General features: G+C 36.7%; 2 protein-coding genes across 3 annotated transcripts; one reads left to right on the forward strand and one right to left on the reverse strand.

The window, feature by feature from the left end:
• Positions 1 to 13,621: 13,621 nt before the first annotated feature.
• On the forward strand, positions 13,622 to 20,998 carry LOC109796591 (5'-AMP-activated protein kinase-like protein). 2 transcript variants are annotated; one of them, XM_020356272.3, is made up of 13 exons: positions 13,635 to 13,943; positions 14,043 to 14,162; positions 14,307 to 14,455; positions 14,547 to 15,275; positions 16,030 to 16,123; positions 16,238 to 16,298; positions 16,392 to 16,442; positions 16,581 to 16,634; positions 18,500 to 18,619; positions 19,438 to 19,562; positions 19,899 to 19,950; positions 20,182 to 20,323; positions 20,597 to 20,998. In XM_020356272.3, exons 1-12 carry the CDS (start codon positions 13,792 to 13,794, stop codon positions 20,278 to 20,280), a joined length of 1,806 nt encoding a protein of 601 aa, XP_020211861.1. In that variant the 5' UTR covers positions 13,635 to 13,791; the 3' UTR covers positions 20,281 to 20,323; positions 20,597 to 20,998. The 2 variants fall into 2 exon arrangements, with proteins under 2 accessions (XP_082915663.1, XP_020211861.1); XM_083059537.1 differs by lacking the exons at positions 20,182 to 20,323; positions 20,597 to 20,998 and having other exon boundaries at positions 13,622 to 13,943; positions 19,438 to 19,616.
• Positions 20,999 to 34,890: 13,892 nt separating this feature from the next.
• Positions 34,891 to 35,382, reverse strand: LOC145949970 (uncharacterized). Its single transcript, XM_083060876.1, has one exon. The coding sequence runs from the start codon at positions 35,380 to 35,382 to the stop codon at positions 34,891 to 34,893; it is 492 nt and encodes a 163-aa protein (XP_082917002.1).
• Between the last annotated feature and the right edge of the window lie 36,707 nt (positions 35,383 to 72,089).

Raw genomic sequence — 72,089 nt, forward strand, 5'->3', positions numbered from 1 at the left:
ATTTTGTTAGGAAGACCATGGCAATTTGAAAAGAAAACAGTACATGATGGTCTTACTAATGAAATTACCTTCACTCATAAGGAAAAGAAATTTGTGTTTTATCCTCTCTCACCTCAACAAGTGGCTAAGGATCAAACACAAATGAAAATAAAAAGAAAAAGTGAGAAAGTAGGGAAGAGTAAAGAGGAAGAAATATCCTCTAAGGGAGTTATGTCTAAAGAGAATTACTTTGTCAATAAAGAACCTATGAAAACTATTCTCTTTATTCATAAAGACCTTAACTCTTACCCTCACGCTGCCACTAGTCTTGAAGAAGAGATTCACAAATCCATTATTTTTAAAGAAAAAGAATCTCAACTTCAAGATTTTGTGAAGGAGAAGTGGACTTCTTTTAGTTCTACTTCTCATGCTACTTCCTTGGTGGTGCCCAAGGTAGATAGTCTTCCTACCTTAGTTGTGTCAATAATGCACCCAATTTATGGAATATATTATTTGTTGGATATAACATCTGAACCTTCAAGGTTCCTTGTGACAAATTCTTTTCATAACTATCCAACAAATAATATAATCCAAAATTGTTTAGGGAATTTCTTAGTAGTATTTTCCTTATTTTTTAGGAAAAGCCTAGCTTACCACATAGGGTACTTTAGGCAAGATATTTTAGTTTTTAGGATTAAGTCTTTAGTGTGCTATAGTTTTAGCTTTAGCACATTTTTAGGATTTAGAAATATACCTAGTCTATGTTTAGGAGAAGATCCTATTCATTATATTAGTAGGTCTAGTATCATAGAATTCTTTAGGGTTCATGAAAGGATTCCTTCTAGGATATTCCTTTCACATTTATTTGTTGAAAATATCACTTCTGATGAATTTCATTATATATTTGTAGGTATGGCCAATAATCATGAGGACCCTCGAGATTTGAGGTCAAATCCTTTTCAAGAGGGAGGGGATGATAGACTATGGCCAAGGCCAAGGAATCCAAGAGGTGATATCATAAAAGAACCAAGAGGAATGGGATGATCTTCAAGACCTTTTCATATGTTTTGTACATAGTTTCTTTTGTATAGGTTATTTTTGCCTTTGTATTGTCGCCACCGGCCCGAAACGGGCTTTCGGCATTCGCGAAGGATGGTTGGACTTTTTTATTTGTTTAAAAATATGGATTGCTAGAATGACTTATTCTCAAACTGAGACCTTGTCAAACGAGCAATTTTATTAAAAGGCTCACCAATCCATGTTAATCCCAAGCGGGACCCTCAATGGATTAGCGGTTTTCATAAAAAGGAAGGGTTCGTGGAGTCGCCACCAATGTTTTACTCAAAACATTGGAAAAAGAAGTTTAAGGCAATCGATTCAAAAATCGACTTCGGCCATGACAACCAGAGTCGGGTAAGGGAGTCGGTTACGCGTGGGGAAGGTGTTAGCACCCCACAACGCCCCTTTCGGGTTCCCTATGGCAGATTATTTAAAAATAATAGTGCAAAATTACTAAATTACCCCTATTTATTCTAAGCAATTATAAATTAACTATCTACATGATGACAGTTTAAATATGTACACACAGAAAGCGGTAAAAGAAGGGACTTTAAAGATATAAACCTTTGAAGCGTGCTTTCTTATATATCTTGACAGAAATTGGGAAGCGTTTTGGCGTTCCCTCCCTCTACAAGACCGCTCGCTCCCTCCTATAAAATTTTAACTATGGAAATCCGGAGGATTTCCCTTCGACTAGGTTCGAGACTCAAGCAAATGGCTCGTGACTCAAGAACTTCGTCGGATCAACTCTCCGAGTGATTTCTAGGCAGAGCACTGCTCAAAAAAACCCAGAATACTCAAGAAGAGGGTTAAAACTCAGTGTAAAAGTGTCGAATGACGTCCAATTGACGTCATATTTATAGGGATGAGGCGCAATACGGCCTCTGGGGGTCAATACGGTCCGTATTGAAGTTTTGAACTACAATACGGCCGTATTGAATTCAATACGGCCGTATTGAAGTTCAAAAAACCTCAATACGGCCGTATTGAAGTTCAGTGCAGCCGTATTGAAGTTCAGTGCAGCCGTATTGAATTCAATGCAGCCGTATTGAAGTTCAGAAACTTCAATACGGCCGTATTGAGTTCAGTGCGGCCGTATTGTAGTTTAAAATGTTCAATACGGCCGTACTGAACTTTTGGGAGGCCGTATTGGGCTTCATTCCCTCCACTTTCTTATTTTTTGCTACTCTAAAACCTCTAAACCTACAGATTGTCATCCTAGGGTCTTCCAGGAGTCCTTCCGGCTGACTTTCCTTTGATCTTCGAGTGTCTTCGAGTCTTATTTCCGACCCGGACAATTTTAGGGGTCTACAGCTGCCCCCCCTTTACTTAGTCAAACGGCCTTTTAGTGTACCGGTTGATAAGTAAAGGAGTTGACCCAATTGTCCGGGGAATAAGGCCATCCTTCCGACTTGTAGTGTCTTCTGGTGGAAAATTGCTGAGTAGCCTCTCCAGGTTGAGTTTGCCCTCTCCAGGGTGAGTATTAGTCGTCGCCTCTCCAGGCTCATGCATACCTCCGTGTTCTTGACAACCTCGGGGTAGCGTGAGTTTTCCCTCTCCAGGGTATACCAACGTGTTCTTGACAACCTCGTGGTAGTTGCATACCTCCGTGTTCTTGACAACCTCGGGGTAGCGTGAGTTTTCCCTCTCCAGGCTATACCAACGTGTTCTTGACAACCTCGTGGTAGTTGCATACCTCCGTGTTCTTGACAACCTCGGGGGTAGCGTGAGTTTTCCCTCTCCAGGGTATACCAACATGTTCTTGACAACCTCGTGGTATTTGCATACCTCCGTGTTCTTGACAACCTCGGGGTAGTGTGAGTTTTCCCTCTCCAGGGTATACCAACGTGTTCTTGACAACCTCGTGGTATTTGCATACCTCCGTGTTCTTGACAACCTCGGGGTAGCGTGAGTTTTCCTTCTTCAGGGATTTGTGATGATTTTGTCTCCACAGTCCACGATGCTGTTTCGACGATTGTTTTTTTGATTTTTGTGCCACTGAGGGCTGGATAACGCAGGGATCCGTCTAGGGGATGTGCAGTTACTCATAGGTTCTTGTGTCCCAACTTTCCATTGCGTAGTTGGTACCCATTGAGGAATTTCTGTTTCCTTGGGGTGTAGACACGAAGATGCTCTTTCCAATGTGAGCGATGCCTTATGATTGGCTGACGTCCTTTTGACGGTGGTGGAGTATCCCGGTTATCCTTATTCGGGTGACTCTTTTTGATTTTCTGATTTTTGCTGCCTCTGTGTAGGCTGTTATCCGCTGGGGATTCTGGATGTTGATTTTTTTGATTGACCTCTTCTGTTAGGCAAATCATCTTGATGTTTAATGGTCTGGCTAGATGCCGAATTCCGCTTGGGGAATATTTATTTATTTTTGGATTTTTGCTTTTTGTAGGAATGCCTCTGTGTAGGCGACTGGGGATTTGAAGTTCTTATGTATCCCAGAGTATTATTTAGAAAGCCTCTTCAGGCTTAGCTTCACTCTTCGTTTGAGTTGGAAAGCTATCTTCCACTGAGGAAGTCTAAGTCCTTTGACTTGGATATTTTGTTTGGATCATGCTTCCCTTGGGGAATTTTGCTGATCTTGGTTTGATAGCTTTCACTGGGGAATTTGGTCCAAGGGTGAAAGCTGAGATATCTCTGGGGAGTATTATTTCGGCGAGCCTCTCCAGGCTCAATTATTCTGAGAGAGTATTATTTCGGCAAGCCTCTCCAGGCTCAGTTATTCTGTACGAGGCGATTGATTTTCTAAATCTTTTGTCTTTTTTGTCGTTTTTGGCTTTTTCTGTATTTTTTGCCTTTTTTGTCATTTTTTTGGCTTTTTCTGTATTTTTGCCTTTTCTGTTGATTTGCGGCCCTTTCTGTTGACCGCTGCCATACACAAGCAATTTTTCCTATTTTCTATTTTATGCAATTGCCTCATGATAAGGTCTTTGAATGTGCAATTAATGTGTGTGATGCACAAATGCAAGTTTTATTATTTAATGTTTTTAGAAAAATGAATGGCTCTCCCTATCCTCCTTTTCTTGGAGGAATTTCTGTCATCGACGTGAGGGAATATTTTTGTGAGCCTTTTATGCAGGAGATTATGGATTTTATAGGAACCCCTCCAATTTTCTTTATTGACCGATTATTAAGGAATTTCATACAATTTTTTAGAAATACCAATTTTAGAGGCATAATCACATGGTCAAGAGAGAAGAGAAAATGAATAGATATTTTATTGATATTCACAAGTGTTTTTACAGAAAGATATACAGAAGGATTTTCTGAAGAATGGCTGGCCAGGGTAGGCTATATACATTGGGCTTAACAATTATATCTGTAATTGTTGCTCTTTACGCTCCCCTAATTGTTTCGGGTGAGATGCCTGTGCCAGGAGTGTAGATGCTGCAAGACGCTTGCTTCTAGAAGATAATCACTTGAACCGCCTTTCGGTTTTCGATTCAAGTGACCGTTACTTGCTTTGCTTTTACATCTTATTCTTTTGCCCCTAATTTTTGTCTAGGACGTATCCTAGCGGGGATAAATTCGCCTTTGTTTTGCCTAGTACCCTTGTACTGGCGGGCTTTTTATTTTGCCCTAACTTTTGCCTAGGACGCCCTTTTTGGGTTTTCATCCTAGCGGGCCTATGCAAGCAACGTCTTCAAGCATAGTACTTCTTTACCACGTCAGTGTTGACTGGGTATCGAAGTTCTTTTCCATCCATGTCTGTGAGGATCAATGCTCCTCCTGAGAAGGCTCATTTTACCACGTATGGTCCTCCGTGATTTGGGGCCCACTTTCCGGTTTTGTCCTTTCGAGTTGGTAGCAATTTCTTCATTACCAACTCTCCCTCATGGTAGACTCGAGGGTGGACTTTCTTGTCAAAAGCCTTTTTTGGTCTTCCTCTGATAGGCTTGACCATGGCATATGGCGTTCAGCCATTTTTCTTCAATGAGGTTCAACTGGTCATACCGGCTTTGAACCCATTCTTCCTCGGAAAGTTTTGCTTCCATAATTACCCTTAGAGAAGGTATCTTGACTTCGACGGGTAGAACTGCCTCCATCCCATAGACGAGGGAGAATGGAGTAGCTCCTGTAGATGTGCGTACTGAAGTCCTATAACCATGAAGAGCGAAGGGTAACATCTCGTGCCAGTCTTTAAATGAGGCAACCATCATTTGCCCTATTTTCTTGATGTTCTTATTGGTTGCCTCGACTGCCCCATTCATCTTTGGCCGATATGGGGAAGAGTTGCGGTGTTGGATCTTGAATTCTTGGCACAGTTCTTCCACCATTTTATTATTCAGATTAGATCCATTTTCAGTGATGATTTATTTCTCCATGCTTCCACTAGATTATTCTAAAATCGTTTGGGACAAGAGAGAAAAGAAAGGAAAGATATTTTTGTTCTGAAGTTTGTGTTTTAGAGGGGATTTATTTTTTCAAAAATGATTTTTGTAAGAATGGCTTGGCCAATGGTAGGCTTAAGTGTTTAGGCTTGTTTGATTAAACACTTATGAAGTTAAGAAAATCTTTGTTTATTGACGTTGTGATTTGACAACTTAGATAACTTCCCTTGAACCTTTCTTTTTGAATTCGGCTCGTGGTACCATCATGGATTTATTTTTGTTTTTTTGATTTGTCCTTATTTTTGCCTAAAACACCCTTTTGTGGCATTTTAGCGGACCTTTGTTTTTGTTTATTTTTGTAACCCTAACTTTTGCCTAGGTCACCCTTTCGTGGGATTCCTAGCGGGTCTTTTGCTCTTATTTTTGCGCAGTCCCCTTTTTGAGTTTCCTGCCGAGCTTCTTTTATTTTGAAAGATTTCTTTTTACCCATGATGGCACTTGTCAAGGCCAAGGGAAGGTGCTCCAAATTGTCACACACACCTCCACATAAAAATGATGTGGGTTTATTATTATTAAGATGATTTTAACCTCATTCATGTTTATTCAAACAGGGTTAAAAATAATGTGGTTTAGAATTTTATTATAAGCAAGAAAAGAAGCAATGAAGAATGATTTTATGATAATCATAGCGGAAACATGTGTCCTTATTTCATCACTGATATGGGTCCCAATATTGACCTCTTTTATCTCTCGGCCCTGCCCCAAATTCACAGTCTCCAATTTCTCTTGACACGGTCGGAGTAGACGAGCTTCTTGATCTAGCAGTCTTTGCAGATCCGGAGAGATGGTCTCCTCATCACTGTCCAACTCAACCCATTCACCTTCGGATCCCGGTCAGAGCGAACAATTACAGACATAATTATTTTATTGGTTCTGTTTAGGTTTAAATTATTAATGGGGAAAGAGAGAAAAGAACAAAAGAGAGAGTAATGTGTGAAAAATGCCTCTTTATTGATATGTATTAAAACTGTACAAAAACCCTTATTTATATGAAAGGTCCTCATGATCTCGGGTACTGATCATGAGTCCCAAAAAGAAAAAGAAAATTAAGGAGGGGCCCTATCGTGGCTTGTTCTTCTCTCTAATCCTGCTTTGGCCGAGGATTCTTGCTCACGTCGGGCGCTGTTGAATCAAAAGTGATCCACCCAGCATCGATAAGGTTTTGGACCTTATATTTGAGAGCTCTACAGTTCTCCGTTGAATGCCCCGATGCCCCCGAATGGTATAGACATTTGTCTTGCGGTTTGTACCAATAGGGATGAGGTGGATCAATCTTCTTTAGTGGAACGTAAGCTAGGAGACGTGCTTCCACTAGCTTTGGCAGGAGGTCGCTATATGTGGTCGGAAGTTTATCAAACTTCTTCACAGAGTTGTATTGCAACTTTCCTGACTTCGAAGTGGAGGAAGACGAGGAAATGGTTATGACGCTGACTCCTCTCTTCTTCTTCTTCTCAAAGGTCTTCTTAGCTTTAAATGATTGGGAAGGTTTAGCTAGCTTCCCACTTTTCAGCTCTTGTTCCACTTTTCCTCCAACATGGTGGGACTCATGGTCACTGTGCTCAGCCCCGTGTATGTTGTGGTGACGCATGAGTTCCATCATTTGCGCCATTTGCTCCTTGAGCTGTGAGAGTTCGGCTGTAAGCTTCTTATTTTGGTCCTCCAGTGCTTCCATCTTCTTGATTTTCTGCGCGCGTGTGAGGACAGAGAGATGACCAGCCACTTTCTAAAATGAATATTTTAATTAGTTTATTTATGGGATGAATACGCTCTTGACATGAGCTTGATAACCCTCCATTTTTAAGGCGCTGCCTTTTTAAAACGGAGTGTTACCACCCTCCTTGACTTATGATCCCTCCCCAACGGAGAATCTCGATAATTATGGGTCTCTTTTACTCATGTCAAGAGGTATTGGTGAACCTAGAATGCATGGTTTATGAGGATGCATGATATCTTATTGGTAATGATGCACATGCTCCTCTCTTTTATTATATTTTCACACATTGGTTTTTCCTCTCATGTCATGACATTTTCATGCATGGGGATTATTCTTTAGACCTTATCGCGAGGTTATTTATTAATGCACAAACAATTGCACATAAGCATTTACACAAACAATTCACTCATCCACGAACAGTCACGAGCGAATCACGAGGTAGGGGTTTCCTGCAGAAAGGTGCATATTCAAGGTGGTTCTAACTGTTCTCACCGGTCTGAGGCCCCCAAGGTGCCCCCATTATAGGGACCCAATTCCTCTCGTCGTAAGCCGATGGAAAGCTCCAACGCACTGTCGGACTCGAGTTCATGGTTATCACCTTGAGTGATGCTTTCCGACAACGGTCTACGGGCACCTATAGACCCATTCGACAACCGGCCGTACTAACATCCACTCCCTATGGCTTACCACTCATGCCCCCGGGTATAGAGGGAACTGTTGTGTGCAAAGGTTTGTGTGCAATTTATATTTCAAACAATTGCGAGAATTTAAACATACAACAGTTATTAAAAGCCAAATAGATAAACATTTTATCATACAAGCAAGGGGTAATAAAGTAATTTTAAACTATTATTTAAAAAATAATCTGTCACTAAATGGGACTGACTCTCGAGGCTTCCCCAGTGGAGTCGCCATCTGTCGCCACCCGGCCCGAAACGGGCTTTCGGCATTCGCGAAGGATGGTTGGACTCTTTTATTTGTTTAAAAATATGGATTGCTAGAATGACTTATTCTCAAACTGAGACCTTGTCAAACGAGCAATTTTATTAAAAGGCTCACCAATCCATGTTAATCCCAAGCGGGACCCTCCATGGATTAGCGGTTTTCATAAAAAGGAAGGGTTCGTGGAGTCGCCACCAATGTTTTACTCAAAACATTGGAAAAAGAAGTTTAAGGCAATCGATTCAAAAATCGACTTCGGCCATGACAACCAGAGTCGGGTAAGGGAGTCGGTTACGCGTGGGGAAGGTGTTAGCACCGCACAGCGCCCCTTTCGGGTTCCCTATGGCAGATTATTTAAAAATAATAGTGCAAAATTACTAAATTACCCCTATTTATTCTAAGCAATTATAAATTAACTATCTACATGATGACAGTTTAAATATGTACACACAGAAAGCGGTAAAAGAAGGGACTTTAAAGATATAAACCTTTGAAGCGTGCTTTCTTATATATCTTGACAGAAATTGGGAAGCGTTTTGGCGTTCCCTCCCTCTACAAGACCGCTCGCTCCCTCCTATAAAATTTTAACTATGGAAATCCGGAGGATTTCCCTTCGACTAGGTTCGAGACTCAAGCAAATGGCTCGTGACTCAAGAACTTCGTCGGATCAACTCTCCGAGTGATTTCTAGGCAGAGCACTGCTCAAAAAAACCCAGAATACTCAAGAAGAGGGTTAAAACTCAGTGTAAAAGTGTCGAATGACGTCCAATTGACGTCATATATATAGGGATGAGGCGCAATACGGCCTCTGGGGGTCAATACGGTCCGTATTGAAGTTTTGAACTACAATACGGCCGTATTGAATTCAATACGGCCGTATTGAAGTTCAAAAAACCTCAATACGGCCGTATTGAAGTTCAGTGCAGCCGTATTGAAGTTCAGTGCAGCCGTATTGAATTCAATGCAGCCGTATTGAAGTTCAGAAACTTCAATACGGCCGTATTGAGTTCAGTGCGGCCGTATTGTAGTTTAAAATGTTCAATACGGCCTTACTGAACTTTTGGGAGGCCGTATTGGGCTTCATTCCCTCCACTTTCTTATTTTTTGCTACTCTAAAACCTCTAAACCTACAGATTGTCATCCTAGGGTCTTCCAGGGTCTTCCAGGAGTCCTTCCGGCTGACTTTCCTTTGATCTTCGAGAGTCTTCGAGTCTTATTTCCGACCCGGACAATTTTAGGGGTCTACATGTATTTGTAAGGCACTTTATTTCCCTTTTTAGTAGCTATTGTATATTGATTCTAGGGTAGGTTACTTGGACACTTTGACTCCATTTAACCTAACCTAGAAATACATTCTTTTCTTAGTTTTCTAGTAGGAGTGGCATTAGCAAATTAGAGAGTGTCCTTAGTAAGCTAGAGAGTGCTCCTAGCAATTTAGCCAAAGGTGGTCCTAGGCTAAATTTTTCATATTGGACTCATTTTACTCCTAATTTTTCATAGATTTGATTTAGCTAGGTTCCATTCCCATTGAATGAACCTAACTAAACCAAATTAACCATTTTCAAATCAAAAGGAGTAAATTAATTCCAAGAAGCCGCCCACCTTAGAAGTGTGTTCACACTTGTGTGAACACTTGGACGAAATTCATGGAGTTTCTTAAGCTTGGAAGCTTGAAGCACAAGCTTCTCCTTGGCTAGCTTACCAAGCAAGCCAAGTGAGAAGCTTGCTCTCCAAGCCTCTTGACCTTGGACGGTTTATCTAGACTCAACCATGGTTCCTAGTGAACCATGGTCAAGACTAGCTTGCTCTCCAAGTTTCCTACTCCTATAAACTTGTAATTCTTTGATTGTAAAACACTTTTGACAAATTTGAGAAATATAATCTGAATTTCTCTACCACTCAAGAGTCACAAAAACCGAAGAGAACCCTCACTCTAAGGATTCTCTCAAAGTGCTTCTACTTTTGGCTTGGTTCCTAAAGCTTCCTTCACAAGCTTAAGGAGTGGCCGAACCTCCTTCATAGACTTCACCTCCATTGAAGCTTCTTCAAAGGAGATTTCAGAGATCTTAAGGAGTAAACCTCAAGGCATTTCGGTCCTTAGCATGGAACTCTTGAAGAAACATCAATCTACTTCAACTAGTTCCATCATTTTTGGTATCTAGAGCCTAGTGCTCTTGAGGTTTTTGTTTCTAACTTTTCTTACTTGAATCCGTGTTGTCTATTCTTCATTTTCTATGTCTTAAAATTGTGTTTGCTGCATGGATCTAGTTCTAATACAATTTTTGATGGATCCTATATGTCAAGTATGAAGTAAATGATTCATGTTTGCTTGTTCCTATTCTTATGAATCATTTTCGGTTTTGTGCTTTTAGGTACTCTTGAACTTGTGCATTTTTGTATTTGCTTGAGTCTTCTCCATTCATTCACATGTGTCCGTGATTGGACAACATACTTTGAGTTAGATTTTGTTTTTGAATCATATGTTTTGTCTAGAGTCATGTGTAGTCCTTTGAATGTCATTGATTCCTAGACTAGCTTGTTTTGACGTAGTTTTTGTGTTGTGTTGATTGAGTCCGAAATTTTTGTGTATTTTTTCTTATTGAATCTGTACCTCACCATATGTGCTTTTGTTTTACATGACTGAGTTCTTAATTTGCTATTAGTCCTAGCAAATTTCTTAGAGTTAGGTTTCTATTATGTCTTGTTAAAAGTTTTGTCAAAAAAATTCATAAACACTAATTCCTCTTAGGTTTTCCTTGAGTATGTTGTGTGGCTGAGACTTATTGAAATTTTTTGAACATTAAAACAGAACCAAAACAGAGGTGTGAGTGTCTTAAATGCATTAGAAAAACAAGAGAAAGAGTGCTTAAAAATTTGACAAAAAAATAGTACAAAATTGTGTAGCACTAATTGAAAATTGCATGTGAACACCTCTTGTTTTGTGTCAAATTTTTTGCTGCAGTTTTTCTACCTTAAAACCGAGACTCCTAAGTGATCAAAAGGCATTCAAAACTCCTGAACATTGAATGAAAAATAAGAGAAAAATATTTTGCTAAAAAGAAAAGAAAGAAAAAGCAAAAGAAAAAGCCAAAAGGAGTGAAAATTTTGCTTAAATTGCTCTCGGTTTTGATGAATTTTTGCTTACATTTTTAGTTGGTTCAGCCACCTATTTGTGTCTTGTTTTTGTTCATAATCTTAGCTTTTAATTTTGTAATCCATTCTAGTGCCTTTCCTAGGTTACTCTTGTGTGTACTAGCTTCCAAATTTGCCTTAATTTTTGCTTGTCAATTTGTGGAACTCTTTCTAGTCTTGTCTCATTTTCTTCTACCACTTGGTGTAGCCATTCTAAATTGTTCATTTTCAGTTTTAGCACTAATATTCAGTCTTGAAGGTGGTTGAGTGCTTCTTGAAAGGTGTAGGAGGCCAAGGCAAAGGACATCCACTTGAAGGCTTTGGTGGTTGCTTAGGGAGTTTGTTCTCTCTTGGTGGCTAGGCTCTTGGAAACACCTAGAAGTGACTAACATCAAAGTTGCTTCTAAAGAGAGGAGTGAAACACCTTGTGAGGCTGCAATTGGTGGCTGATTGATGGAACTAGGTGAGGAGATTGTTGTTCCTCCACTTTGCTCCATGCTTAGGACCGAATCTCTTGAGGTAGACCTTGGATTGAAGCCAGAAATCTCCTTGAAGAAATCTTCAATGGAGGTGATGCCTTAGAAGGAGGTTCGGTTACTTCTCTTGGAGGTAGAAGCTTGAGGAACCTAGACTAAGGTTTTGAAGAACTTTAGAGAATCCTTAGAGTAGGAAATTCTCCACGGTTTCTATGAGAGACTCTTGAGAGAGAAATCAGAATTTTATTTCTCTAAATGTCAAAAGTGTTTTACAATCAAAGAATTACAAGTTTATAGGAGTAGGAAACTTGGAGAGCAAGCTAGTCTTGACCATGGTTCACTAGGAACCATGGTTGAGTCTAGATAAACCGTCCAAGGTCAAGAGGCTTGGAGAGCAAGCTTCTCACTTGGCTTGCTTGGTAAGCTAGCCAAGGAGAAGCTTGTGCTTCAAGCTTCCAAGCTTAAGAAACTCCATGAATTTCGTCCAAGTGTGAACACAAGTGTTCACACAAGTGTGAACACAAGTGTGAACACACTTCTAAGGTGGGCGGCTTCTTGGAATTAATTTACTCCTTTTGATTTGAAAATGGTTAATTTGGTTTAGTTAGGTTCATTCAATGGGAATGGAACCTAGCTAAATCAAATCTATGAAAAATTAGGAGTAAAATGAGTCCAATATGAAAAATTTAGCCTAGGACCACCTTTGGCTAAATTGCTAGGAGCACTCTCTAGCTTACTAAGGACACTCTCTAATTTGCTAATGCCACTCCTACTAGAAAACTAAGAAAAGAATGTATTTCTAGGTTAGGTTAAATGGAGTCAAAGTGTCCAAGTAACCTACCCTAGAATCAATATACAATAGCTACTAAAAAGGGAAATAAAGTGTCTTACAAATACAAAGGCAAAAATAACATATACAAAAGAAACTATGTACAAAACATATGAAAAAGTCTTGAAGATCATCCCATTCCTCTTGGTTCTTTTATGATATCACCTCTTGGATTCCTTGGCCTTGGCCATAGTCTATCACGGTAAGAACAATATATATATATATATATATATATCACGGTAAGAACAATATATATATATATATATATATATAGGCTTTAACTTCCAAATACTTAGCCCATCACTTTTGATGTAGTATGGGGGAATTGATATTTACACCTTCCTTTTATTTATTTTTTTAAAAACACTTTTTTTTTTTGAACAAATACCCTCAAATCCTCAATGTGCCCACTACCCTGTAAGAATTTAACATTCCAAAATTTGGCAGAAGACATTCTCCTCCTTCACGGTGAAACAATTAATTTAAAACCTTACAAATTTCTCCTTCTCGGTTCCACACATACCCTCACTAAATTCAACCGCATCCATTACTCGGTCAATGCTAAAAAAAAATGTTAATCCTATCTCTTAGTCCCTCACGATAGAACAACAAAGGACAAATTTCCCTCAGTTTCATAAGGCATTCACAATTATTTCAAAGAAGCAAGAAGAAAGTGGGTTGAAAGGGTCTGAAGAAATTTTGAAGAACATTGAGACAACGGGAAGGATTTTGAAGACTTAAGGGGTTTGAACTTTGAAGAAATTTTGAGAAGACCCACATACAAATACGTGCCTTCTTTTTCCTTTTCTGCCAGACGATTTGGAATAATAAGTACAAGCCCGATTTTCATTATTTTTCATATTTGTACGGAAACAAACAAAGCATACACACAAACTTTGCACAATAATTTGTAAAAATATCTTAAATTGGAAATTTAAAATCACGTGGCCAACAATTTTAACAACACATCTGGTCCAGTTCGAAATTCAAATAAATATATTAAAAAAAATAAAATTGGGTTAGGCAATTACCCTGGGAGCAGTCGCCACGTAACATTGAGCAATGAGCAATGATCGGCACCAGCAACAACGCTCCAGATTGAACCACGCAATCAATCACCGTTCAAGTTTCCACCATGAAATGATGAAGATGGTAAATAAATAACTGGAGGAGTTAAAAGAATTAAAAAAAGAAAGGAGTATGAATGTATGATGTATCATCCTGGTTGATGTGAGCTTGAGGCAGAGAGTGGAAGTGTAAATGGGCAGCGTGTGGGTTTGTTACTTCCCGAGCTGCACCACTCTTCCGTGTCGCCACTGCATGCTCTCTCCAACGCACCTTATTCAACCCTCAACCTCCATCTCTCTCCGCGCACGTGCTTCTCAATCCATCACCGCAAGAACCACAACAAGGTTTTCCCTCTCTCTCTCTCTCTCTCTCCCACACACACACACACACTCTATCGTTGATTGAATTTCTCCTTTTCCTAATTCGTTCACTTCGCGATTCAGGAGAACTCGAAGACTCAAAAGCGACGCCGAGATCTGCAACGACATCCGCGAATTTCTCGCTTCCGTTGGCCTCCCGGAGGACCACATTCCCTCCACCAAGGAGCTTCTTCTCCATGGATGGTTCTTCCGCTTCCTCTTGCATTTAATTCATTCCTCAGTTTTGTTTCCTTCAATTAAATTCCCCCGTGTTAAAACAAATTTGATGTTAGGATGTTTAATTTAGCTGAAATGCTGTGAAATTTGACTCGTCTTCTCTGGTTATAGGAATGACCTTGCTAACATTGTCCGAAGGAGAGGGCACAAACAGATTCAGGAGCTTCTCACGAGAAACACGTTGCATGTTGACTTTGATGATGGTTTAAGCGCTGAAACGAGTTTAGATGGTGCAAATGGTTTTGAAGATCCGTTAACAGGTCGATAAGATTTCCTTTTTGTGAATGGACTCTTATTTTGTGTTACTTACTCGTGGTAATGACTGATGATCTATTATAATGCAATTTAAAGGTCAGAATGAGAAGGTGGACTTTTTGGTCAATGACTTTGAAGCTTCAACTGAATTTAGTTCTGGTAGTTTCTATGATGACTCTGGTTCAAGTTTTGATGAAGGTGCTTTCGTCGGTGAAGAAGCCTTGGTTAATTCGTCTGTTCAAGATGGTCTGAGTGAAGTCAAAGATCATTCTGAGGTGGTCAACGATGTGACGGAGGGGAATTTCTACCCAGATGAAGTTACTATTGAGGATGATGATTATGATGGTTCAGGGGAAGGTCTTTATCCCAACTTCGGTAGCCAAAGTTCCATCATGCCTACAGAAATTTCTGGTGAATCACCTTTTGAGACGGTGGCTTCTGGAAATTCTGAGTGTGAGGATAGCGTAGTGGGCAAAACAGTTGGAGAGTTAACCTTGTCATTGACGGACAACCATTCCAGCACTTCGTTTAATGATTCTGATATTGATGCTGAAGACGAAGAGTTTAGTCATTTGGAACCATTAATTGAGCAAAAGGACTTGGACGCATTAGAAGGTCTAGATAATGGCAACGATGATATTGCTGAAGATGTTGCCGCAACCTCTGAAGTTACCGCTAGGGAAAACTCATCTGGTGACAACGGACTTGATTCAGTTGTTCATTCTGCTGACATCAGTTCTACGAGTTTTGACACTTTGGCCAACTTGTCTTTGAAGGAAAAGGTTGCAAATTTTATTCAGAATGGAGATTTGGATCCAGTGGAAGGTAATTGTTATGTATAGTGATGTATTGGTGTTGAAGTTACGGGGTTTAAAATATAGGGTAAGAAGAGAGATGAAAAAAAATGAAACACTGCATTGATATTAACTAAGACTTATTACAATGTATTGATTCATTTAATATACTCACAAAACATAGAACACTAACTTGTATTTTTGCTAATCATAATCCTAATTAATCTGGGAAACAAAATCATCTTAAGATAAGGAAATATGGTTATCCATCCTTAGAGATAATGAAGAAATAGGAAAACCTTGCCAATAAAATAACTGAAGACATTCTAAGATATGAGAAGATATACTCATATTTCATATACTCTAACTAACATCATGAATGGCTACAACTATGCCTTTGACAACAGTAGCTTCTGATTTGAGTCAGCATATTCAGTAAAGAGAAGAGAATGACCGAGAAAATAGATGATCTGTCTTGCCTCAACTCGAGCTTTCACACTAAAATGTTGGGCTACGTTGCTTTGGCTTCAAACATTTTATAAAAAAAAAAACTTTGGCGACAAGTGCCTATACTTTAGTCAAAGCCCTTGTACTGAACAAATGAAGTCAGAATAGTTTCTCTGTTCAGTACAAACTATATGGATACTTTCTTTTTGTTCCTTTTCAACAATGCATAACCCTAATTGTTTGATTCTTAGATCATGTCTCTGGCCTTTTGAATGGGGATGATTCTCTGGAAAGCAAAGAATATATTGAATCATAACCTGCTTTATATATGCCACTAGGTACCTATTCTCCTGAAGATAATAATGTTATGGCTCATGGGACATCCACGCAAGTTGTTCCATCTGGAGCATTGGATTTGAATCAGCGTCTTTGGTCAGTATTTTGTATTATATGGATGATAGTAATCAACTGGGACTGTGGGATGTTCATTGATGTTTTCGTTTGAACTGAACCCCCCTTCTTTTTCTGCATTCAAATCATATGTAGGGATGATCACTTGCCACATGAAGATGTAACTACTCATCTCGACAAGGATGTGGATACTGAGGTCATGCTGTGCATAAATATCTAGAAATTATATCTCCATTGACAACTTCTTGTGACCCTAATTATTTGCATTTTACTTGCTCTCATTATGCAGGCTCCAAAAGTGCAAAATGAAAATGAGATAAATCGTCTCAAGTTCATGCTGGTAGTAATTATTTAAAGTTACTTTTGTGGTTTAGAAGTTGCTAAAGCTAGCTAATTAATTTTTGTTTATAATTGTTATGAATTTAACCTGTTATTATTCTTTTTCCTCTTCCCTTTGCAAATGTTATTGGGTGCATAGTATCAGAAGGAGTTGGAACTGTCTCAGCTGAAGGAACAAATTGAGAAGGAAAAGGTAAATGAGCAATGTCTGGAATCTGGGACCACAAGATGTGTGTTTATTGCTTAGATCCCACATTGGCTGGGGGTCAAAGTATGTCTTATTTCAAAAATCGTCCTTTGTTGAACTAGCTTTTATGGTTTAGTTTTACCCAATCCATTCTCAATTATATATATTTTCTGGCATCAACTATGTTAATCGTTAGTTAGCATCAAAATAACATTTCTCTGGGGCTTTGACACCTTTAGTTCACTAGGTAAAGAAAGATTCTAAATTCATTATGATGGGCCTAAGAGTAAATATGATACAATGATAGGAACATGTGTGCTTTGTAAAGGTTCTCTACTGTTATGAAAGCATTTGAATATCCTGAAATTTATGTCATAACTGCATGTCATTTTCAGGGATGATCATCCATAATCGCACCATGTGTAAAAAAGGTTATTGTAATTAAAACTTGTAAAAGAACAGGAAGCTGCTTGATCTTCTAAAAGATCGCAAACTCTCTGGTTTTGACACTCAATTATGTGAAATTGCACATGGTTATTTTGAATTTGTTTAAAGCTACACAGTACATACTATCACATTGAACTACTTTATTTTTTTAATGGGTTCAAGTTAAGTGTAGTTTAATCTGAATTTGTGTCCCAACTCCCAAATATGTCATGATTATCTTTGTTAGTTTGGAAGTGTTGGCAAAATCATAGCATACTCATACAGTCATACTAGAAGCAGCTGTTTAGCCCTTCTCTCATCCCTCTCTTCAATGTATGAGAGATTGAGAGTTATTTCGTAATCCATACAACTCCCTAAGTGATGGAAGCACTTGGAGAGGATTGATATTCTTCCAAGATTTCCATGCAAGGGCCGAAATGCTCCATGAGGTTGAACTCCTTGAAGGTGGCGGAATCACCTTGGAGGATTCTCCAATGGTGGAGAAGCACCTAAGAGAGGTTCGGTTACCTCTTGAAGAAGTGGAGAAGCTTGAGGAACCAAGCTTCTAGGAGAAGGAACTTTGAGAGAAAACTAGGAGAAGTTTTTCTCACGAATTTGACTCTTGAAAATGAGAGAGAATTTCTGAATTCTAAGTCTCATTAATGTCCAAAAGTGAAGGTTTAGGTCAGATTTACAATTATATAGGGAGAGGTAGCTTCTAGGAGAAGCTAACCTTAACCATGGTTCACTAGGAACCATGGTAAGGTGTAGCTAACCATCCATGGTTTCTAAAACTTGTAGGAGAAGCTAACCTTGACCATGGTTCACTTAAGAACCATGGTAAGGTCAGCCCACCCTACCAAGGTTTAGAAACTTGGAGGAGAAGCTTCAAAGCTTGAAGAAGGAACAAGCAAATTTTGGCCAAGAAACTAAGGAAAGAGCTAGGCGGATTAGGCTCCAAAATGCTCCATGAATTATTTTGAAAATCTTTGATTTGGTTTAGTTAGGTTCATCATATAATGATGAGACCTAGCTAAATCAAATCTATGAAAAATTAGGAGCAAAATGAGTCTAATATGCAAAATTTTGCCTAGGCCCAGTTCTGGCCCATTTATTAGTCACACCCTCAAGCATTGCTAAATGCCACCCCTTTTTCCCTACTGAAAAAATATAAAATGAATGTATCAACAAAGGAGGTTAAATGGAGTTAAACTCTCCAAGTAACCCACCCTAAAATCAATATACAATCACTAATTAAAAGCAAGTAAAGTGCCTCACAAATACAAAGGCAAAATTAGACCTATACAAAGGAACTATGTACAAAATATATGAAAAAGGTCTTTAAGATCATCCCATTCCTCTTGGTTCTTTTAAGATATCACCTCTTGGATTCCTTGGCCTTGGCCATAGTCTATCACTTAGTCACATTTTATTATTGCTTTCAGCTTGCTCTGTCTGTCTTGCAAACCAAGGCAGAGGAAGAAATCAGCAAAGCCAGAAAACTTATATCTGAAAAAGATGTAGAGTTACACGTTGCTGAAGAAAGTCTTTCAGGACTCAAAGAGGTATTGCATATGTGTTCTTGTGGTCTTTTAATCCAGTAGTTTATTCAAAGCATCTTGCATTTTGATCTAGTGGTTATCTTTTGTTAAAATTTTGAGCAGTTTCAGATAGGAATTTGTTTATGAATTTGAAGAGTAATTGTTTAAAATTATCCATACATTGGAGTATGACATTTCCTAAACTTATGATTGTAAATCAAGTCTTTCTTAAGACCAAAGTTGGTACCAAATCAGGTTTCATCTGAAAGAAACACTTCAAACACTATCTTTAATTCAATGTTCAAGAGGAGCTGTAGTGGCCCTCTTAGTTTTGACACACCCCTTGTACAAAAAATTGTCCAAGTTGTCCCTGAGAATACTATAGGTTTGTTTTGATAAATTTCTCCATAAGCACTTTTAGGAGAAAAATAAGTACATGAAACTGTATACACATTCCTTGCACTATACAACATACACAATGGATGCACTAGAAGACAACATTTTTGAAGCCAGTAGGACTCTGAGGTTTAGCTGAGTATGTGTGTCTGCCATGGGATGTTAAAATATCGTTGGACTGATTAACAATTGACCAGAAACTTCATAAATGATATTATGAAAATTTATAGTTGAATTCAAATGTTGATCCAGTTATTTGGTTATTAGCTTCAATGATTGCACGGTGACAGGTGTGTGTTTTTTCACATGGAAGAGATGTTGGTTCTATTTGATCTTGTATATGGTGTATTTGGTAATCAACGGGTGACATCATAACTTTCTATCTGTAAAGATGAAAAATAAAATTCTGCTTACATGCTGATAGTTCTGTGTGCCCTTATATCCAGGTTCAGATTGAGTTCTGTGGTGATGCTGATGTTGTGGAGGTGGCTGGTAGCTTCAATGGTTGGCATCACCGAATAAAAATGGATCCTCAACCATCAACTAGTGCTATAGACCTTGGTGGATCAAGGTTCTAAATTGAACATGTTCAACTAGTTATTCTTAACTGATTACGTATTTATATGTAATCATTCTGTTCTTGCTGATTACTTATTGTTTGTTGATCATATAAGAGGAAATGTATTGACTATTGAGGATTGTTTGTTTAGATAGAAATTAGTGTTAAGGCTGAAATTAGTATAATTTCAATTATTGGAATCAGACAATGTCATATTGGATACCGAATGAAAAACTCTTTGCATACCTTGATAAAATAACAACATAAAAATATCATGTTAGTATTTGAAAATTTAAACCTTTCTTGATAATAATATTGATATATGCTGTTCAATGTAATAATATCCAGGAATTCCAAATTTTGGTCAACAATGCTGTGGCTTTATCCTGGCGTATATGAGGTGTGTGCATCTTCAACAATACTAATGATTAGAATCGTAGTAATTTTCCAGTTTTCTAGTTCTCTTTCCTATTTTTTTATTCTTTTAATTATGGGCTTTATTCTTTTTTTTTTTGTCTGGTAAGTTGAATAGTTTGGATTGTTTATTACCTATTTGTTTCTGTTACCTTTTTTGACTTGTAAAAGCATAAATACTTCAAGATGATTTAACAACTGTATTTGTTTATTGTAGATAAAATTTGTTGTTGATGGCAAATGGAAAACGGATCCGCAACTGGAGTCAGTAACAAGGGGTCATATATGTAACAACATTTTAAGAGTAGATAGATAATGCATTCTGGCTCAGGTCACAATTGCTAGATGTATATAAAATGGTAAGATGATGATTTTCATCTTGACTGTTCTTAATCATCAATTAAAATGTTGTCAGAGATAGACTGACAGTGACAGTCAAACTATGGTTTCAATTGAAAATTGTGGATGTGCAAGATTCTAAGATTAGATAGTTGATGCATGTAAATGTTTAGTTATTGCCTTCTTCTTAATCATTAATTCACCTCTTGTCAGGGCTTACTTGCACTTACAGTTAATTTCGGCATACTCTTAAATTTTGTGTAATACTGACGCTGTATTATGAACTATTGTAGGGTACATAAAAATCGAAGATAATGGTTTGCTGTGGAATTCAAAAATCACCATGTTTGACAGCAATATGGACAGGAGAAACATGCAAGAAGGAGCAGAATTTAGATGAGTAATCTTTTACAACCGTTCTGTATGTACGTACATTTGTGTCTGAAACTAGAGATCATGACATCATCTGGGTCTGTGCAAGAGTTAATTGGAAATTAGGAATTTAGGGCGTGTTAGTAGGGAAGGATTTGGGTAGTCCGTAAGAGGTCGTAGCTTCAGACTATGCTATCATTGTATCAATCAGGGGAGAATTGTAGTCTCCGTCGTCTTTGTATTCCTCATCTCTTGTTTCTGATATTCTTTTGGTGGTTTTTATTGTCAAAGCCACTCACAAAATCCAGGATAAAAGTTCGTTTTGTCGGGCTTTGCAAATTTAGCAAGTGATATTTGATAGTTTTCGTGTAAGAAGCCATGAATGCAAGCGAAATTATCTGGGAAAAAAAAGTTATGGAGGGGTATCTGTGTTTTGTATAGACTTGTTATCACTCCAGCACATGCATGAGTGGCAACTGGCACATTAAACCTCGTTTGCATAATTATATATGTAAGAACATACAGTGATCAGTGAGTGCAGTGGTGAAAGATACATTTTAATGTTTGGTCTATTATTTTAAAAGAATAACATATTTAAGAAATTTTGCTTCTTATGAATTATTGAGAAAGAAAAAAAAACTATGTACCAATAATATAAAATAATTTTATACGATTATTCAATTACAGATTACAATGTAATAAATTCACTTAAATATATAGCTTGTTTCATGTTCATTTGAAAATCTAGTCTCATGTTCATTTGAAAACCTAGTCGTCAAATATATTTTTAAAATTATTAGTGCAAAAAATTATTTTACGTGGGTAATATATGGTCATTAAGTTCATGTTTTTTTACCAATATATTTTATAAAATTGTTTCGACAAAAATATGAGAATCTAACTTGTCGGAGTTGAGAAAAACTAGTGGCTAGGCCCGTGCAATGCACGGGCAATAAATCTATTAATATTTAATTTTATTTATATATATATATATACATATATATATATATATATATAAATTAAAATATTATACATTTATTAAATAGGTTGAAAATAAATAATATAATTTTAAATATCTTTTCAATCATTATAATTTTTTTGTCATTATTCCTTTTAAAACTTTGCAATATATTTTTTAAAATAAATAACTTGTGTCTTCTCATATGTTCAACAAAATTAATAGGTAAGTTCTGTTAACATAATAAATTTAATATTTGTTATAAATATAATATTACAAAATAAAAAAAAAAAACAAATCAGATAGATACACCAATTGATTATTCGCGACTTAGTAATGGATAAGAATAACTCTGTAATTCTTCTCTAGTTGAATGTTGGAAGCATAATAGAAGACTTTTTGATTGTGAATGTGATTTCCTCTTTCATGCGATAAACATTCTAAAAGGAACCGTATATTCAACTATCGTAATAGCTTGTTTGTAGATTGAGGAGTAACTACCTCTTTACTTGAACTTAGGTTTGGTAACCTAAATCATCTCACAATAAAAAAAATGTAGTTAGATGTTATTTTTATTTAACATATAGGTTACTATATTTCTTCAATAAATATTAATGTACTCAAGTTTATTTTGAGCTTTTATAAAAAAAAAATTTACAAATGTATACTCAGAACATCTTCTAAATTCTTTGTTCTTCATTGATTGCAATGTGTAACACATAAAATCATTGGGAACTAATTGAAGGTACAACTTGTTAAAATACAGTTGGTCAAATTTTGTCCAAACTCAACTTGCAATTGGGTTCTTTGATTTTTCTTAAGTTGTCTAACAAGGCTAAAATTTTAGTAATGATTGCAAAAAGAAATGCAATGGATCCAATAATACGATTCACCTAACAATAATTGAAGAATCATTATGAGATACATATGGTGATAACTAAAATAATTTTAAAAAGATATAAACCTTTGGTATGGATTATTTATTTATATATTAGGTAGTACCTATACACATAAAAGACATTTGGTTCAATAAAATTTTTTTTGAAATACGAATAATGCTACCATCTGAAGAATGTACAAAATAAGTCACTACTTTAGCCATAACTAATGTAGAGACTAATATGAAAATCTTTAATCTTGAATCATCATAATTAAAAAAAATTATACAATTACTGTCGTAACCGAAATCACGACGGGATGACGCAAACATTTTTCTTTTCAAAGGAGCCGCCACCAATATTTATTTTAAGGGAAAAACATTGGGAAATCCTTTAAAAATAACCTTTTAAAATCAAAATTGGGTTCGGAAGTCAATTACGTGTAGGGAAGGTATTAACAACCTATGACGCCCGTAAAAATACAGTACCTTTAATTAATTGTGCAAAATTATATAAATTTATAAATATTTAATTTACCCTAAATATATATATATATATATATATATATATATATATAAGAATAAACCTCTTTTATATATTTCTATTTTAAAAAAAAGTGGAACTTGTATAAGAATGAATTTAAGTTAGCAAATAGCTAATCATTAAACCCTCAAAATCAAATAACGTCAAAGATAAAAATGTTATTCAATTGACGTTGTTATTTGTTGTATATTGACACTTTCTAAACAATAATCTTGAAGACAACAAATCACATTCACTATGTACATACAATTATTTTCAAAAAAGAAAAAAAAAAGAAAAAAAAAGGTTAAGAAGAGAATATGATACCAAAGGTGAGGCGAATAAATTGTTGAACTTGTTATCGTGTTGAATCTTCAGATATGAGGATCTATTAGGTGCTTTTTGGCTACCTTTCACACTACACAAATACCTCATAGATCTCAAGAAATACAAAGAGAGAGAAAAAAAAGAGGATTTTCGAGCTATAAGGAAACTTAGACCAAATTTTTTTTGCCCCTTTTTTCGTCACCAAGAGCAGTGCTTGAGTCTTCTATTTATAGATGTCAGACCTGACCAGAACGGCCCGTTCCGGATTTGGAATGGCCCGTTCTGGATCATTCAGTTATGAGCTAAATTTGAACTTGGAACAACCTGTTCTAAAGGTAGAACAACCTGTTATCAATTAGGGTTTTAGGTCTTTTTAGTAACCTAGAACGACCCGTTTCGATTTTGGAACAGCCCCTTTTGGGCTCCTAAAACCACTTGTTTGGGCTTCAAGCTTCCTTGTTGTCATATGGTGTTGCCTCCATACTTTGAGAGCTCCTTCTCTTCATAGTAGACGTCCATTTCATTGGTTTTGTGGGTCCGGATAAAATTGGTTATTCACAGTTGCCCCTCTTTATTTATTTCTTATTAAATAATCTAAATAAGGTAATTTAGATCATTTGTGATGAGAAATGAATAAAGATGTGAATTAATTTTATCCAGCTACCCAAGACATAACTCCTATTGTTGATGTTGGTACTAGAAAGATTCAATGCTTTTGCTTGAACAGTTAAATGCTAGAATGTTGTGTTGGGATCGTCAAGTGCTAGTGCTGGATCAACTGAATGCTAATGTTGAATGCTTGTACTGGAGTGGTCAAATGCTTGAGCTGGATCGACCAAATGCTAATGTTGAATGCTTGTACTGGAGTGATCGAATGCTTGTGCTGGATCGACCGAATACTAATGCTGAATGCTTGTGCTGAAGTGGCTGAATGCTTGCGCTGGATCGATCGAATGCTAATGTTGAATGCTTGTACTAGAGTGGTTGAATGCTTGTACTAGAGTGGTTGAATGCTTGTGTTGGATCGACTGAATACTAATGTTGAATTCTTGTGCTGGATCGACCGAATGCTAATGCTGAATGCTTGTACTAGAGTGGTCGAATGCTTGTGCTAGATCGAATGAATGCTAATGTTGAATGCTTGTGTTGGAGTGGTCGAATGCTTGTGCTAGATCGATCGAATGCGAATGCTGAATGCTTGTACTAGAGTGGTCGAATGCTTGTGCTGGATCGATCGAATGCTAATGTTGAATGCTTGTGCTGGAGTGGTCGAATGCTTGTGTTGGATCAACTGAATGCTAATGCTGAATGCTTGTGCTGGATGGTCGAATGCTTGTGCTGGATCAACTGAATGTTTGTGCTTGATCGAATGAATGCTTGTGCTGAGTGGTCAAATGCTTGTGCTGGATCGACTAAATGCTTGTGCTTGATCGGTTGAATGCTTATGCTAGAGTGGTCAAATGCTTGTGCTGGATCGACCGAATTCTTGTGCTTGATGGAGTGAATGCTTATGCTGGAGTGGTTGAATGCTTGTGCTTGATCGACCGAATGCTTGTGCTTGATGGAGTGGTCGAATGCTTGTGCTGGATCGACCGAATGCTTGTGCTTGATCGAATGAATGCTTGTGCTGGAGTGGTCGAATGCTTGTGCTGGATCGACCAAAGGCTTGTACTTGATGGAATGACTGCTTATGCTGGAGTGGTCGAATGCTTGTGCTGGATCGACCAAATGCTTGTGCTTGATGGACTGAATGCTAATACTCGTTCAATTGAATGTTGATGTCGGTTTGACCAAATGTTGATGCTAGATCAACTAGATGTTGCTACAACGACTGGATGATGGTGCTAGTTCAATCAAATGCCGGTGCTGGATTGATTGAAAGTTTGTGCTAGATCGACTGAATACTGGTGCAAGATTGATCTAATGCTGATATTGGATCGACCGAATACTTGTGCTGAATTGGTCGATGGGTCGCGCCAAGTAGATACTGGGCTTATACAAAAGAAAAATGTAACTTGTGCCAGGTAAGTACTGGACTTAAATAGAAAGTCATATGTGAAGCAAGTGCTTAGCCTAAAAACTCTACGTCATAAGTTTTAGGAAGCAAGAGATGCAAATGCAATGTGATGTAATGGTGATATGATGTAAAATGTTATGAGACACAACTTTCAAGACTTAAACTTTTGTTTCTTTTCCTTTCCTTTTTGCTTTTGCTTTTTTTTAAGGTCATAAATTCCTCATCGTGACACACAGCCAAGGATCATGGATGAGTGAGACCTTTGAACACTTTTGACTTGAATGACAGTTGGTTATTACCTTGTGATGGAGGAAGCCCATGGACCAATGGCCCAACTACTAGGGCTATGACAAGGAGGATACATGAGGAGTGGGCTCAAGCCCAAGGAAAGCCCATATCTTTGTTTTGTTGGGCTTTGACTCAAGTCCAAGTAGATTAGGGTTAGTGTAGGATTGGGCCTTGGTGCCTTGTATTTCTTTTGGGCCTTGTATTTCTGGCCATGTAGCTTAGGATTTTCATTTCATGGCCATTTAGATTTAGGGTTAATTTAGGTTACATGAACACTTTCATTTGAATGTCATTAGTGTGTCATTTGAAGGTGCATTTCGGCCATGTGCACACATGCACATGGTGTGACCGAAATGCAACTCAAATGGATACTAAATCACATCCAAATGAGTGCACATGGAGTGGGTGGCCGATTGGCACCAAAATTTGAATTTTAGAATTCAAATTTTGGCGCCTAGAGTTAAGTAGACCATACCATGGTTCTACTTAACTCTAGGTAAACCCAACTTAAACCCTTAACCTAATTTCTCCTATAAATCTTCCTATGGCCGAGTATTGTACTACTTTGGAATATATTGATGAGTTTTATCTCTTAAAAAAACTCTCCTCTCCGAAGTCACCTTGTTCATAGTCTCTACCCTCCTTGAGTGCTTCTCTTTGTAGAGCTAGAACCTTCCTTCCTTCTATGGACTTAGCTTTATGCAAGCCTAGGTCACATTGAAGCCTTTGTGGAGTCTCCATCCTTGACGTTCTTCCAAGGAATTCCGTGAAGGCTTGAAGCAATCTTGAGATTTCCAAGAGGAATCTCATCAAGTGATATCAGAGCATCCGATTCTTCAAGAGATAAGTCCTTGTTCTTGTCTTTTGAAGTGTGGATCCGTGGTTCAAATTGTTTTGTGTTCATCTTGTGTTCTTTTTACTAATTTTGAGTTCTTGTCATGTTAGAGTTTCATCCTTCCTAGATCTATTTTTTGCCTTAAAATTTGATGGATCTAGTTTCTTGATTGCTTGAATGATTCATTTATGCTTCATTATTATATGCTTCCATGAATCATGCTCCATTCTATTGCCTATTAGGAAATTTTCTGCCTATGAACGTTTTGCTTTCTTTGAGTCATATTTGAAATTTTATTCGGTCATTACATGCTTGAGTCATTTTGTTTTATTTTTGAATCCATGTCTAGTAAGTTTGTGTAGTTCTTTTATGTTCATCCTTCCTAGCTATGCTTGTTGATCTATTTTGAATTTTTTTTGAATTGAATCTTGAAATCATTTTTTTTCTGGATTTGGCCGAGATCCATAGTCATTGGTATAAGCTCATAATTTTGTTTTTAATTTGAGTTCATGAACTACTATTAGACCATTAGTAGTTTTCTTAGAAAATTATTAGGTTTCCTATGCTAGAAAATGTCTTAAATTTTTTTTTGTCTAATCCGTGAGTGTTTGATCTTGTTTGCTTAAAGGAGTGCTGAAAATTGTGTTTGTGTCTCAATTTTGAATTTGAATTTGGAGCCTAAATTCCGTGCATGTGCCATTCAAATTAGCAAGCATAAAAAGCATGTTACATGTTCATTGAATTTTAACCTAATTTGCTTGTCATTTGGCATTTCATTTTGAATCCGGATTTTAGTGTTCCTAAGTGTGACCGAGACCTATTTGCTACATAATCTTTGCAAGAAAAAGGCAACTCCTAAGTTTTAAAAAAAAAATTTATAGAGAAAGATCAAAAGAAAATTCCAAAAAAAAAAACAAAGTGATTAAAAAAAAAAAGGTGCTAAGCTAAAATTTCAAAAGCAAAAGCCATTAAGGAATTTAAGTTCACAAAATTTCTTCTCGGTTTGTCATTGACATTTGTTAATATTTTCAGCTTACATATTTTTGAGTGCTTTGGTTTTGTGAATCCATTCTAGAACTTATCTTAGGTCATTTCTTTCTTGTTCTAGCCAATACTTGTTTTGTGTCATCTAAATTGTCATCTTCTATTCTATTCTTGTCTCTCCTATTTTCCAAGTGTCTTTGTTGTTCACTATCATTGTTGGACTCAAGTGTGACCTATGGTTTGACCTAGTTTATCTTCATAGAAGCTAGTTCTACAAGGGTCATCAAAAGAGGCCTAAGAAAAGGAGGAGAAAAGAACATTGGTGACATTCGGATTTGGGATTCTCAAAACATAAACACTAAACACTTGGAGCTGGACATTTTTGGTGGTTGCTGGACTTGCAATCCGTGGAGGACTTTTAGAGATTCAATTTGAATTTGTAATTGAATTTAATATATATATATATATATATATATATATATATATATATATATATAAGCATTAGTGACGGATTTAGAGACCAATTTTTCCTTACTAATTTGAAAATTTTGTTGCAAATTTGGTCACTAATCCTTCACTAATTCTTGGTGGCTGTTTTTTCTATTTTCTTTTAAGCCACTCGTTTATTTGCTGTTTAGTTTTGTAATTACCTTGTAATTGGCCATTTAAAGGAGTGTCTTGGAAGTGTCTTTGGTACACAACCATCTCTCCTTAGGTTTTCAATTTTCGTTAGTACTTGGTGAGAGTGGTCCTTGATTGATCTTTGGTATCTCTCAAGCTCTCACCCTAGGACACGTTTAGATAGCTTCTTTCTTGCTTAATACTTGTTTTATTTGCTTTCATACGACTAGCATATCATAGATCATCCATCATCAAAAATAATTTTCATTGAAAAGAATTTGGTAGAGATTAACTTCAAAGGGGATTAGTAATTTTTACTTGAAGAGGCTTGGTTTTTAAGTGGATCTTAGTAGCTCACCTCCCTCCAAAGTTCAATTTGTATACTTAATCCTCCAAGTATTTAGTCTTAACCTTGCATAAAAATTGCTTTTCAAACTTCTTTCATCAAAAGAAATCTTTCCCTTATAATGGAAGAATTTTCTACTCCTCATAGTGATAGTAATTCAAGTGATAACAATGATCTTGCCAAGTTATCACGTGAATTAAGATCACTAAAGCTATGGAAAGAGCAAGAATCACAACAAAGAATTAGAGAAAAATTTGAAAGAGAAGCTCAAATTGCTCTTATGGAGGAGGAAATTCGTCTATTAAAGGAAAAATAAAAAAAGAAACACCATAGTAGACATAGTTCATACGCCAATAGTTCCACCCTAGGAGAATCAATGCCTGATGATAGCCTAGCAGTAGGAGATCATTATCAACAACCTCCTAGAAGAGTCCATATGACCCCTAAGCCAAGGGAATCTAGGGTAAATCTCCCTTATTTTCATGGAAAAGATGATGTGGAGGGGTACCTTGATTGGGAGATGAAGGTGGAACAAATCTTCAGTTGCCATCAAGTGAGTGAAGAAAGAAAAGTACCCCTAGCCACTTTGAGCTTCCAAGGTCATGCCATGTATTGGTGGACTTCCCTTGTTAGGGATAGGCGTCTCCATAATGATCCTCCAATTCAATATTGGAATGAGTTAAGGAGTGCCTTGAGAAGGAGGCATATTCCCTCTTATTACACTAGGGAGCTTATCAACAAGCTCCAAAGACTCCATCAAAAAAATATGACTATGGAAGAGTATAGGCAAACAATGGAGTTGTATTTGATGAGGGCTGGTATTAGGGAGGAAGAAAACATTACCATTGCTAGATTTTTGAGTGGTTTAACTTTTGAGATAAGAGATAAGGTTGAGCTTCTTCCTTATAGGGATTTGAATGATTTGGTTCATTTTTGTATCAAGGTTGAACAACAAAATTTGAGAAAAGGTTTTAAAACAAGCTCATACTCATCTTCTTACTCTAAGGTTGACTACAAGCGGGAGGGCAAGAAAAATATTTTTGAAAAGAAAAAATCCTTTGACTCCTCCAAAAATCTAGACAAGGGTAAAGAAAAGGAAAAAGATAAAAAAACAAACACCTCACATACTAGCACTAAGTCTAGTGATATAAAGTGCTTTAAATGTCTTGGGAGAGGCCACATTGCTTCTCAATGCCCTAACAAAAAGGTGATGATTCTAAGGGGCCAAGACATTTATAGTAGCCATGATGAAGCTACTACTTCTTCATCTTCAAGTGAGGATGAAGAAGAAGCAAGTGAGGAAGAGTCATGTGAGGTCATTTATCCTTACAATGGGGAACTTCTTATGATGAGAAGGGTCCTCAACAACCAACCTAGTGATACACAATCCCAAAGAGAGAACATCTTTCATACAAGATGTAACATTTCAAACAAGGCTTGTTCTCTCATAGTGGATAGTGGATCTTGGTGCAATTGTTGTAGCACTAGGATGGTTGAAAAGTTGGGCTTGACTACCACACCCCACCCCAAACCTTATCAACTTCATTAGCTTAATGATGATGGGGATATGGTGGTCAACCAACAAGTGGAAGTAGAGTTTTCTATTGGGAACTATCAAGATAAAGTGAAATGTGATGTAGTTCCCATGGAAGCTTGTCATATTCTATTAGGAAGGCCATGGCAATTTGATAAACAAACTCATCATGATGGCCTAACTAATAAGATAACTTTCACTCATAAGGGTAAGAAGTTTGTGCTTCATCCTCTATCACCTTCCCAAGTGATGGAAGATCAAGTACAAATGAAGACCAAACTTGAGCAAGAAAAAGAAAAGAAAAAAAAATTGAAAAAAAAAAGTTCTAAAAATTAGTGAAAAAGAGGATTCTAGAGAGAATAGTGTTCCCTCTCTAGAGATAGTTCAAGAGGAGATTTTTGACTCAAAACCTTTACACAAAACCTCTCTCTTTCTTGAACCATCTTCTCATATCCTCATGTGTAGAGGAACGCTAACTTGCACTGCCACATCTTCTTTGGAAACTTCTCTACCTCTTGAGGTGAAAAATCTTTTGAAAGAATTTGGTGATGTATTCCCTAGTGAAGGCCCAATTGGACTTCCACCTTTTAGGGGAATAGAGCATCAAATAGATCTTGTGCCTGGGGCTAGTCTTCCAAATAGGCCAGCCTATAAGGCTAACCCACAAGAGACAAAAGAGATAGAGAAGCAAGTACAAGAGTTGTTGGAGAAAGGTTGGGTTCAAAAGAGTCTAAGCCCTTGTGCTGTACCAGTAATTTTGGTGCCAAAAAAAGATGGAAAATGGAGGATGTGTTGTGTCTGTAGAGCCATCAACAACATCACCATAAAATATAGGCACCCAATTCCTAGGCTTGATGACATGCTTGATGAATTACATGGGTCATCCATATTCTCCAAAATAGATCTTAAAAGTGGATATCACCAAATTAGAATCAAGGAAGGTGATGAGTGGAAAACTGCTTTTAAGACTAAGTTTGGATTATATGAATGGTTAGTAATGCCTTTTGGGCTTACTAATGCACCTAGCACATTCATGAGGCTAATGAATCATACCCTTAGGGATTGCATTGGTAGGTTTGTAGTTGTTTATTTTGATGATATTTTAATATATAGCAAAAGTCTAAGTGATCATGTGAATCACCTAAGACAAGTTCTACTTGTTCTTAGAGACAATCACTTGTTTGCCAATGTAGACAAGTGCACTTTTTGTGTGGATAATGTTATTTTTCTAGGGTTTGTGGTAAGCAAAAAGGGAGTTCATGTGGACCCCGAGAAAATCAAAGCCATCCAAGAATGGCCTATTCCTACTAATGTTAGTGAAGTTAGGAGCTTCCATGGTTTGGCAAGCTTTTATAGAAGATTTGTTCCTAACTTCTCTACATTAGCTTCACCTCTCAATGAGTTGGTGAAAAAGGATGTGGTCTTTGAATAGAAAGAAAAACATAATTTAGCTTTTCAAGAACTTAAGCATAAACTTACTTAAGCACCTGATCTAGCTTTGCCTGATTTTTCCAAAACCTTTGAGCTAGAATGTGATGCTTCAGGTCTTGGCATAGGAGCTGTGTTGTTACAAGGTGGTCACCCCATAGCTTATTTCAGTGAAAAACTTCATGGGGCTGCCTTGAACTACCCTACCTATGACAAGGAGTTATATGCTTTAGTTCGTGCCCTTCAAACTTGGGAACATTACCTTGTCACCAAGGAATTTGTTATACATAGTGATCATGAATCACTTAAATACTTGATGGGTCAACATAAGTTAAATAAGCGGCATGCAAAATGGGTTGAGTAGCTTGAACAATTTCCTTATGTCATCAAATATAAAAAGGGCTATACAAATGTAGTAGCTGATGCTTTGTCAAGAAGACATGTTTTATTGAATATCCTAGGTTCTCAAATACTAGGGTTTGATGACATCAAGGAGTTGTATGAGAAAGACCTTGTTTTTGCTAACTTTTATTCTTTATGTTTTCAAAAACCTTATCAAGGGTACTATATTTCTGAGGGGTATCTTTTTAAAGAAAACAAACTTTGTATATCCCAAGGATCTATTAGGAAACTCTTGGTCAAGGAGAGCCATGAAGGTGGGCTCATGGGACATTTTGGAATTGAGAAAACTCTTTCACTTTTGAGAGAGAAATTCTTTTGGCCTCATTTGAAAAGAGATGTCCAAAGGTTTTGTAGTAGTTGCATTGCTTGTTTACAAGCAAAGTCTACCACTAAACCTCATGGACTATACACCCCCTAGCCAATATCCTCTTCTCCTTGGGTAAACATTTCCATGGATTTTATCCTTGGATTGCCTAGGACCCAAAAAGGAAAGGATTCCATATTTGTGGTTGTGGACCGTTTTAGCAAAATGGCACACTTTATTCCATGCCACAAGGTGGATGATACAAGTAACATTGCTAAATTATTCTTTCAAGAAATTGTGAGACTACATGGGTTACCCAAAATTATAGTCTCAGATAAAGATGTTAAGTTCCTTAGCCATTTTTGGAAAACTCTTTGGGCAAGGCTAGGAACTAAACTTCTATTTTCTACCACATGTCATCCCCAAACTGATGGGCAAACTGAGGTAGTGAATAGGTCTCTAGGGACTATGTGGAGGGCAATCCTCAAAGGCAATAAAAAGTCATGGGATGACTATCTCCCTCATGTGGAGTTTGCCTATAATAGAGTGGTTCACAAGACCACTAACATGTCTCCTTTTGAGATTGTCTATGGTTTCAACCCTTTTACTCCATTGGATTTATTACCTCTACCCGATGTGGCTTCCTTTATTCATAAAGAAGGCACATCTAGGGCTGAGTTTGTCAAGAAATTACATGAGAGGGTTCGAGATCATATTCAATCCCAAACAGAAAAATAGCAAAAATATAATAATAAGGGTAGGAAGGAAGTTGTCTTCAAGAAAGGTGACTGGGTTTGGCTACACCTTAGGAAGGATAGGTTTCCTTCCAAAAGAAAGTCAAAACTTAGTCCTAGAGGAGATGGACCCTTTCAAATCCTTAAGAAAATCAATAATAATGCCTATGTCCTAGATCTCCCTTCTGATTATGATGTTAGTCCTAGTTTTAATGTTTTTGATCTATCTCTCTTTACAGGACTAGCTACCCAAGAGGAGGACGCTTTGGATTTGAGGACAAATCATCTTCAAGAGGGAGGGGATGATGGAGGAAGCCCATGGGCCAAGGGCCCAACTACTAGGGCTATGGCAAGGAGGATACATGAGGAGTGGGCTCAAGCCCAAGGAAAGCCCATATCTTTGTTTTGTTGGGCTTTGACTCAAGTCCAAGTAGATTAGGGTTAGTGTAGGATTGGGCCTTGGTGCCTTGTATTTCTTTTGGGCCTTGTATTTCCAGCCATGTAGCTTAGGATTTTCATTTCATGGCCATTTAGATTTAGGGTTAATTTAGGTTACATGAACACTTTCATTTGAATGTCATTAGTGTGTCATTTGAAGGTGCATTTCGGCCATGTGCACACATGCACATGGTGTGACCGAAATGCAACTCAAATGGATACTAAATCACATCTAAATGAGTGCACATGGAGTGGGTGGCCGGTTGGCACCAAAATTTGAATTTTAGAATTCAAATTTTGGCGCCTAGAGTTAAGTAGACCATACCATGGTTCTACTTAACTCTAGGTAAACCCAACTTAAACCCTTAACCTAATTTCTCCTATAAATCTTCCTATGGCCGAGTATTGTACTACTTTGGAATATATTGATGAGTTTTCTCTCTTAAAAAAACTCTCCTCTCCGAAGTCACCTTGTTCATAGTCTCTACCCTCCTTGAGTGCTTCTCTTTGTAGAGCTAGAACCTTCCTTCCTTCTATGGACTTAGCTTTATGCAAGCCTAGGTCACATTGAAGCCTTTGTGGAGTCTCCATCCTTGACGTTCTTCCAAGGAATTCCGTGAAGGCTTGAAGCAATCTTGAGATTTCCAAGAGGAATCTCATCACCTTGGGTTACCCTTAAGCTGTTGTAAGCACATGTGAGTTGAAACAACGTTATCTTGTTGGTTACGCTTTGTAACATTTATCAAGAAATTATCAAGCATATTGTGGCTTTTAAAACTCATAAAAATAATTTGTAATGCCTTGAATTTTCTTTTTTAGATGTAAAATGCATTTCCTTTCAATATATTATCATAAAATGCAAAAAGAATTGACAACAAGGGGTAGGATAATCTTATTCAAGAGAGTAAAAATGTGTTTACAAATGAAGTCATTGTATGACAAGAATGACAAATATATATAACGGTAGCAATGAGAGGTAGTTGTTATGTGAGTGACACTTTCCAGATGAACAATGCTAGTACTACACTTCAATAACCTTGATTACTCGCCAATAAACTTGAGAGGATAACTCAATGTATTTTTGCCCCAGTTTTTCGGCTCTGCCATGGCTTGCCCCAATTGATACCTCAAAAATTGGAACGATACTTCTCTCTTATTTTGATAGATTTTTTTTGGGACCATAATTTTTGCTTAGATTGCCTTTTCGAGGTTTCAATCTAGCGAGTTGTTCTATATTTTGCCTAGATCGCCCTTTCAGGTTTTCAATCTAGCGAGCCTTTTTTTTTTTTGCCTAGATTGCTCTTTCGAGTTTTCAACCTAGCAAGTCGCTTTAACTTTTGCCTGCATCGCCCTTTCTGGTTTCCAATCTAGCGAGCGTTTTTTTTGTATGTTTTTTTTGTTCCCTAATTTTTGCCTAGATTACTCTTTCGAGTTTTCAACCTAGCGGGTCACTCTAACTTTTGCCCAGATCTCCTTTTCAGGTTTTCAATCTAGCGAGCATTTTTATTTATTTATTTATTTATTTTTAGGCATAATATTTTTTTACTGCATCAGAATTTACAAGATGTAGGAGATCTTTTCCACCCATATTTGTGAGGATTAAGGCTTCCCCCAGAAAACCTTTTTAACTACATAAGGTCCTTCATAATTTGGTGCCCATTTACCAAGACGATCTTTCTGAACTTGTAGAATTTTCTTAAGCACTAAGTATCCTTCTTGAAACTCCCTAGGGTGTACTTTCTTTTCAAATGCCCTCTTTAGCCTTTTCTGGTATAATTGGCCATGACAAATTGCATTCAACCTTTTCTCCTCAATGAGATTTAATTGGTCCAAACGGGCCTGGACCCATTTCGCTTCTTCTAGTTTGGCTTCCACTAATACTCTTAAAGAGGGAATTTCAACCTCAATTGGAAGGACTACTTCCATTCCATAAACTAAAGAAAATGGGGTTGCCCCGGTTGAGGTTCGAACAGAGGTACGATATCCATGTAAAGCAAATGGAAGCATCTCATGCCAATCTTTGTATGTCACCACCATTTTCTGAATGATCTTCTTGATGTTCTTGTTTGCTACTTCAACTGCCCCGTTCATCTTTGGGCGATATGGGGAAGAGTTATGATGCTGAATTTTGAAGTCACACATAACTCTATCATCATCTTGTTGTTCAAGTTGGTTCCATTGTTAGTAATGATTTTTCTTGGCACACCGTAATGAAAAATTAATTCCTTTTTGATGAACTTTACAACCACATTTCGAGTCATATGGGCATATGAAGCGGCTTCAACCCATTTGGTAAAATAGTCAATAGCAACCAGAATGAAACGATGTCCATTTGACGCTTTCGGCTCAATAGGCCCAATAACATCCATTCCCCACATCGAAAATGGCCAAGGTGATGACAAAACATTAAAGGAAGTTGGCAGAGCATTGATGTTATCAGCATATGTCTGAAATTTATGACATTTCTTCACGTATTTAAAGCAATCATTCTCCATGGTTAACCAATAATAACCAGCCCTTAAGATTTTTCTTGCCACAGCATGCCCGTTGGTACAAGTGCCAAAAGAGCCTTCATGAACTTCTTTAACAATTCATTGTGCCTCAACATTTTTTAGCCCAAATGGCATGACCTTGTAGCAAAAGGTGCCCCATGGTGTGATAAATGTCGTTTCCTCCCTGTCCTCCTCAATATGAGGTAGTGGAAAATCATCCTTTGGGCTGGCTCTATTTAAATCTCGGTAATGCACACACATTCAAACTTTCGCATCTTTCTTAGGAACTGGTACTATATTAGCAACCCATTGCGGATATTTGGCAACAATTAGAAATCCTGCGTAAAATTTCTTTTTGACCTCTTCTCTAATCTTCAAATACAATTCGGGTTTCATTCTTCTCAACTTTTGTTTGACAGGAAGACCTTCTGGCTTCAACGGTAGCTTATGTTCCAATATGCTAGTATCAAGTCCTGGCATATCCTGATACGACCAAGCAAAGATATCCTTGTAATCATGTAAAAGCTTTATCAACTTATTACGTTCAGCTTCTTTCATGAGTGTGTCAGTCTTGACTTTTTTTCTTTCCCCTTCATCACCCAAATTAATTGTTTGAGTCAACTCTTGGTGCAGTTGGATCTTTTTGATCTCTTGTTCCACTAATCTGAATAACTCAGGGGAAGTTTCTAAATAATTTTCTATTTCCTCACAAGTCTGATTAATGGGACAATCAAAATTATTTGATGTAACACAAGCACTGTCACTTTCAAGCACATTTTTCTCAAATCTGCCTTATTTAAAGTTAGGATAAGATTGATAAAGAGATTAAGGAAAAAGGAAGGGGCAAGAGTGTAGACACCCAATTTCGTCCTGGGGGCACACAAACAAAGAAATGGACCTCCATTACGAAGGGAAGGGGCTTTCGAAGTAGGCAAACAACAAGACAAGACATCAGAAGGCGTAAAGGCCAAATAAGGTGGTTTCAGTAGCCCGGAACGGGCCATTCCAAAATCGAAACGGGCCGTTCCAAAACTCAGAACGGACCGTTCCAAAATCGGAACGGGCCGTTCTCAACCCCGGAACGGCCCGTTCCAATATAAGAATGGGCCGTTCCAACGTAACTGAAATCAACTAAATATTTTGGGTGGAACGGGCCGTTCCAATACCAGAACGGTCGTTCCAAACAAGGCAAATCTGGAACGGGCCGTTCTGGAAAAGGAAAATTTGTGTTACTTTCTACTCTGGAACGGGCCGTTTCGTTTTCAGAACGGGCCGTTCCAGGGTACGAAATTTACACATAATAATTGGGCTAGAACGGCCCGTTCCGAAATCAGAACAGACCGTTCTGGCCCACTGCTGATCCCTATAAATTGAAGTCTTGGGCACAGTTCACCGGACGGCCAGAGAAATTTCGAATAAGACTCCTTTGAGCACGAAAATTCTCTATCTCTCTCCCTTCTATTATATTTTTTGAGATTTGTGTCGCATCTCTATATTCTCTCTCCCTCCTATTGTATTTCTTGAGATTTGTGAGGCATACTGTAGTGTGAAAGGTCGCCACAAAGCACCTTTTTCATATTTGAAGATTCAATAAAGCTCGTTCAAGAGGTATTTCAGTCAATCTTTTTCTCTCTCTTTTATTATTCATCTTTATCTCTTTTTTTTGTTATAACAAACTTCATAATGTAGATATTTTAGGGTTAATCGTTTAATTTATATTTTAAATATGTAAATAAATATTAATAAAGGGGATTCAATATTTAATTTATTAATTTTTATCATATTAACTTCATCATAGGGTACCGATTGAGGGCGTTGTAGGGGTGCTTAATACCTTCCCTACACGTAACCGACCCCCGAACCCAATTCTGGTTATCAAGGCCATTATTGGATCTTTAAAAACCTTTTCTTTTTCCAATGTTTTGAGTAAAATATTGGTGGCGACTCCATGAACCTATTTTCAAAACCATTGATTAAGGATTAGTCTGGTGTCCGGGCATTCCTTAATTAATGAGACTTTTAAAAGGATGTCTAAACCATAGGTCGCAAGATCGGAAATTTTCGGGTTGCGACAGATGGCGACTCCACTGGGGTCGTTTTAAGAGGGTCAGGCCCATTTAATTGATGAAGTTAATAAAATAAAAATAATAATTTAAATATTTTTCCCCTTTACTTTGTTTGTTTTATTTGTTTGGCTTTAATATCTATTTTCTTATTTAAATTCTGCACTTTTTGAGATAAAAATTGTACACAAACCTTTGCACACAACAGTTTCCCCTACACCCGGGGGCATGAGGGTAATAAACATAGGGAGTGGTTGACGTACGACCGGCCCAAGTTTGGCCTTGGAGCCTGCGAGCCTTGTCGAAAATCACACTCAAGGTGATAACCGGTTACTCTAGCCCGAAATACTGTGACAGACCTTAGAGTTTGCCAGGTGACGGCGATGAAGATACTGGGTCCCTATAATGGGGGCACCTTGGGGGCCTTAAGACTAGTGAGATTAGAACTTTCCTATACAATGCACTTTTCTTGCAGGGACCACAGACCAAGGATTTAAACGTGACTGTTCGCGGGTGTATATTTGTTTGAGCATATGTGTGTTACATTTGTTTGTGTTTATTTATTTCAAATAGAGAAGAATTATAAACAAATAGATATTAATAAGAAATATGATAAAAATTTAACTCCTTTCTATATACCCTAACTCTAAAACATCATATAGGGTAGTCTATCTAAAAAAAAAAAAACAAAAAACAAAAAACAAAAAAATATAAAAAAATCATGCATCATAACTCTTAGTAAAAAAAAATGATAAAATTTAGGCAAAAAATAAATATTATGCATCTCCTAGGATAGTACATTAGCATACATTCATTAGAAATGGAAGGCACATGTAATAGTATGCAAAGAATGTTCTCTAAACAAAAATCAATGAGAATAATATCCGTCGAATTTCTCATATGTCTTTGCATCCTATTTTACGTTTCATATAGATAACACGCCTTCCTTGTAAATAATAAATAAGAATAAAAAGGGAAATCTAATTTATGCGTGTTAGCCGGATAATGGAAATTACTGTAATCAAATGCGAACCTGACACATCAAATCGGGGAACACTTATCAGTAATTGGGGGCATCACACACCCAAATTGACTATTCAAACATCGAGACTTTCCCATGCGGAAACAACAATTGCCGGGATAAGAGGAATGGTCAAGAATGGATGAATCCATGCTTGTTAGGGAATTACAAGACAAAACCCAATTGAAGAATAAAGACATTGCATACAAAAAACCCATTAGGATGAAAACCCGTAAAGGGCGTCTTAGGCAAAAATTAGGGTGAAAAAAAAATAATAAATAAATAAATTAAAATCCCGATAGGATACGTCCTATGCAAAAGTAGGTATATATAAAAATCAGAAATGTCTATCTGAGTTGGAATCGAAAGGTGGCTCGAGTATTCCCTTCTAAAGCAAGAATTCACAAAGGTTTCACTCCAAATGCAAAACACCGACGTTCAAGCAAGTGGAAAGGTTTTCTTTTGGAAATTATCAAATCATTCATGACTCTCTAGGGGGCAACCTCTGTCTATCTCTCTATGTTTGAATCACGAACTCGGGGCATGCCCGGGCCTTCGAGCTTTGCTAAAGGGGCACGTGTAAATTGAAATACTGTTTTAAATGCCATAACACTCTTTCGTTTCTCTTCTCCCTTTAAATATTCACTCTAGGCCTCATCCATCAACCCTTAATAAACAAAATGTATTTGCGACAAAGATGTTACTCGATAATAGCATGGAAAGGATAATAAAGGAACAATCAGGAATTCAAACATGACTAGGGTTTGATAAAATAAAGACATCCCATACCTCATGAGTGCTGCAAAAAAAAATGAAGGCCCGGCAGGAAACCCACTAAGGGGGCTGCGCAAAAGTTAGGGCAAGATCTGCTAGGCAATCCCCAAGTAAAAATGGGTAACCTAGGCAAAAGAAAAAGATAAAAAGAAAAATGTCCGCTAGGAAACACATCTCAAGTGACCTAGGCAAAAGTTAGGACGTTAAAGCAGCAACCTGAGTTGAAAACCCAAAGACGGCTCAGAGGAATCATCCAAGTAAAGTACGACCCCGAGTCATCACTTCACTTTCCAAAAAGGCTAAACACAATGATAGCTTCTTTGTAGCAAATATGTTTTGTTTAATAGCCATAAACACTAAAGCCCACCTTGGCCAGCCATTCTTCTAAAAAACCATTTTGGAAAAAGCATTCATTCTAACAACCCTTCTAAAAAAAAAAAATCCATTCTTCTAAAAAAAAAAAAAAAAACCTTTTTGGGAAAAACATCCATTCTAACAACCCTTCTGAAAAAAAATACAAACATCCCTTCTGTCTTTTCTCTTGAACCTTATGGCATTAAAATGGTACCGAAAATATACACGGAGAATGCACAGTGAATACTCACAGAGGAAAGATCGAGATGTCCCTGAACGGAGTTGGGAGACGCTTGACTACACATCGACTAAATAATCAAGGAGCCACTGAAACCTTGAGTTCAAAAGAACATATCCCGGCGATAATCACAAATGACATGGATAAAAAGGAATCGTCAACATTGACCTTAACACGTACAGGTTATTTTCCTGACAAAAAAATTGAATTGCATCTTTAGGAATAAACACATGAGCATAAACTGCATCACATGCATATGAGTTAGGGACATATGGAAGGGCGTTACACAAAAAAAAAAAATAAAAGAATCATTCTTGTCTTGCATTTTCATTGCATCCATGCATCCATGCATTCTACTTGCTATGGGTCAGAAAGACTCATCAGGACAAAGCACTCGTAAAAGCTCAATAGCCAAGCATGAGTCGAAGCGGTGTCAAATGGCAACCCCAAGTGATTCTATGTGCCCACTAAGCAAATACATATCAATAGTGGAATAGAATCAACCAAATAAGCAAACACATAAGCATGAAGAGGCCATCGCGCCCTACTCCTCAACCGAATGATGGAAGATTCATGAAAATGCCAAGACCAGGAATGTTTTCCTACCAAAGCCAAGAGTGGCTTCCAAAATAATACTCCTCAATAAAGATCCAGCAAATAACATCATGGGAATAGATCCCTCCACCAATGATGACAATAAAAAAAAAAAAGAAAAAACAATATCAGAAAAAGGCAAGCTTCACAAATGTTGAAAAAGTTGAAGCATTTAGAAAAATAGCAAAAAAGGAAAGCTTCAAACATGAAAGAGCCGAAGCTAAACAAAAAAAAAATTAAAAAAAAAAAAAAAGCTACCACAAGCAGGCGCCTCGAGAGGCATCACAATACTTATGTGGCACGGGCAACACTGGAATCCCTGCTAGCCATCCACTGCCCACCAACACAGGGGCACATCAAACATCTCCTGCCCATCCACCTAGGGGCAGTCTTTCATCCCACAACACCAACAAGGAAAGCCAAGAAAGGGAAACACAAATTCCAATTGACAGCATCTGAACAAAAGACAAAAACAGCCAAATTAGAGGCATCACGACACACCTCCTGCCCAACATCCTTGGGGCAATATCTACCAAAATTCAAGCAAACCAATGAGGGCACCGGCAGTTTCCTCAAAATACAAAAAAGGTCTGGAGAGACTGTACTCGCATCCCAATCCAGTATACGACAAAGTCGTGAGGGAAAGGTCTGGAGAGACTGTACTCACATCCCAATCTAGTATATGACAAAGCCGTGAGGGAAAGGTCTGGAGAGACTGTACTCGCATCCCAATCCGGTATACGACAAAGCCGTGAGGGAAAGGTCTGGAGAGACTGTACTCAAATCCCAATCCGGTATACGACAAAGCTTTGAGGGAAAGGTCTGGAGAGACTGTACTCGCATCCCAATCCGGTATACGACAAAGCCGTGAGGGAAAGGTTTGGAGAGGCTGTACTCACATCCCAATCCGGTATACGACAAAGCCGTGAGGGAAAGGTCTGGAGAGACTGTACTCAAATCCCAATCCGGTATACGACAAAGCCGTGAGGGAAAGGTCTGGAGAGACTGTACTCGTATCCCAATCCGGTATACGACAAAGCCGTGAGGGAAAGGTCTGGAGAGATTGTACTCACATCCCAATTTGGTATACGACAAAGCCGTGAGGGAAAGGTCTGGAGAGACTGTAGTCATCTCCCAATCCGGTATACGACAAAGCCGTGAAGGAAGCTGAGCTACGAAAAGTCTCCCTCTTCAACAAGCTACAAATAAAAGAACGCACTATCACAAGAGACACAATGGAGGATCTACTTGAAGATCGAAGATCAGGTGTACAGTTTGTTAGCCTTGTTACCCAATAGAGTATGCAACCAACACTCAACTACTCTAAAGGGCGAGGACACGAGCGAATACACCTATTCAAGAGAAGGAACGTAGAAGCGCCAACACCAAAGAGACGAGGAGGAGACCCGGACAAAATGTCTACGTCTTTACTTGCCTTTGGAAAAGCAACACATAGCTACTCCAAAGGACAAGTAAAGAGGGGTAGCTGTAGACACCCAATTTCGTCCGGGGGGCACACAAACAAAGAAATGGACCTCCATTACGAAGGGAAGGGGCTGTCGAAGTAGGCAAACAACAAGACAAGACATCAGAAGGCCTAAAGGCCAAATAAGGTGGTTTCGGTAGCCCGGAACGGGCCATTCCAAAATCGAAACGAGCCGTTCCAAAACTCAGAACGGACCGTTCCAAAATCGGAACGGGCCGTTCTCAACCCCGGAACGGGCCGTTCCAATATAAGAATGGGCCGTTCCAACGTAACTAAAATCAACTAAATATTTTGGGTGGAACGGGCCGTTCCAATACCAGAACGGTCGTTCCAAACAAGGCAAATCTGGAACGGGCCGTTCTGGAAAAGGAAAATTTGTGTTACTTTCTACTCTGGAACGGGCCGTTCCGTTTTCAGAACGGGCCGTTCCAGGGTACGAAATTTACACATAATAATTGGGCTAGAACGGCCCGTTCCGAAATCGGAACAGACCGTTCTGGCCCACTGCTGATCCCTATAAATTGAAGTCTTGGGCACAGTTCACCGGACGGCCAGAGAAATTTCAAATAAGACTCCTTTGAGCACGAAAATTCTCTATCTCTCTCCCTTCTATTATATTTTTTGAGATTTGTGTCGCATCTCTATATTCTCTCTCCCTCCTATTGTATTTCTTGAGATTTGTGAGGCATACTGTAGTGTGAAAGGTCGCCACAAAGCACCTTTTTCATATTTGAAGATTCAATAAAGCTCGTTCAAGAGGTATTTCAGTCAATCTTTTTCTCTCTCTTTTATTATTCATCTTTATCTCTTTTTTTTTTGTTATAACAAACTTCATAATGTAGATATTTTAGGGTTAATCGTTTAATTTATATTTTAAATATGTAAATAAATATTAATAAAGGAGATTCAATATTTAATTTATTAATTTTTATCATATTAACTTCATCATAGGGTACCGATTGAGGGCGTTGTAGGGGTGCTTAATACCTTCCCTACACGTAACCGACCCCCGAACCCAATTCTGGTTATCAAGGCCATTATTGGATCTTTAAAAACCTTTTCTTTTTCCAATGTTTTGAGTAAAATATTGGTGGCGACTCCATGAACCTATTTTCAAAACCATTGATTAAGGATTAGTCTGGTGTCCGAGCATTCCTTAATTAATTAGACTTTTAAAAGGATGTCTAAACCATAGGTCGCAAGATCAGAAATTTTCGGGTTGCGACAAAGAGGTGAAAGAATAATGAATGCATTTTTTAGATTAAGGAGAAAGGAAGAGGTAAGAGATGAAAGAAGAATGGATGCATTTTATTTAATATTAAATGGAAACACATGAGCCCTTATTCAAAGAAATAAATCTTAAAGCCTTGGGAAGAGCAATAAGATTAACATTACAAGAAAATTACTTTAAATCTGAATTCGAAACCATAGGCAACTCAACAATCTCCCAATTATTAAGCTCCATGTTTGGCAGACAAGCGTGCACCAAATTAACATGTTCATCCTTATGAAAGCCATGCTCAACAATAACTACTGAGTTTGGAAACTCAAACCTAGCACTCCAAAAGATTTCTCGCAGATCACAAATAGAGACGTTGCATTCCTCTATCTCATCCATGATCTTGGCCTGAGGGCGTGTCCTATAATGATGTCGAGGAAAAACTTTTGTTTTTTATTTATTTATTATTTTTTATGAGTATAAAAGAAAAGGAAAAAGAAACAAATTTTGGAAAAGATTGATTTTGTATTCAAATTGAAGAGCGATTCCCCATATCTCAACGTTAGAGGCAAAACCCCTTAGGTCATATGACGGTTGACACTTATTTCAAGGGAGCATTCACTCATCAATGGATAAGGTCATTTTACTAGCAATGCAACAGTACGAGCCACATTTTCAAACAAGGATCAATCATCTCAAGATCAAAATGTGAATAATAATCACTCAAGGGAGAATTCTCTCCTCAATAGATGATGTCTAAAACAAGTTATATATCAAGTCAAATGTGCTATTATCATATTCCTTTTGAAAATTTGAACGAACCTCTTTAGTCATCTTTTGGCAGATCTTACCTATCCTTCGGAGATCTTTTTTTAACACATTTATCCTGATACTCTTGCTTAACCCTGATGCATTGCTAGTATGATTTTAAATCTCCTCCATATTGAATACTATCAATTGTTTTAAAGTGTTAATGAGACAAAGACTTAGTTAAATGAAAAACATGCAACCTATTATGCCCCTAATATGAATGTATGCATGGCCTTCCATCATTTTTATCTTTTATTTATTTATTAAATTTTATTTTGGGCAAGAAAAATAATCTTGATACTAAAATGATATTAGATATGAATGTGTGATGCATAAACATATTAACATGCCTTTTTTTTGTTAGCACGAACATGTATAAAAGGAGGGATAAATAGTAGTACAATGTGACCTATTACGATAAACCTAGGGTAGCAAATTTCTAACGTTAACACCCTAATTCGGAAGGTCACTAAGTCTGCCTATTAGTGCATTGTTTTATGGGTAGATCTAGACTCCTTAAGATTTATTGGTCCCCAGGTTGCCCTTATCATATAAATAAAGACCTAGCACATGAATCAATCACAAGTAGGGAACATACCCTCTCAATATGATTAACCCATGCTACTAATAACAACCTGAGCAGTAACTTAACAACTATCAGGTGAGCATTAAGCCCCTCAATAACAGTCATTAACCCACCTTCTATTCTTAGGCTCGCACAAGCCCGAGTATAGAGCCCAAAGTGTGTGAGGTACAAGTGTCAGTGGGTGCGTGAGGTAACAAACAGACATGTAAACCTAAAAATTATCCAAATCTCACAAAAGACAGGTAAAGAAGAATGTATATATAACAAATAAATAAATAAAACTCTAATTTAAGCTTAAATCCAAACAAAACATGCGTAGCCAAACAAAAAAGAACAAAAAAACAAAATAAATAAATAAAATAAAAATAAAATAAAAAGGGTAAAAATCAATATTTATAAATTCATAATTTTGCGCAATTAATTTAATAAGGTCTGACTCTCAAATATCCCTAGTGGAGTCGCCATCTACCGTAACCGAAATCACGACGGGATGACGCAAACATTTTTTTTAATGGAGCCGTCACCAATATTTTATTTTAAGGGAAAAACATTGGGAAACCCTTTAAAAATAACCTTTTAAAATCAAAATTGGGTTCAGAAGTCAATTACGTATAGGGAAGGTATTAGCATCCTACGATGCCTGTAAAAACACAGTACCTTTAATTAATTGCGCAAAATTACATAAATTTATAAATATTTAATTTACCCTAAAAATATTTAAATACAAGAATAAACCTCTTTTATTTATTTCTATTTAAAAAAAAATAGAACTTGTATAAGAATTTAAGTTAGCAAATGCCTAATTATTAAACCCTCAAAATCAAATAACGTCAAAGATAAAAATGTTATTCAACTAACGTTGTTATTTATTGTATATTGAATACTTTCTAAACAATAATCTTGAAGACAACAAATCACACTCACTATGTACATACAATTATTTTCAACAAATAAAAAAAAGGAAAAAAAAGGTTAAGAAAAGAATATGACACCAAAGGTGAGGCGAATAAAATGTTGAACTTGTTATCATGTTGAATCTTCAGATATGAGGATCTATTAGGTGCTTTTTGGCTACCTTTCACACTACACAGATGCCTCACAGATCTCAAGAAATACAAAGAGAGAGAAAGAAAGAGGATTTTCAAGCTATAAGGAATCTTAGCCAAATTTTTTTTGCCCCTTTTTTTGTCGCCGAGAACAAGGCCCGAGTCTGCTATTTATAAATGTCAGACCTGACCAGAATGGCCCATTCCGGGCTCGGAACGGCCCGTTCTGGATCATTCAGTTATGAGCTAAATTTGAACTTGGAACGACCCATTCTAAAGGCAGAATGACCTGTTCTAAAGGCAGAACGGACCGTTCTCAATTAGGGTTTTAGGTCTTTTTAGTAACTTGGAACGACCCATTTTAATGTAGGAATGACCCGTTCTGACTTGGGAACGGCCCGTTCCAGTTTTGGAACAACCCGTTCTGGGCTCCTAAAACCACTTGTTTGGGCTTCAAGCTTCCTTGTTGTCATATGGTGTTGCCTCTATACTTTGGGAGCTCATCCTCTTCATAGTAGATGTCCATTTCATTGGTTTTGTGGGTCCGGATAAAATTGGTTATTCACAATTACTTGTAAATTTGGTAAACAATCTACATATCAATTCAAACTAAAGGAACATGAAATAATGGACAATGTCAACAGAACAATTTCATTTATATTTTCTAGTATATTTCTTTGTAAACAATATTTTTTGTAAAATTACATTCATTTGTCTTCTCATTACAAATTAAAATCTTTAAACCAGATCGTGAATTTACCCTAGATATTGCAACATACAATTGACCATGAGAGAACACTGGTTTAGGGAGATAAACACCAATTTGACGTAGTGTTTGTCCTTGACTCTTGTTTATCGTCATTGCAAAACATATACACAATGGGAATTGTCTACGTTGAAATTTCACTGGAGTCAAATTATTAGACGGAATTAAATTCATGTGAGGAATGAAAATCGTTTTCCCTGCATGACTTCTTGTGATCACTGTTGTACATATCACATTAACTCCTAATTCATGCATGATTAATCTTGTTCCATTACATAAACCAATAGATATATTAAGGTTTCTCATAAGCATTATTGGAACCCCTTCTTTAAAATCAACCTATGTTATGGAATTCCTTAGCAACTAATATCATTTAAAAACTCTAGTTAACTAATCTAATTGAATATTAGAATCCAAATTAGCTTTACAGATTGTGTCAGAACTAAGGTATATTTTTTCATCTCCAGGAATTTTTGACATCACATATTTGTTCACCATGTCAACCATCTCCAATTTTGGTGTGAGAATTGCCTTGTCCTCAAAAAATTGAACAGAACATATGTTTTGCAGCAAATTTGAATAAGTATGAGATACAATTTCATCAATAGGATCACAATCATAAGCAAGTAACAAATCAGCAGGAATCTGAACAATAGATTCACCATCATTATATTCTCCTACATTTCCATCTCCAACATTTAATATTCATTTAGAAAAAGATTTCATATCTTCATGTGACTTTTCATCATGAACAATTTGTAACCTATGTTTTCCTTCAATGTGAACACTTTGCAATGTTTCCAAAGATCTGAAGAGTTAATGGTTGTCATCACTACATCTACTCGAATTCCCCTCAAGACAACCAGTAAAATTTGTCTTTAAGTAATACAATTCTCCAGATCCCATTGGAACAAAACTCAACCGACCAATTGAATACCCCTATTTCCTTAAACGTCATTCTTCATCTTCAACATTAAACACAAACTTTGTAGGAAATTGTCCATATGTTAAATTTCGAATGTCGTGATATCTTTTATTTGCCTCCATCCAACATGAAAAATTGACTTCTTATTTCTCTTACGATAACAAATACTATCAATTGTATCATCGTCGTTAAAGAAAATGGATTGTTCGTGAGGCAAGTGGAAAGTTATCCTTGTTACAAGTGGCCAATGGTGATGGATATCAAATGCAATAGTTCTCCATATTGACTCACAAGGAGAAAGATAACGACAATCATAGTATTGTTTGATTACATCAATATGCTGAGAGATTTGACTCATGTTACCATCCAAACTAATTGATAACGTAACACGATCAACACCCTTATTGATATACTTGAAAAGATACTTGATAGAATTGCTCTTGTTGCCAAATTCAATGTTAATGTGAGCTTGAAACTTCATCAACAACATTGGATTATATGGAACTACAAATTTATTATCCAATTCCATGCCATATCTAATTGTTGTTATGCTAGTGTTTCTTCCTCGATAGATTCAGTATCCATCACCATTAATGCTCGTATTCTCAACATACTTTTTTGGAAAATATTTTGAGCATATTCCATTTTTCATGCAGGGTGATTCTCTTCGATTGACACCACAAGGACCATGTACCATATACGTAGACACCACACCATATAAAGTTGGGAATTTGCAAGGATTAGGTAACTCAGTACATACAACAGAGTCTATCATTTCAACAGAATTTAATTTGTCACTTTTGTGTAACCATATCAAAATATGTACATGTGGCAAACCCCTTTTTTGAAACTTAACTGTGTACATTCCTATGTTAAACATGACATAAGAAGTTATATGTTATAAATTTAACATAAAATAATAAATCAAAGTCATAGAAAGGTTATATACAATTTTACAAACCTGCATTCACTTTCTCACATAATTGTCCTTTCTTTAAGTCAGACATCAACTCATCCAACTTCATTCGGAGCATTGAACTTTCTTTCATCAACAAATCTTTGTATCTCCTTCCATTTAGGATTGCAAGTAATTGTCAAGAACAAATCAGGATAGCCATACAACTTACAAATAGCCATAGCATCTTGAAAATTATTGAACATGTATCTCCTTCCACCAACAAATGATGAAGGAAGCACAACCCGAGTTACCACAGAAGAAGGATTGATATCACAACGATGAACAACTTCTTCTACACTAGATAAGAACTATTTTCTTATATTTTGTTGGTTATTCCATATATATGATAATAATTGAGATTAAATCATCGAGTAGCAATCAACAACAACATATTGTTGGAATAACTCTTTAGTAATGTAAACCTTTGAGCCATGTCCTCTAAAAAGAAGATGAAAATAAAAAGGAAAAAACTTTTTAAAATAAGGTTATTAAAGAAAATATATATTAATATGAATAAAAAGTAAAGAATTAAAGAAATATATTTAAAAAAGGGTTATTATTTGAATCAGACTAATTTCATTTATTTTAAAATAAGGTTATTATTTGAATTATAATAGGTAAAAATAATTAAAAGAATAAAGAGAAAAAATACATTAGCTTCTAAAAAACAACATAGGTGTAAAAAAATTTATCAATGTCTTTACTAAGATCATTAACTCATTATAATTGATTATAAAAATAATATCTTTACTAATCATAATTTTCTGGTGAAGATGAAAATTTCAAATAGAAGCAAAAACAAAAAAAAATTACACTATCCAACAATGAAATTTATAATTGTTATAGTTTATGAAGAAAAAAACCTCTTCATCCACCAAAATCATCTCCAAGGAATTTTTTTGCAATGGATTGTTAAACTTTGGTAGCCTCCACAATCTTATTATACGAACTCTTATCTTCCAATCAATTTCCCTACTGCAATGTCATTTAGTAATGTAAACCTCTTAGTCGTGTCCTCTAAAAAGAAGATGAAAGTAAAAGGGAAAAAACTTTTAATAATATGTTCACTATACATCAACATTGAAACAACCAACCTTTAAAATTAAAACTTCATACAAGCATACCTCAAAATGGTTTTCCTATGATTGATAGAGAAAGTGTTGATCCTCATATTAGAAGTACAAAAGTACCTAAATCAGTGTAGACCCCTAAAATTGTCCGGGTCGGAAATAAAGCTTGAAGACTCTCGAAGACTGAAGAAGGATCAGCCAGAAGGACTTCCAGAAGGCCCAAGGAGGGTTCTCTATAGGTCTAAGAGGTCTTAGGATAGCTAAAAATAGAAAATAGGAGGAATTGGGACCAATACGGGCTGCTTGGGGACCAGTACGGCCTGTATTGAAGTTTTGAACTTCAATACGGCCGTACTGGACTCAATACGGCCGTATTGAAGATTTGTGAACTTCAATACGGCCGTATTGAGTTCAATACGGCCGTATTGAGTTCAATACGGCCGTATTGAAGAACAAATTCTCAATACGGGCCGTATTGATCCCAGCGCCCGTATTGCTCCTATTTCCTATAAATATGGCGTCATTTGACGTCAATAGACACTTTTGAACCATTTCTTGACTCTCTGATTGAGTGTTCTGGGGTTTTTGAGCAGTGCTCTGCCTTAGGAACCTCTCTGGGAGTCAGGACCAGTTAAATCCTCGAGTTCTGAGCGCTTTGCTTGAGTCTCGGATTTAACCAAAGGGGAAATCTTTTTGATTCCCTTAGTCAAAATTTTCTTCGAGGAGAGTGTCGAGCAAGTTTGTAGAGGGAAGGAGCGCCGCAAAGCCTCCTAGCATTTATTGAGATTTATAAAAGCACGCTCCAAGAGGTTTTCTTTAATTCCCTCCTTTTACTGCTTTCTGTGTGTTTAATTTAAGCATCATGTAGATATTTAAGATAATAATCGTTCATAAATAAAAGGGGTAATTTAGTAATTTTGTGCTATTATTTGTAAAATAATCCGTCATAGGGAACCCGTTAGGGGCGTTGTGGGGTGCTAACACCTTCCTCACGCGTAACCGACTCCCTTACCCGACTCTGGTTATAATGGCCGAAGTCGATTTTTGAAATCGATTGCCTTAACTTCTTTTTCCAATGTTTTGAGTAAAACATTGGTGGCGACTCCACGAACCCTCCCTTTTTACAAAAACCACTAATCCATGGAGGGTCCCGCTTGGGATTAAATTGGATTGGTGAGACTCTTTCAATAATAAATTGGATAAGATCGACGAGGTCTCAGTTTGAGAACAAGTCGTTCTAACAATCCAATACATTTTCAAAACTAAAAATAAAAGCGAGCTCGACCGTCTTCGCGACCGCCGAGGCCCGTTTGGGCCGGTGGCGACAGATGGCGACTCCACTGGGGAAGCCTTGAGAGTCAGTCCCATTTAGTGATGGATTATTTTCAAAATAATAGTCTAAAATTACTTCACTACCCCTCACTTGTATGATAACATGATTTATTATATGGCTTTAATAACTGTTGTTTGTTTAATTTCCGCAATTGTTTGAAATACAAACTGTACACAAACCTTTGCACACAACAGTTCCCTCTATACCCGGGGGCATGAGTGATAATCCATAGGGAGTGGATGTTAGTACGGCCGGTTGATGGGTTTATAGGAGCCTATGAGACCGTTGTCGGAAAAACATCACTCAAGGTGATAACCATGAACTCAAGTCCGACAGTGCGTTGGAACTTTCCATCGGCTTACGACGAGAGGAATTGGGTCCCTATAATGGGGGCACCTTGGGGGCCTCAGACCGGTGAGAACAGTTAGAACCACCTTGAATATGCACTTTTCTGCAGGATACCCCTACCTCGTGATTCGCTCGTGACTGTTCGTGGATGAGTGAATTGTTTGTGTATAGGTTTATGTGACATTGTTTGTGCATTAATAAACCTCATGATAAGGTCTAAAGAATAATCCCCATGCATGGAAAATATCATGACATGAGAGAAAAAAACCATGTGTGAGAATATAATAAAAGCAAGGAGCATGTACATCATTGTTAATAAGATCTCATGCATCCTCATCAGTCATTCATTTTAGGATCACCAATACCCTCTCGATGTGAGCAAAAGAGACCCATGACTATTGAGATTCTCCGTTATGGAGAGGTCATAGGCTAAGGAGGGTGATAAACCTTCATCTTAAAAAGGCAGCGCCTTAAAGATGGAGGGTTATCAAGCTCACTTTAAGGGTGTATTCATACCATGAATAAACTAATTAGCTTAAAAACATTCATTTTAGAAAGTGGCTGGTCATCTCTCTGTCCTCACACGTGCGCAGAAGATCAAGAAGATGGAAGCTTTGGAGGAGCAAAACAAGAAGCTCACAACCGAGCTTTCACAGCTTAAGGAGCAAATGGCGCAAATGATGGAACTCATGCGTCATCACAACGTCCATGGATCACACCACAGTGACCATGGGTCCCATCATGAGGGAGAGGAGGAAGAGTATGAAAAAGATCCTCCAAACGCTGTACCTCTTGGGGCTGGAATTATAATAAAAGAGCCCAAGGTTTCAAAGGAACAATTCCATGCCCTCGAGGATCGGCTAAGGGCTATGGAGGGGCATGATTTTGATATCAAGGACGCCGCCGACATGTGCTTGGTGAGGGACATTCAATTCCCTCCCAAATTCAAGGTGCCAGATTTTCCAAAGTACGTGGGATCGACTTGCCCTAAAAGTCATCTCACCATGTACTGTCGCAAGATGGCCGCATATGCCACAAATGAAAAGCTCTTGATTCATTGTTTCCAAGAGAGCTTAGCTGATACCGCGCTCAACTGGTATATGCAACTAGATGGAAATCTAGTACATACATGGAGACAGTTGGCCGACGCCTTTCTCAAGCGCTATAAATACAACATCGACCTAACACCCGATAGGTCCGATCTTCAAGCCTTGAGCAAAACAAATGATGAATCCTTCAAGGCGTACGCCCAACGATGGAGGGAGTTGGCGGCACAGATAGAGCCCCCGCTGTCAGATAAGGAGACGGTTTCCTTATTCATCAACTCGTTGACCGGTCCCTATTACGACAAAATGATAGGGAACACGACAACACTCTTCTCGGACATCATCACCATTGGAGAAAGGGTGGAACAAGGGCTCAAAAGTGGGAAGTTAGCTAAGCCTTCCCAATCATACGAAGCTAAGAAGACCTTCGGGAAGAAGAAAGAAGGAGGAGTCAATGCCATAACCATCTCTTCGTCTTCTTCCACTTCGAAGTCAGGAAGATCGCAGTCTACCCCTGTGAGGAAGCTTGATAAACTTCCGACCACATATAGCGACCTCCTGCCGAAGCTAGTAGAAGCCAAACTTCTAGCTTATGTTCCACCAAGGAAAATGGACCCACCCTACCCCGAGTGGTACAAACCTCAAGATACATGCTTATACCACTCGGGAGGACCAGGACATACAACGGAGAACTGCAGAGCTCTCAAACATAAGGTCCAAGACCTTATTGATGCTGGGTGGGTCACCTTTGATTCGACAGCGCCCGACGTAAGCAAGAATCCTTTGCCCAAGCAGGAGTAGAGAGAAGGGCAAGCCACGATAGGACCCCTCCATGTTTTTCTTTTCTTTTAGGGACTCATGATCAGTACCCGAGATCATGAGAACCCTTTTATGTAAATAAGGGTCTTGTACATTTTTACACATATCAATAAAAGGCATTTTTCACACATTACTCTCTCATTTTGTTCTTTTCTCTCTCTCTCATTAACATTAATAAATTCTAAACCTAAAACAGAACCAATAAATAATTATGTCTGTGATTGTTCGCTCCAATCGGGATCCGAAAGCTGAGGATGAATGGGTTGGGTCGGACAGTGATGAGGAGACCATCTCTCCGGATCTGCAAAGACTGCTAGACCAAGAAGCTCGTCTACTCCAACCGTATCAAGAAGAATTGGAGACTGTAAATTTGGGGCAGGGTCAAGAGTTGCAAGAGGTCAACATTGGGACCCACATCAGTGATGAAATGAAAGCACAATTGGTCCAATTATTAAGGGAATACAAAGATGTATTTGCGTGGTCATACCGTGATATGCCCGGTTTGGACTCCAAAATCGTCGAGCACAAGTTGCCATTGAAAGAAGGGTATCGACCCGTTAAGCAAAAGCTTCGACGAATCAAGCCCGAATGGTCTTTAAAGATCAAGGAGGAGGTGGAAAAACAATTAGACGCGGGATTCTTGGTCTTATCCCAATATCCCGAATGACTGGCTAACATTGTGCCAGTTATCAAAAAGAATGGAAAGGTTAGAGTGTGTGTTGACTACAGGGATCTAAATCGTGCCAGTCCAAAGGACGATTTTCCCTTGCCACATATTGATACACTCGTGGACCACACAGCCACAAACACACTCTATTCCTTTATGGATGGATACTCGGGATATAATCAAATCAAGATGAATATAGAAGACCGCGAGAAAACTTCTTTCATTACACCTTGGGGAACTTTCTGCTACAGGGTGATGCCTTTTGGACTTAAAAATGCGGGTGCCACCTACCAACGAGCGATGGTGACACTATTCCACGACATGATCCACAAAGAAATTGAAGTATACGTGGATGACATGATCGCAAAGTCAAAAGACGAAATGGACCACATCCAATATTTGAGAAAATTATTCAATCGGCTTCGTAAGTATCAGCTTAAGCTAAACCCGGCTAAGTGTACTTTCGGAGTTCGGTCGGGTAAGCTTCTCGGGTTCATCGTCAGTGAAAAAGGCATAGAGGTGGACCCCGATAAAGTAAAGGCAATAATGGAAATGCCTCCTCCTAAAACCGAGAAGGAGATAAGAGGATTCCTTGGCAGGGTGAACTACATTGCAAGGTTCATCGCACAGTTGACTGACACGTGCAAACCAATATTCAAGCTGTTGCGCAAGAATCATTCCGAAACTTGGGATGAGAATTGTCAACGAGCTTTTGACAAGGTCAAACAGTGCTTGGCCAATCCACCAGTATTGGTGCCACCTGTCGAGGGAAGGCCATTAATCCTCTATCTGACAGTGCTTGATGAGTCCATGGGAGCCGTGCTAGGTCAACAGGACGAAACTGGAAAAAAAGAACAAGCCATCTACTACCTGAGCAAAAAGTTCCTTGATTATGAAACCCGCTACACGCCATTAGAAAAGACTTGCTGTGCGTTAGCGTGGGCAACACAAAGGCTCAGGCAGTACATGATAAGGCATACTACTTGGTTGGTTTCCAAAATGGACCCAATTAAGTACGTGTTCGACAAACCAATAATCACTGGGAAGATTGCCCGATGGCAAGTGCAATTATCAGAATTTGACATCATACATGTCACACAAAAGGCCATCAAGGGTAGTACCTTAGCTGATTACCTAGCACACGGGCCGACCAATGACTATCAATCCCTTCAGGATGATTTCCCCGATGAGGATATAATGCATTTACAACATGAAGATCCCAAGGATGATACGTGGACCATGTACTTTGATGGAGCCTCCAACATGCTTGGACAGGGGATTGGAACAGTACTAATCTCCCCACAAGGAAAGCATATCCCCCTAACGGCAAGACTCAACTTCGACTGTACAAATAACATGGCCGAATACGAGGCTTGCGCGTTAGGAATCCAAGCAGCAATCAACAATGGTATCCTGAAGCTCAAAGTATTCGGAGATTCGGCTTTAGTCATCCACCAACTGCGAGGTGAATGGGAAGTCCGAAATCCTAAGCTGATACCATACGTTGAACATATCAAAGACCTGATACAATTCTTTCAAAATGTCGTATTTGAATATATCCCAAGGGAGGAAAATCAGTTCGCTGACGCCCTTGCTACACTATCATCGATGTTCGCCTTGGATAAAGATCATGAAATGCCCATCATCAATATCCGGCGACACGATAAGCAAGCGTTCTGCCTACTGATAGATGAAGCTGTTGATGATTATCCATGGTTCCATGACATCAAACAATATCTGTCAAAAGGGGAATATCCTGATATGGCTAGTGATAATGATAAAAAGCATATCCGAAGAAGGGCCATGGGATTTCTGTTGATTGGAGAAACCCTCTACAAAAAGAATTATGACTCGGTCTTGTTGAGATGTATAGACCAAGTCGAAGCTCAAAATGTAATCAAAGAAATACATGAGGGGGTTTTCGGTACCCATATTCCCGGGCCTGCAATGGCTAAGAAAATCCTCAGAGCAGGATATTATTGGTCGACCATTGAAAGGGATTGTTACCAATACGTCCGGAAATGCCACAAGTGTCAAGCATATGCCGACAACATTCATGTCCCACCAACGCCACTCAATGTTTTGGCTTCACCATGGCCATTCGCAATGTGGGGCATGGATGTTATTGGACCCATTGAGCCAAAAGCATCCAACGGACATAGGTTCATCCTTGTGGCCATTGACTATTTCACCAAATGGGTAGAAGCGGCATCGTATGCTCATGTGACTCGAAAGGTGGTAACGTCCTTCATCAGAAAGAATATCATATGCAGATACGGTATTCCCGACAAAATCATCACTGATAATGGATCCAATTTGAACAATAAAATGGTGGAAGAACTGTGCAAAGAGTTCAAAATTCAGCACCATAACTCTTCCCCATATCGACCAAAGATGAATGGGGCAGTCGAGGCAGCCAATAAGAATATCAAGAAGATAGTACAAAAGATGGTTGTCTCATTCAAAGACTGGCATGAGATGCTACCCTTCGCTCTCCATGGTTATAGGACTTCAGTACGTACATCCACAGGAGCTACTCCATTCTCCCTTGTTTATGGAATGGAGGCAGTTCTGCCGGTTGAAGTCGAGATACCGTCTCTGAGAGTAATCATGGAAGCAAAACTTTCCGAGGCAGAATGGGTTCAAAGTCGATACAACCAATTGAACCTTATCGAAGAAAAACGACTGAACGCCATATGCCATGGTCAAGCCTACCAAAGGAAGATCAAGAAGGCTTTTGACAAAAAAGTCCATCCTCGAGTCTACCATGAGGGAGAGCTGGTGATGAAGAAATTGCTACCAGCTCAAAAGGACAAAATCGGAAAGTGGGCCCCAAATTACGAAGGACCATACGTGGTGAAGCGAGCTTTCTCCGGAGGAGCATTGATTCTCACAGACATGGATGGAGAAGAACTTCGATACCCAGTCAATGCTGACGTGGTAAAGAAGTATTATGCTTGAAGACGTTGCTTGCATCAGCCCGCTAGGATGAAAACCCAAAAAGGGCATCCTAGGCAAAAGTTAGGGCAAGACGAAAAGCCCGCCAGTACAAGGGTACTAGGCAAAACAAAGGCAAAATTATCCCCGCTAGGACATGTCCTAGGCAAAAATTAGGGGCAAAAGAATAAGATGCAAAAAGTAAAGCAAACAACGATCACTTGAATCGAAAACCGAAAGGCGGTTCAAGTGATAATCTTCTAGAAGCAAGCGTCTTGCAGCATCTACACTCCTGGCTCAGGCATCTCACCCAAAGCAATTAGGGGAACGGGAAGAGCAGCAATCACAGATGTAATTGTTTAAGCCAAAATGTATATAGCCTACCCTGGCCAGCCATTCTTCAGAAAATCCCTCTGTAAATCTTTCTGTAAAAACATTTGAAAATCAATAAAATATCCATTTGTTTCTTTTCTCTCTTGACCATGTGATTATGCCTTTAAAATTGATGTTTCAAAAAATTGTATGAAACTCTGTTAATAATCGGTCAATAAAGGAAATTGGAGGGGTTCCTATGAAATCCGTAATCTCCTGCATAAAGGCTCATAAAAATACTCCCTCGCGTCAACGACAGAAAGTCCTCCAAAAAAAGAGGAGGATAGGGAGAGCCATACACTTTTCTAAACAAAAGAATAAAAAATACAAACTTGCATCGCGTGCATCACACACATTAGTTGCACATTCAAAAGACCTTACCATGAGGCAATTGCATAAAATAGAAAAAATAGAAAATTGCTTGTGTATGACAGCAGTCAGAAAAAGCCAAAATCGAAAAAAGGGCAAAATACAGAAAATCCAACAAACAGCTTGTACAGAATAATTGAGCCTGGAGAGGCTCGCAGAAATAATACTCCTTCAGAATAATCGAGCCTGGAGAGGCTCGCAGAAAGAATACTCCCTCAGAATAATTGAGCCTGGAGAGGCTCGCAGAAAGAATACTCCCTTCAGAATAATTGAGCCTGGAGAGGCTCGCAGAAATAATACTCCTTCAGAATAATCGAGCCTGGAGAGGCTCGCAGAAAGAATACTCCCTCCGAATAATTGAGCCTGGAGAGGCTCGCAGAAAGAATACTCCCTTCAGAATAATTGAGCCTGGAGAGGCTCGTAGAAATAATACTCCTTCAGAATAATTGAGCCTGGAGAGGCTCGCAGAAAGAATACTCCCTCAGAATAATTGAGCCTGGAAAGGCTCGCAGAAACAATACTCTTCCTTCAGAATAGTTGGGCCTAGAAAGGCTCGATTCCCCAGAAATATCTCAAGCTTACACTCACGGGCCAAATTCCCCAGTGAAAGCCATCAGAATGCGATCAGCGAAATCCCCAAAGGAGGCCTGATCATCCAAGAAAAATGTCTAAGGACTTTAAACTTCCCCAATGGAGGATAGCTTTCCAACTCAAAAGCGATGAGTGAAGCTAAGCCTGAAGAGGCTTTCTAAATAATACTCTGGGATGAATAAAAACTTCAAATCCCCAATTGCCTACTAAAGAGGCATCTCTTCAAAAGGAAGACCAATAAACTATTCCCCAAGTGGAATTTGGCTCTCAGCCTAACAAATGAACGTCAAGATGATCTGCCTAACAAAAGAGGCCAATCAACATCAATCCCCAGTGGATGATCGCCTATCCAAGAGGCATCCCCACAAAAGGGGAAGAAAATCAAAAAGATTAATAAAATTCCCCAAGCGGAATTTGGCATCCCGCCAAAACATCGAACATCAAGACTATCTGCCTAACAGAAGAGGCCAGTCAAAAAATCAACATGTCAACATCCCTAGCGGATAACAGCCTACACAGAGGCTACAAAACCAGAAAAGTCAAAAAGAGTCACCCGAATAAGGATAACCGGGATACTCCACCAACGTCGACAGGACGTCAGCCAAACATAAGGCATCGCTCATTTCAAAAAGAGCATCTTTGTGTCTACACCCCAAGGAAACAGAAATTCCTCAATGGGCACCAACCATACAATGCAAAGTTGGGACACAAGAACCTATGAGTAACTGCACATCCCCGAGACGGATCCCTGCGTTATCCAGCCCTCAGCGGCATCAAAATCAAAATCAAACCGTCGAAACAGCATCGTGGACTGTGGAGACAAATCAATCACAGCCCCTGGAGGGGGCAAACTCACTTTGCCAAAGTGATCAGAAACACGGAGGCAGACCCTGGAGAGGGCAAACTCAGTACCGAAGTGTTCAGAAAGCACGGAGGTATGCAACTTTCGGCTCGGGCGGCGAGTAAAGTTGTATCTAGAGAGACAGTACTCACAGCTTCCGGCTAGGGCGTCTAGTGAAGCTACCCTGGAGAGGGCAAACTCAGTACCAAAGTGTTCAGAAAGCACGGAGGTATGCAACTTTCGGCTCGGGCGGCGAGTAAAGTTGTATCTGGAGAGACGGTACTCACCCTGGAGAGGGCAAACTCAGTACCGAAGTGTTCAGAAAGCACGGAGGTATGCAACTTTCGGCTCGGGCGGCGAGTAAAGTTGTATCTGGAGAGACGGTACTCACCCTGGAGAGGGCAAACTCTGTACCAAAGTGTTCAGAAAACACGGAGGTACGCAACTTCCGACTCGGGCAGCGAGTGAAGTTGTACTCACAGCTTCCAGCTAGGGCGTCTAGCGAGGCTAACCTGGAGAGGCTACTCAACCAATTTTCCACCGGAAGACGCTACAAGTCAGAAGGTTGGCACATCACCCGGACAATTGGGTCAACTCCTTTACTTGTCAACCGGTAAACTAAAAGGCCGTTTGACCAAGTAAAGGGGGGGGCAGCTGTAGACCCCTAAAATTGTCCGGGTCGGAAATAAAGCTTGAAGACTCTCGAAGACTGAAGAAGGATCAGCCAGAAGGACTTCCAGAAGGCCCAAGGAGGGTTCTCTATAGGTCTAAGAGGTCTTAGGATAGCTAAAAATAGAAAATAGGAGGAATTGGGACCAATACGGGCTGCTTGGGGACCAGTACGGCCTGTATTGAAGTTTTGAACTTCAATACGGCCGTACTGGACTCAATACGGCCGTATTGAAGATTTGTGAACTTCAATACGGCCGTATTGAGTTCAATACGGCCGTATTGAAGAACAAATTCTCAATACGGGCCGTATTGATCCCAGCGCCCGTATTGCTCCTATTTCCTATAAATATGGCGTCATTTGACGTCAATAGACACTTTTGAACCATTTCTTGACTCTCTGATTGAGTGTTCTGGGGTTTTTGAGCAGTGCTCTGCCTTAGGAACCTCTCTGGGAGTCAGGACCGGTTAAATCCTCGAGTTCTGAGCGCTTTGCTTGAGTCTCGGATTTAACCAAAGGGGAAATCTTTTTGATTCCCTTAGTCAAAATTTTCTTCGAGGAGAGTGTCGAGCAAGTTTGTAGAGGGAAGGAGCGCCGCAAAGCCTCCTAGCATTTATTGAGATTTATAAAAGCATGCTCCAAGAGGTTTTCTTTAATTCCCTCCTTTTACTGCTTTCTGTGTGTTTAATTTAAGCATCATGTAGATATTTAAGATAATAATCGTTCATAAATAAAAGGGGTAATTTAGTAATTTTGTGCTATTATTTGTAAAATAATCCGTCATAGGGAACCCGTTAGGGGCGTTGTGGGGTGCTAACACCTTCCTCACGCGTAACCGACTCCCTTACCCGACTCTGGTTATAATGGCCGAAGTCGATTTTTGAAATCGATTGCCTTAACTTCTTTTTCCAATGTTTTGAGTAAAACATTGGTGGCGACTCCACGAACCCTCCCTTTTTACAAAAACCACTAATCCATGGAGGGTCCCGCTTGGGATTAAATTGGATTGGTGAGACTCTTTCAATAATAAATTGGATAAGATCGACGAGGTCTCAGTTTGAGAACAAGTCGTTCTAACAATCCAATACATTTTCAAAACTAAAAATAAAAGCGAGCTCGACCGTCTTCGCGACCGCCGAGGCCCGTTTGGGCCGGTGGCGACAATCAGAAAGTGGACAATGTATATATGGAGAGAGTATTTTTAGAAATAGAGAGTATGATGGAATAGGACAATTAGAATGAAGTTTTCAAAATAAAAATGGCTTAAAAATTAGAAGATAGTTGAGATCAATTGGCATTGAAAAACTGAAACCAATACATAGGAAATAGATATCCATAATTGCTTCTCTGATGGGAAACGTATGAAGCAGAGAAGAAGAGGAATGGTTTATGGTATTATATGATTGGGTTCAGATCTCTGCAATGTTTCTCTATTAATAAGAATTATTAATTGACATTGAAAAGCTGTAATCAATCAATAAGAAATAAATATCCATAATTACTACTTTGAGTGTAAGACAAAGTGGAAGAAATTTGATGGGAAACGTATAAAGCAAAGAGGAAAATGAAGGGTTTTTCTTCTATTCAGAAGTACTAAAGGTTTAGAATTTATTAAATTAAAAAAATAAAATTCAAAATAGTTATGATAAGATAAAGTTACATAAGTACCCTTATTTTGAGTGGGAAAAGAGAGTCACAGACTTCCTTCCTTTTATTATAATATATATATATATATATACATATATATATTAGATTTCACATCACTTAATTTTTGTATTACACAAGCTTTATATTAAAATTTAAAAACAAATTGCTATACTATAGGTAGTACCTGTGTTGTATACAAAACCACGTAAGGACCTTCTGATTCATTCTCTACATAATAGAAGACTTTTTTTGATTGACTTTTTTTGATCTTATAGGATACATTACATATAGGTCTCATATGTTTCAAATGCCTAACATTATCAATTTTTGGAATTAGTGCAATCAGTGTTGAATTTATGTCAGCAACCAAAGAAGGATTGTCTTCAATATCATGAATAAGTTTACAAACAACAGGGACAACCCTATCCCACTAAGATTGAAAAAAGATCACTTGAAGGCTGTCAGGCCCAGGGGCTTTGAAACCTCTCATCTGTTTGATTGCCTGGAGTATCTCTGCATCACATATTGGTCTCCCGATCTCTAATAACTCATCATTCTCAAGTTGAGGAAAAACATTAGAGAGAACAAAAGTAACTAAGTCTCGTGTGTTCGAAAATAAAGATTTATAGAAATTGGTAACCATATTTTCTATATCATCTGGTTGGGTAATCCAGTTATTACTATCATCCATCAACTTATCTATCTTACTCTTCCTTCAGCGAATAATCGTTGTTCCATGAAAGTAACGCGTATTTCTGTCCCTAAGTTTTAACCATTTGGAACGTAATTTCTGATACCAAAGTATCTCTTCTCGTCTTAGGATCTAGTCTAGTTCAGACCATAGATCCACTTGTAGCCATTCCAGATAGGGGTTAGGTCCTTGTAAAAGATCACATGCAATTCCATTAAGCTGTCGAAGCAAGCATCTTTTATTAAAAAAGATGTTGCCAAACATATTTTTATTCCACTCCAACAGGGCCCTTATAGTGTGATTAATTCGGTTGTTCCAGTCATGATAGATGTTCCAGTCTTGTTGAAGCAGTGCTAGGAACGACTCATGAGTCAACCAAGCATGTTCAAAGCGAAAGGGTCTACTGCCTCTACTTGTAGGACCTGTAGACAATAATTTAAGTAGAATAGGTGCGTGATTAGACTTTACTGGATTTAGATGAGTAAGGAATGTATATGGGAACATGATGTGCCACTCATAGGAGGCAAGTGATCTATCTAATCATTCAAAAATAGTACCCATATGCCATGTAAATGAAGCTCCATTGTACTCTATATCCATCAAATGACAACAGTTGAAAAGATCTTTAAATGCGTTGTCTCCTCGAATACAAGCATTAGTAGACCCTCCAGACCTCTCGTATTGCCTCAAGACTGCATTAAAGTCTCCCATTAAATTCCAAGGACCATCTATTAGCTCAGCCAAACGACAAAGATCACCCCAAAGCGACATACGACCTTGGGGTTGGGGGCTCGCGTACACAAGTGTACAATACTAGTCGCCCCACTAAGGATCTTAAGATGAATATATTGAGAATTATGTTCCATTACTTCAAGATGCCAAAACTGGGAATTCCACATGCACCATATCCCTCCATCTTGTCCATTAGCATGCACCATAAAGGATTTATCTAAAGAAATATGACGTGTCACACATAAAGCTCGGTCACTGCTAATATGTGTTTCCAAAAGGCAAAGAACTCCAATGTCATGCTCTTTAATCATATCATTTATTAAAGCTGGAAATCCACCACCACCAGCAGCACCCCTACAATTCCAAGATAAGAAATTCATTGGAAACTTTAATGTAGGGTGGCCTCAGAAGACCCTAGCTTTACAAAGTGTTCTTCAGACACGTCAATGTTCTGATGATCAATAGAATTAAAATTCCTTCGTAAGGCTGCTGCTAGTGCCTGGATTTCAACATCTGGTTCCACTACCTTAGACATTGAATCATCCAGAAGCCAATTGGATCCTTTCATGTTAGTCATTAAACGAATATTGTCTAACACCAGTTTTGAGTTTTTTTGTTGATCCATGAACGATATGGCTAGCGTTGCTAGTCTGGGTGTATCAGGTGCAGAACTCATTAGCTTAGATGGCGTGTTCTTAAATTGAATACCCTTCTTTTTTGGTAAACCAGAACCACTTACAATAGACTTGCCACGCAATGCTCGAGTATTCTTCCCTGCCAAAGGGTTTCTAACTCGTACCTGATGTTGCACCTGTTATGGGTTTGGGCTCCCAATGTGATTTGCATGCATGGGTTGCATGGGGGTAGGCCCCTCAAGAACCATCATGCTCCCTCCAAGATTCGAAATAAACCCTAAATCGACGGAAAATTTTTGACGGAATATTCCGTCAGAAATTTCTGACGGAAAAATAAATCCTTCGGAAATTTCTTATTTTTAATTTTTTTAATTCTTATTTTCATTTTCTAAAATTAGAATTTTTATTTTAAATTCTTATTTTTTATGTAATCATTTTTAACTACTTTTTATTTTTTTAAAAAAAAGATAAATAATTATCTTAGGTATCACCTACAACAATTACGTACTATTATCGTATTGATATTTAACACCTCTAAATTTTTTTTTAGTTTTTTAAAATAAATATTATTTATCTACCTTAAAATAATCAAACTAGTGAATTTATATTTTAGAGGGATGAAAATCAAAGAAAAATATTTTACTCATTTTACAAGTAGGAAACAATCTTTATAAATCTTACAAGGATAAAAAATAAAGAAAAAAATTTACAAAGACCAAAATCAAAATCACCCATCTTATAGGGACTAAAATATATTTAAACCTTTTAAAATTAATTTTTTGATCTTAACAATTATTTTAAATAAATAATATTTATTTTTAAATATTTATAAACTACTTAGAGATGTTAGTATATTGTCTTTAAAATTATAGTAAGCAAGTTCAAGTGTGAATATTTTCATATTTGTGTATTTCATGAGTTTTCTATTAAATAATTAGTGCATATATTAGTTTATTTAACATAAATAGTAGTTTTATATTTTAGAAGAAAAAAAAAATTTATTTTCTAGAAGCAATAAGCTTAAAATTATATACATACATACATACACACACACACACACACACACACACACACATATATATATATATATATATATATATATATATATATATATATAATATAGGAGGTTATAATTATACCGGTGTAACTTTTACTAAGTATTACGCTGCTCAATAACTTTATATTAAATGTGAATTTTGTAAATCCAACCGTTAAATTGAAATTTCATATCATTTTATACGTGTATATCAAATTTTATTAAAATTGAACAACAACTGAAAGGTAATCAAAGTGTTCATATTTTAGTGTATTTTGAAATGAATATATTACATCAATTTTGTTTTATAAAAATGAAGTATCAAATCATCTTGGATTAATATAAAATTTTGTATATATAATCTAAGAGATATGAACTTTCAATCTAACGGTTGGATTTACCAAATTTACATTTAATATAAAGTTATTGAACGGTGTAATACTTAGTAAAAGTCACATTTAATATATATATGAGGGGGGTTATAATTATACCGATGTAAATTTTACTAAGTATTACACCGCTCAATAACTTTATATTAAATGTGAATTTTGTAAATTCAACCGCTAAATTGAAAATTCTTTACTCTTAAATCATATATACAAAATGTTATATTTGTCGAAAATATAAGAACTGGTTTTAAATTTGATATGAAAATATTATCTATAATTAGATAAGATTTAAAGTTAGTATTTTATTAATGGTTGATAATTAAAAAATAAAATAAGGATAAATACATTTTTTGAATTTTATATGTTTGATTTAAGATAAATTACAAAATAACTCTTGGTAAAGTTATTTCGCTCAATAACTCATGATGTGTGTTGAATTTCATCGATCCAATTAATTGTTAAATTAAAAGTTATTAAATTTTACTAATAATTAATATAAGAAAAATTAATTAGCTTTGGAATAAATTATTTGCTAATTAACAATATAATTGAAACATTAATTATTTTAAATTATTTAACTAAAATCTTATTGACAATTTACTATATGATCTTAACATTTTTGTATAACTAATATCTGGTTTTAAATTTGATATGAGAATATTATGATATAATTAGATAAGATTTTAAGTTATTATTTTATTAATGGTTGATATTTAGAAAATAAAACAAGGATAAATACATTTTTTAAATTTTATATGTTTGATTTAAGGTAAATAAATATATTAAATTAATTAATAATTTATTTAAAATGTTAAAATTTAATTTATAAGTATGTAATAAATAAATATTTAAAATTTTATAAATTATATTATCATTGTAAATTATAAAATTAAATAATTTAAATTATAATTTTAAATAGAAATAAGTAGATGTTAATTATAAAAGTAAGTACATATAAATAAAGAATAATTAAATATATTATTATTATTATTCATAATATAAAATTATTATAGTACAAGTATGAAATTGTATATTTGAGGATGACTTAAATGAATTAATTTGTACAAGTTATACTGACAACATACATATACATTTCGGTAGCTTACTCATTAGAACTTCACAGTTAAGCGTGCTTGACCTGAAGTAGTACAGGGATGGGTGACCTTCTGGGAAGTTTCCTAGAAATTGCGCAAGTAAGGATAAAACACGCGCTAAACAATGAAATGTCGTGAAATAGAACCCTTGAGAGGCCAAATATGAGGGTTGTTACATTAATAAATTTATTAAAATTAAAAAAATTATAATTTTTGACGGAATTTTCTGTCGATATTTCTGTCGGAAATTTCCGTCGGATTAAATTATTTCCGACGGATTTTTTTTTCCGACACCACTTTTTCCGATAGATTTAAATCCGTCGGAAAAAAAAAAATCTTTCAGAAATTTACTTATTTCTGTCGAAAATCAATATTTTTTTTGTAGTGAATTTTGATTGTTACAAACTTTAAATTTTGATAAATGACACTAATATGTTTTAAATTAGTTATCAGTTGTCATATATTTAGATTAGTTGTCATATATATTAAATTGTTTTTGAAAATATTTTATTAATAAAATGTGGCACTTAATTTTGAATTTTTTTTATAACATTTCACAACAGAAATTTAAATAGAATAAACTAAACAAAATGTTACAGAATAAAAATTATAAAAACTCTCTATAAAATTTTGAAGAAGTTTTATAAATTTCATATAACGATCATTATTATAATAAAAAGGTAATAATTTAAGTAAATATTTTTTGTAACAATAAAACATAAAAATAATATATTTTATTTCCATTTGGTAAAATTTATTTTTAAAACAACATTATTAAATTTAAAATTATAATTAATTCAAATAATTATGTATCAATTAAAATTTGAATTACCTATATTACATTCTATCATTACCACGTCTTGATCATATATGATTTCTAAAAACATAATTAAGATACACTTTAAACAATGAAATGTCGTGAAATAGAACCCTTGAGAGGCCAAATATGAGGGTTGTTACATTAATAAATTTATTAAAATTAAAAAAATTATAATTTTTGACAGAATTTTCTGTTTATATTTCTGTCGGAAATTTCCGTCGGATTAAATTATTTCCGACGGATTTTTTTTTCCGACACCACTTTTTCCGACAGATTTAAATCCGTCGGAAAAAAAAAATCTTTCAGAAATTTACTTATTTATGTCGAAAATCAATATTTTTCTTGTAGTGAATTTTGATTGTTACAAACTTTAAATTTTGATAAATGACACTAATATGTTTTAAATTAGTTATCAGTTGTCATATATTTAGATTAGTTGTCATATATATTAAATTGTTTTTGAAAATATTTTATTAATAAAATGTGGCACTTAATTTTGAATTTTTTTTATAACATTTCACAACAGAAATTTAAATAGAATAAACTAAACAAAATGTTACAGAATAAAAATTATAAAAACTCTCTATAAAATTTTGAAGAAGTTTTATAAATTTCATATAACGATCATTATTATAATAAAAAGGTAATAATTTAAGTAAATATTTTTTGTAACAATAAAACATAAAAATAATATATTTTATTTCCATTTGGTAAAATTTATTTTTAAAACAACATTATTAAATTTAAAATTATAATTAATTCAAATAATTATGTATCAATTAAAATTTGAATTACCTATATTACATTCTATCATTACCACGTCTTGATCATATATGATTTCTAAAAACATAATTAAGATACACTATAAATGTGATACCCTTTACCTCAACATACATATATGAGGAGGGTTCAAACGACACCGGTGTAACTTTTACTAAGTGTTACACCGCTTAATAACTTTATATTAAATGTGAATTTTGAAAATCTAACCGTTAGATTGAAAGTTCATATATCTTAGATCATATATGTCAAATTTTGTTAAATTTGAACAACAACTTGAAGGTAATCAAAGTGTTCATATTTTAGTATATTTTGAAATATATATATTACGTCAATTTTGTTTTATGAGAATGAAGTATCAAATCATCTTAGATTAATATAAAATTTGATATATATGATCTAAGAGATATGAACTTTCAATCTAATGGTTGGATTTTCAAAATTCACATTTAATATAAAGTTATTAAGAAGTGTAACACTTAGTAAAAGTTACACCGGTGTCGTTTGAACCCTCCTCTACATATATAGTAATTATATAAAATAAATAAAATAAAATAAAATTCTTCATCATAAGACAATCAAATCTCCAACAACATAAGGGTAAAGAGTTCAAATTCATAAACTTAATCCATGTAGCATGTAGAGAAATTACAAGGAAATGGAACTAAGTTTTCCAAAATAATTTAATAAAAACAACATCCCAATCTAATCCTATCTATGCCTCGATGTCACATGTCCTATCAGAGCAAATTCTAACGTAGAAGCCTAAGCTTCATCACCAACATCCTCAGCCTCATGCTGATAATAACCTGTTTGACAGTCAGAGAAAACAACACAAGAGAAAAGGGAGTGAGAAACATCTCACTCTGCCTTAGTGTAGAAATACACACCGGATAGTCAAACACAAACAAGACAGGTATAGCATAGATATATTAAAATATCAATTTATCATATAACATTAAAAATGCACATGTATGGACACGAACTACATATTATCATGCATGTGGCGCCAGTAAAACATCACATGGCATATTGTCGCTAGCAATACACGAAGGGTAGTCTAGGAGTACATGCCAGGTCACACCCTCTACGCACTCTCACTAGAAGGACATACTACCAGAGTCTCGTCGGGATAGCTAAGCCGCGCAAGATACATCCCATGCACACAAAGGGCGAGACTAGGACTTCCAAACCGAGCTATCCACAAGGACTAATCCCCAAAGCTTTTACACTAGGGGGCTTTCTCTGGCGGCTTATTCCATATCGTACCCTTAAAAACATTTATGCACATGATGCATGTCAATCAAGACTCTATGCATTCTCATATAACATTGTCATGTCTCATTATCATATCACATCATCATGTCTCATTATCACTTTTCACATCATCTCATCATATCATCATATCTTATCATCATATCACATTACCACATATATATCTTCATATCTCATGTCTCAATCACATTTCACATCACATCATCATATCATATTATCACATTATCTCATCATATTCACATAGCCTCCACAGAGCACTTTAATTTATATCAAAACTCGTCTATTTGTAAACTTAAATACATATTTGTACATCTCATCAAACAAGGAATATAACAGAACAATCAAAAATCAAAACAGAAAATATTTATATTTTGCCTATTTCTCATAGGGTTTCCCGCTGGAACCCATAGAGCACTCTAAATCATATCAAAACATATTTATTCTCAAAATTAATCACATATTTTCACATTACATTCAACAAGGAATACAATAGAGCAATCAGATAGCAAAACAGAAAATATTCACATTTTTTCCTGTTTCTCATAGGGTTCTCTCAAGAACCCACAAAGATCTCAAATCATACACTTATTTACATATAAGAAGAGCAATAGAAGAAACATATATAATTGGGAAAAACCCCTCATACATGAGCATACAAAAAACATAGGATTGGGGGCCAATCCCACTACCCAACATATATTCTCACACTCAAAGCGAGGTTTCTCACTCCTCCTTACCTCGATAAGCAGGAGCTGAAACTAAAGCCAGATCTTGCTAGTCCCCTTTTCTAGGTTATCCCTTGGTCTTCAGAGAGTGTAGAAGAAAAAAGAGGTCAGAAGTGAAAAATGTGCTTTTGGGAGTGTCGGAGTGTTCTATTTATATGTATCAGGAGTGGCCAGAACAGCCCGTTTCGAATCTGGAACGGCTCGTTCTGGATTCATTCGTTATGCTAAAATTTCATATCTAGAACGACCCATTCTCAGACCAGGACGGCCCGTTCTCAGACCAGAACGGCCCGTTCTCAGACCAGACCGGCTTGTTCTCATACTAGAACGACCCGTTCTAGGATTACAATTTAACCTACAACGGCCATGTGTGGAACGACCCGTTCCCAAAGTGGAACGGCCTGTTCTGAGTTCGCATATTGCTCATAAAATCCAGTGTTGGAACGACCCGTTCCCAGTCTACGATTTAAAGGTCCTTTTAGTAGTTTGGAACGACCCGTTCCAGTTTGAGAACGACCCGTTCTAGGCTACTAAAAAAATCAAAATATTATCAAAAATAATTTTTATAAATATTTATTATTAAAATACTCATAAATATTAAAAACCTTTAAAACATTTTATAAAACCCATTAAAATATCTATAAGAAAATAACCTCCATAAATATAAAAATAAACAATAATTAACTATTATACTAGTAGAAAATTTGGGATGTTGCAATAAAAAAATTGATGGTCATTTAAATTAATTATTTTAATGTACATAACTTATAAATATAAAAAATAATAAAATTTATTATTAGAAACATTAATTTTGGTAAATGACATTAATATATTTTAAATTAGTGATTAATTGCCATTTATTTTAGATTAATTGTCATATATTTTAAATTTCACCGAAAAATTGAATTAATAAAATATGACACCTAAATTTATATTTTTTAATAACATATTGCAACAAAAATTAAGAAAGATTACAATAAACCGAATTTCACATAAAAATTTATTAAAAAAATTAAAAATGGACAACATTAAATTAATTAACAATATCAATGTTATAATTTCATCTAGAAATGTTGAAATTTACGTATAATACAAATTAAAATTTAATTTATTGAATTCTAAAAAATCTTATAAATTTCTAAAATTTAACATGTGATTTTAACTTCTGATTTGTTATCTTGATTTTGACAAAATAATATACTTTTTTTTTTCCCAAAATCAAGTCTGGATTCACAAAAGAATAAAATATACTAAAAAATCAAAAATTAATTTGCAAATCAAAATTCACAAGGGTGTAGACTTGTCAAATATAAAGGAATTAACATATAAGTGTAAATCAACCACACAAAATATATAAAATCTACAAAATAAGTCATCATTCATAGGATAATATTACATTTAGGATTAATACATGCATCACTAAAATGTCTAAGTTTCTATTACAAAACAATAACATTCAACCCAAAAAAAAACACAAGAGTTTTGATTTCTAAATGAAATCAACAAATGATACAAAGATTGATTAGCATATATCTTACATTGATGGTCTTCTATTTCAATATTCCCAACAACAAAAAACTAACCAACAGCTACTAAACAACAGTCCTAAACAACAAAATATCATTGTTCCAAATATTTTAATAGTTTCATTCATAGGGTTCTAACTTCATAGATTTCAACTTGATCCTTTCTCCGAGCACTTGCACAATCAATTTCAACTTTAACTTTCCCTTTTTCGCAATCATTTTTCATGTAACACCCTAATTTTTTCAAAATTATATTAATATTACGTAGTATTTATTTTAATGTTTTAATGTGTTTATTAGAAGTATTTTTAATATTATTTAGCTATTTGATATGAGCTTTATTTTTTATATAAAATATATGTTATTTTTACTAAAAAGAGAAGTATATTTTATATTATTTATCAGTTTTATGGGACCTCTATTTTAATATAAAACATGATTTTTAATTAATATTTGGATTATTCGCTATAAGACTATTTTTATGAAAATATTTTTTATCAAGAATTATTATATTTATGTTATTTTTTAAAAGGAGGAAATATGTTTAATTATTTTGTGAGAAGAGAAGGAGGGACGTAGTAGTCTTTTGCCAAATAGTATTATTATTATTATTATTATTATTATTATTATTTATTTTTATTATTTTTAAGAAAGGAGGTTTTCAGGAGTTACTTTCACACTTCTCACTTACTCCTTCTTTTCTACGCGTGTGCTCTGAAGACTCAAGAGAAGCATGAGGAGGAGGTCATTGGAAAACTGTACGGGCTTTGTCTTCTACTCATCAAGGTAAGAGGGGAGTGAGAATATATGTTGGGTAGTCGGATTGGCCCCCAATCCTTTGCCTGATGTAAGCCTATGAAAACAGGCACTTTATGAATGTTTTCTATTTTTCTTTTTGACTGTTCTGTTGCGTCCCTTGTATGATTCTAAGAGTGAATATATGTTCAATTTCAATAATAGATAAGTTTTGATATGGATTAGAGTGCTCTATTGGTTTCTACGGGAAACCTTATGAGAAACAGACAAATTTTGAATGTTTTATGTTTTGACTTC

Source organism: Cajanus cajan, chromosome 7 (assembly GCF_000230855.2).
Source record: "Cajanus cajan strain Asha chromosome 7, NIPB_CcT2T_4, whole genome shotgun sequence".
Lineage (NCBI taxonomy): Eukaryota > Viridiplantae > Streptophyta > Magnoliopsida > Fabales > Fabaceae > Cajanus > Cajanus cajan.

Bases quoted from the DNA above. Each gene is read 5' to 3' on its own strand.
- LOC109796591 (XM_020356272.3), top strand. From the start codon at position 13,792: ATGGGCAGCGTGTGGGTTTGTTACTTCCCGAGCTGCACCACTCTTCCG. The intron at 18,620-19,437 runs GTATTGCATATG...CCTTATATCCAG, and splicing joins GTCTTTCAGGACTCAAAGAG to GTTCAGATTGAGTTCTGTGG. The intron at 19,951-20,181 runs GTGTGTGCATCT...TGTTTATTGTAG, and splicing joins TTTATCCTGGCGTATATGAG to ATAAAATTTGTTGTTGATGG.
- LOC145949970 (XM_083060876.1), bottom strand. From the start codon at position 35,382: ATGAACGGGGCAGTTGAAGTAGCAAACAAGAACATCAAGAAGATCATT.